The sequence below is a fragment of the Lolium perenne genome, chromosome 6, assembly GCF_019359855.2.
Source record: "Lolium perenne isolate Kyuss_39 chromosome 6, Kyuss_2.0, whole genome shotgun sequence".
Taxonomy (NCBI): domain Eukaryota; kingdom Viridiplantae; phylum Streptophyta; class Magnoliopsida; order Poales; family Poaceae; genus Lolium; species Lolium perenne.
Genome location: NC_067249.2, coordinates 239,477,170 through 239,548,717, shown reverse-complemented (window position 1 = coordinate 239,548,717; position 71,548 = coordinate 239,477,170). Strand labels below are relative to the sequence as shown.

Below are 71,548 nucleotides of genomic sequence, written 5' to 3'. Positions count from 1 at the left end.
CTCCAAAATTCATACCACACATTCTATATTGTTTCACCAACTCGAAGATTTTCTTGTCTCTAACGTCAACGCTGATGAAGGTAATGTGTCGTCAGCTCGCTGAATTGTGACAGTTGATGGACCGCTGTTTTGTGGGTCCAGTTTAACTGCCCTTTCCCCACGTTGCACTTAGTGGGGATCGCACGTTCTCCGAAGAGTCCGGCAAACGTGTTGTAGTTCTGTTACTTCCAAAATGAGCTGCAAAAATATCTTTACTTCACTGTCATGTGTAGGGTTAAGACTATCCCTTGTCCATTGAACAACCAATCCACTTCATCTTCTAGGTTAAAAGGTTAACCCTGGACCTCATTCATCCCCCTCTCACTCCGCTGCACAAATCTTCTTTCCGCCATTGCATGCTCTCTTCGCTCCTTGCTTTCACCTCGCACCCTAGTTGTTGCCTCTCCGCTGCCATGACTAGGACCAAGCGTATCAAGAATAGCTCCGCCGGTGCCGCCGCCGACTAGGCAGAGAAGAAAAAGGTATCTGGATGGGAGAGATCCAAGTTTACCCCAATGGAGCACCGAAAGCTAAAGAAATTGGGGACCGTTGACCAGAAGGCGAAAGCTCCTGGGGATGAGGCGACCCCCAATCCACCCGAAGGATATCGAGTAATCTTTTCTAACTTCCTCGTTCATGGCCTTTCTGTTCTTGTTCATGAGTTCCTTCGGGGACTTGTCTTGATCTACGGGATTCAGCTGTACCAGCTGACTCCCAATTCCATACTCCACATTTCTATTTTTTATCACTCTTTGTGAGTGTTTCCTTGGCATCCATCCCCATTGGGGCTTGTGGAAACGTATCTTCTACCTCCGCCGCAGCAACTCGAGGGATGCCATCTACGACGTAGGTGGTGTCTGCATCTTTGTTCGGCTCGAAGCCGGATATTTTGACTTGAAGTTTGCTGGTTCTGTCCAAGGCTGGCACACGAGATGGCTCTATGTCATGGAGAAACCCACCGATAATCAACAATATGGCCTTGCCCCTTTCGACATGTCTCAAGGAATCTTGATGCACCATTATTGGGATGTTGAAGCTACTCCAGAAGAGGTTGTTGCTACAAAGCATCTGATAGAGAAAATCAAGACCTTGCAGACTACCGAGGAAAGGAACTTTCGGGTGTGCAAATAATAGCACATTTTCTGCGAATCTGGGTTCAACCTCTCCAAGTTAGGTCAACTCCCCTATGGCTTTATTCCGGTGTTGGCGATGCTGCGAGGATATCTGAAGATCTTCGTGTTAAGGACCTGGAGAAATTGGTTCACCGATTTACTTCTCTTACCAAGAAAATTTAAGTTCATGCATCACTAGTAACATATGGGTCTTCAATGACGGTATGATACTGACGATTGAGAAATCCATTGGCGATTGTATTTTTCTATGATGATAGGGCATTTTCGCGTCACAGATGGTGATTTGGGCCGCTCGGCCCGAAAAATTAGTGACGGGCGAGGTCTAAACGTCAGCGATTATGCAGAAATGAGCGTCGCGGGTGGTTGGCGGCCCGAACCGAGGAGTGAGCAGGGAGGAGTGCGTCACAACAACTGGGCTTCGGGCCGGTGGACACACCTGACCCACACTCTGCACGCTCATGTTCACGTACTTTTCTAGTCTGCCCGCACAACAATCCAAGGCCTGCAGCACTGGGACACATTTTGTGAGGGGAGACAACCACTGTCTGCACACATGTACCTCTAGCCTGCAGCACGTGGGGCCGCCAGTTCCGACAGCCTCCAGGTGACGAGGCATCACCTCGCCAATGCCTACGTATTGTAGAGTTGGGTTCGGGATGGAGCGACGATGGAGATTGCGCACACGATATACCCAGCTTCGGGTCCCCTCGGTGGAGGATCCCTACGTGCTGCTAGCAATCTAGTATATAATCATAAGTATGTTTACAGGGTTCCGCCGTAGTGTAGCTATGTTGTCTATCTCTTGACCTCTCCCCCTATCGGGTACCCTGACTGGCTTTTATATGCAACCAACGTAGGGTTTTACAAGAGTCCTAGTCGATTACTTCTTCGGGTTGCCTTTTTGGGCCTTCTCCATATTGGGCCGAGCCAGGTATACTAATAATGGATACCCGAAGGGTATGCCCATGACAGTAGCCCCCGAGTGTCTAGGGAAGTCGAAGACTTGCGTAGAGACTCCAATCATAATCATCTCTGAAGTCGAAGAAATACAAGGTGAGGCCACTGATCCGGAAATATATCAGATCAATACCGTAGATGATGTCGATGATTCTCGAAGTTATTTTTCTATCGGGTGCAGGGCCAGCGCTCCCGATGGGAGTAGCTCCCGAGTCTATGGGAAGGTGTTTGCACCTGGCATAAACTCAAGTTGTACTACTCGATGAAGAACTTGACTATATTTCTGGGCGCAACTCCTCTTTTTATCGACTCCTGCTGGAGGACTTAATGAAATCCATGTGCTCCCGATGGAATAGGCTCCACTCGAGTCGCATAGTCGAGTTGAGTCTATAAACATTTATATATTTTTCAAAATTGATTGAAATTTCCGTGCTTCATTTCATTGTTGTCCAAATATTTCGAGTTCATGGAAACACTGTATTTTGCTCGACTTCTATATTGCACATGGGTATTTCTAAATAGGGCTGGTTCATCCGAAAGCTCGGGTACCGGTTAATGCACTTGTGGCAATCCGTATAAACCTTCTTCAAGTTCGATCCCCTGGACTCGAAACTGGGATACTGGCGTAACTCAGATCGTGCCGCTTTAGGACTTATCCAAAACTAAATTCCAGTGCACCGGGTTGCGGATGGTACTCTCAGAGGTTTGCTTACTCCTGATGAGGATAAAGCGTTCGAGGATGCCACCGTAATCTTTGTGGGTGCCGTCCTAAGTGTGCTTGGAGACAAGTTGGTTGATGCTTATCTGCACATCCGAAATGGGAAGGAACTGTGGGATGCACTGGACGCTAAGTTTGGTGCAGCCGATGCTGGAGGTAAACTATATGCTATGGAGCATATGGACAAGCCTCAAGTGAAGATCCACAAGAGATAAATGAGTGTTGACAAGAGCAAATCAAATGTGCAAGCAATGTGCTTCCACACATGACTAGGTCTTATGGACAAGCCTCAAGTGAAGATCCTGCCAACAAAGAATAAAATGTACCGTAAAAGAAACCATAAAGGCCACAACAAGACACATTGTATCCGAAAAAGACAAACTCCCCAAACACACAAACACTCTTGCAAGACGCAACTGGCAGCACACCGAAATACGTCCTCATAGGAGGAGTGGTCAAGAATTGACCTCTACGAAGGCACGCACCATCTAGGCAAGACTTACCAATGAAAATGGCAAATCTTGCCTTGTTTAAAAAAACAATTAATACCCATGTAGTGTAGTCTGAGATAACCATCTAGAATCATGATGGTTGGTCAAATGGTTGGTGGCATTGTTTGAGTTACTCCACACACCACGATATATATACTCAATTTCACGCAGAATACGGTGTAAAGTTGCGAAGTGCATAATATCTGAAATCGTTCAGAAGATGGAAGGATAATCATCTGGTTTGAAGAAAAACCTCCACTCCTTTCTAGAAAACAGATGGATAGATGTAAGGAGATAGGTGGCTAGGTGCTGATTCACACCCTGTGTTTCAGTTGCTACAATTACTAGTATGAATAGGATGCACCGGGAGAATTTGGACAAGACACATGTATGATTCTGGCTCCTCTAGCCTATTAATTTGAACAGTCGCCATCCAGGACCTCTTGAGTCTCGATGATGGCACCCAAGCAAGCACACCATCGTGGTCATCGATCGATCTAGCGAGCCAGGACGTCTACATTAGCCAGCAACAAACACCTAACCACATGTGCGCGTTCGACTCACCGCGTCAGGTGGCATGGTTCACAATTTACAAATCCCCCACTGCCCAGCTTTGGTCTAGTCTGCAAAGGAAAAACAAAAAAATGTTCTGCTTTGCGTCCATTTCGTGGGGTTCCAAGGCATGGTAGTGCTAGCTGCCTAAGCGATTCGGCCGTCTTGATGCAGATCATAGATTTACCGTACCAGGTTCCAGAATCTAGAAAGTGATGTTAACTTGCATCTTTCCCAAACAAAACTGAATATGTGCTGGGATCTCATTTTAGGGAGCCAACTACCGTACTTCTTCAGTTAGCCCGCAAAAGGTGGGGCAGCATGGAATGAAGCTGAATCTGAACTATACACCATGTAATTTCACACAGTATTCTGTTAACGTGCTACGTTCCATACACGGTGGCCTGTTTTGACAGAGATCACGGCTTGACCCCTCTCCATGCTGCACCCCTCGTGGAGGTGGAGGAGACCTCAGCCTTTAGAAAATGGATTGCTATGCTTGCAGGGAAGCCATTGAAATCGATCAGGCGGTCCTGATTGTGCTCTAAAGCATGGGCGGAGGCAGCTGGGGACCAACAAGCACAAGAGTTGAACTCCATGTTCAACAAACAAGCAACCGAGCTTCTCATTATGTGCACTACCTTGGACCCCAAGAACTCAATCAGCTCATTGGACATTGATGTTGTTTGTTCTTAGCTTCAAAGTCTTATCGATTTTGAAGAACAAGAAAGGGAGAATCTAAGATGTCAATTACGACACTATGAGCATGATATCCTTACAAACCCGAAGTTTCAGAATTTAACAACTATATCACAACTTTGTCAATAACTTGCATCAACCGGAAAAATGATGATTACCACTTGATTGGCCGTTATATATTTCTAAATTAGTTGATTTAATCATTGCTAAAAGTACTAACTCAATGAACATATTGATTCACCTTGTTCTTACTTTACCAATCTTAACTGCAACCACTGAACGTGTATTTTCTACAATGAAACTTGTGAAAACAAGGCTTCAGAATAAAATGGAGGATGGATTCCTCCGAGATTGCTTCGTAATATACATTGAAAAGGAGATTACTATTGGAATATTGTCAGCTACAATTATAGACGAGTTTGATGAAGCACCACATCGAGTGGACTTTAATTGAAACCGTTAGTTGCTCTATCTCTTGTTGTCTAGATTTTTCCTTTTCAGTAGTGCTCAATTGTACATCCGTTTGTCATAGACAATCGGTAATGGTTGTATAATCAATGAAACAAATATTTTGCTATCACTTCTTCTCACTTTTTTTTGCCATTCGTGAGTTCTCTTCTTCGAACCTCCCCCCTCCCCGCCTAACATTTTTCATGCCTCCACCGCTGGGGAGGGCATGTGCAGCATATGGTGGCGAGGCAGTATACCACCGATTGAGGATGATGTAGACCTGAGCAGGTGGCCGTGGACCAATAAGTTTAGGCGATCTAGTCGATGAGCGATGGCCGGGACTCCATGTGTCAGTATAGGCCGAAGGAGCAACATATGGAGATGGTGCGGTCCATGGAATGGGCCATGCTTGGAGGAGTCTGGTCCAAGGATCATGTTGGGGGTGCTATGTCGATGTAGGACGATCCATGGTCGGCGGGATCGAGGGCGAGGAAGCTGCGGGTTAAGGCTGTGGTGGCCGATACACCTGGTTCTTCCCACGGTAGTTTGAACTTGGACGCCAGCCCGGAGGAGGCTGCGTAGGTGCGGGTGTCGTCATCAGACGAATAAGAGCATGGTGCCCGGCGGTGGTGTGAAACACCTAGGGCGGACGAGTAGCTTTCCGAGCTTGAGTCATCTCTTAACGCTACATGAGAGAGCAACAAAGGTAGGATGGGTACGCATCTTCGGAAGCCACCAGCTTCTCGAATTTGAACAATCATCCAACCATTCTCCACGATGGCACCCAAACGAGCATAGCATCATTGACCAATCTAACATGCTTGGCCTCTTGATTGCATGTGTGCAACCGGGCGGTGGTGGCCAAAGTAAACCCATCTAGGTTTCCCCCCGCAAACGCGGCGGTCCACGGCCTCTCGCTGGCCGGAGTGTTCTTGTTCTTTCTTTAGGTTGTTTTCAATGTTTTTTGGGATGGTGGGATGGGTGCTACATCATGAAGTCAGAATAAGATCCTCTCCATCCTACCATCGCTACAGTGGTGCGTCTAGCGTCGGTGGAGGGCTTGTAGAGTCATGTGCCTGGTTTATCTCGTGGGATTCGGTCGGTTTTCATGTTCCTTGTAGTGGCTTCAGATCAGTCTCTTACTATTTACAGTTATCATCATTGACAATGGTTATTGCTTCGGTGTGTTGATTATTTGGTGTCTTAGTACGACGACTCCCAATCTATTTACTACAAGTTCTATTGCGACAAGATTTACCCAGCTGCAGTGATGGAGAGGCGAGAATGGCTCGCCCTAGTGTTTGTAGTCGCCACTAGACCATGTAAAATCCTATTTTCAAATTTTATTACTTCTATGGCTGTACCTACTGTTGTTGATGATTATTGACATATTGACAGACTTTTTTTTGTAAAAAACCAATACTAGCATGCGTGTTCGGCTCGCCATTTCATGTGAAAGTGCACGAGGCCTAATCGGTAAGGGCGCGTTTGGTTACCTAGGCCGATTGGAAAGAAACTACCTGCGTGTCTAAGACAGACCATGGACTAGAAAAGCCATGTTGTTTGGTCGGGCCGCTCATTTCTGCACCGGGTAGGGAAGCGAGCCCCCATTTTTTGGTTCCTCGCTTTTTCTAGTCTCACCTATATAGCAACATGGTGACCTTACCTCACCCACCAGAAGCATGAGCATGTCACCGACCACGAAGCAAGCGACCACCATGGTATCGCTGGTCACAAGCATCACCACGTCACCGACCACGAAGACGAAGACCACCATGACACTGCCAGTCACAAGCATGGGCACATCGCCGATCACGAAGACGAACACCACCATGGCACCGCCGTTCACGCCGATCACAAGCATCACCATGTCGCCGACCACGAAGATGAAGATGAAGACGACCATGACACCGCCGGTCACGTCAGTCACAAGCATGGGCACGTCGCTGACCACGAAGACGAACACCACCATGACACCACCGTTCACGCCGGTCACAAGCATCACCATGTCGCAGACCACGAAGACAAAGACCACCATGACACCGCCGGTCACGCCGGTCACAAGAATGGGTACTTTGCCGACCACGAATACGAACACCACCATGGCACCGCCGTTCACGCGGTCACAAGCATCAACACATCTCCTACCACCAAGAAGAACACACCACCATGACACTGCCGGTCAAGCCGGTCACGAGCATCACCACGTCGCCGACCACGAAGTTCACTACAATATTCTAGAATATTATATTATTATATTATTTATCATTTTCAATGCACAATATGTGCCCCATAAACTATATTTTAATATTATATGCATTTGGTATTATAATTATTGATATTTTCCTATATTTTTAGTCAAACTTAATAGCCAAACCCAAAATGTGAAGTAAATAGAAACGGAAGGATTATTTGTTTGAATAGCCAAAATAATATATATCGATCTGCGATGACATAATTATTTAAAGAAAGCCACCATGATCAAGTGTTAGCTCGATTTGTGGTGACATATGAAGTCGAACGAGATGCCTTTTTGTTCAATCCATGAGCTTGGTGTACATCTTTTTTTTTGCGAGGTATATCTATTTGTGGCTTGTACTTCCTTTGCGTATTTCTTTCCTTTTTAATCTACTTCACATATGAACATGTTATTTTCTTTTTCACGCGCTCCTTGAGCGGTCTCCTTTGCATTAGCACAGCCTCACGTGTGTTAGAGTATATATCTGTATATTGTAGTTTCCCCATATGTTAGGGGGCTTCCTGCATATTTGCATCTGTACATGTACTATATATTGTGGCCTTTGCCCCCCTCGTAATACATCAAGTATATTGCCTTAACATGGTATCAGAGTCCCAGGTCTCAAGTTCAAATCCTGGCTTTCACATGGTTTTCGCAATTAAGCCTAAAAATTGTTGTTGCCCCCCTCTTTAGCCACCGCTGTCTCGGTGTGCTCTTCTTCTTTCACGTGTTGACTTTCTCCTCTCTCGTCACACGCGAGTGGGGGTATTGTGAAGTGTATAAGTAGATTGCCTAGCCCTTTCCATAAGTTCGGACTTTTGGTTCAAGTGGCTAGTGCATGAAGCTTAACATGGTATCAGAGCAAAACTTGGTCCAAGTCTGTACGTTGTCGTCCTGGCCGTAGTCGCCGCTCTCCGTCCGGCCGTCTCCGTCCGGCCGTCTCCGTCCGGCCGTCTTCGTGGCCGTCTCCGTCCGGCCGTCTTCGTGGCCGTCGTGGGATCGCCGGTCTTCTTCCCAAGCGGAATCGCTCCGCCCGCCTCGCCCGATCTCTTCCTAGCCACGATTGGATCTCTGCTCTGCCGTCCCGCTCCCTGCTCCCTGCTCTGGTTGATCTGGCCACGATTGGATTCGATCTCCTTAGCCAGATCAAACGAACGTGCTGTCCCGATCAGGCTCCCTCCTTCGATCTCCTTGCTGCCAGTACTGCTCCCTGCTCTCTGCCTCCTCTGCTCCCGTTTCGCGCCGCCAGCTCCCGATCCGTGCCGGCCCGTTTCTCGTCTCCAAAGTTGACTTCGATCTGAGGTTAAAAAAAAAAGCAAAAAAAAAAAGCAAAAAAAAAAGAGCTATGTCTTCCGCTGATCCCGCCCCTTCTTTGGGCCCACCTTCGGTACTTGGTATTTGTCCGCTGCCTCCGTGCATGACTGCTAGCTATTCTTCGTCGCCGTTTGCGGCCTCTTCACGCGGCTCGGCCCGCGCTTCGCCGACTCGGTCTACATCGGCTCGCCGCTCTTCACCGACTTTCGCGGCCTCTTCCCGCGGCTCTGGCCGTGCTTCGCCGATTTTGTCTCCCTCGGCCTGCCGCTCTACATCGACTTTTGCGGCCTCTTCATGCGGCTCTGCTCGCGCTTCGCCGACTTCGTCTACGTCGGCCCGCCGCTCTACATCGACTTTTGCGGCCTCTTCCCGCGGTTATGGCCACGCTTCGTTGACTCCGTCTGCGTCGGCCTGCCGCTCTACATCGACTTTCGCGGCCTCTTCACGTGGTTATGACCGCGCTTTGCCGACTCTGTCTTCATCGGTGTGTTGCTCTCCGTCGCCCCCTTTGGTGGCCTCTGTGGGTGTGGATGATAGCTCCTCGTCGGCACCTGATTGTACGTCGACCTCTCCAGTCGCGCCCCTCTCTGCGCATGAGATAGCGCAGCTTCACTGCCTGCTAGATGCTTGGGATTCCAGTTTACGTCAGCAGCCTCGCGGTCCGAGTCTCCGCCCTCGTCCTCATTGCACCTACTGTGGCAAGGTTGGCCACACTTCCTCCACCTGCTGGACGCGGCATCCCAGTTTACGTCAGCAGTTCCAGGATCGTCAGCAGGCTGGCTCTTCAGGATCTTCTGCAGTTGCACTCTCTGATCAGGACATTCTCAGGGGTCTTCGTGGTCTGCTCGCTACTCCAGACTTTTCCTCGTCGGGCGCTGCTGGTTCTGTGACTGGCTCTTCTGGCACTGCGCGACCACCATTTTCTACACAGTCAGGTACGTCCCCGTGGTATCTGGATTCTGGAGCTTCCTTTCATATGACCTCTGAGTCTTCTATCCTGTCTGCTCTTCGGTCTCTTATTTCTCTTGTCCGTGTTGTCACGGCTGATGGTACCTCTATTCCCATTTCTAGTACAGGCACCCTTTCTACTTCCTCTTTCTCTGTACCTGATGTTTCTCATGTTCCTCGCCTTCAGATGAACCTTTTCTCTGCTAGCCAGCTCACTGATTCTGGTTGTCGTGTCATTCTTGACGCTGAGTCTTGTGCGGTTCAGGATCGTCGCACTCAGGCCCTGGTTGGAGCTGGCCCTCGTAGCCGTCAGTCTCCGGGGCTTTGGGAGTTAGACTGGCTTCGTGTTCCTTCCGCTGCCACTTCATCTGCCAGTTCTCCTCCGGTTGTTGCCTCTGTCACCGGCTCTTTTCATGATGGCATCATCGTCTTGGTCACCTTTGTGACTCTCGCCTGTCGTCTTTGGTTCATCGTGGCCTTCCGGGGTCTGTCTGCGGAGATGGGTCGTTACCTTTGTCAGGGTTGTAGGTTAGGCAAACAGATTCAGCTTCCCTATCCTACTAGTGTGTCTGTCTCTCAGCGACCGTTCGATTTAGTCCATTCAGATGTTTGGGGTCCGGCTCCCTTCGCTTCGAAAGGGGGCCATCGATACTATATCTTATTCATTGATGATTTTTCACGGTACACCTGGGTGTTTTTCATGCACTCTCGCAGTGAGGTGCTCTCTATTTATCAGCGTTTTGCGGCCATGGTCCGCACTCAGTATTCCTCACCCATTCGCGTGTTCCGTGCTGATTCTGCTGGTGAGTATATCTCTCAGCACCTTCGTGGTGTCCTTGCTGAGGAGGGCACCCTCGCCCAGTTTTCTTGTCCCGGCGCGCATGCTCAAAATGGCGTCACCGAGCGTAAGCATCGTCATCTTCTTGAGACCACCCGTGCTATGATGATTGCCTCTTCTCTTCCGCCACATTTCTGGGCTGAGGCTGTCGCTACGTCGGCCCACCTCATTAACATTCAGCCTTCCGCTGCTCTACAGGGTGGCATTCCTCTCGAGCGTCTCTCTGGTGTTTCTCCAGACTACTCGACTCTCCGTTCATTTGGTTGCGTCTGCTATGTCCTTCTGCCTCCTCGCGAACGCACCAAACTGATCGCTCAGTCTATTGAGTGTGTTTTTCTCGGATACAGTGATGAGCATAAGGGCTATCGCTATTGGGACCCCGTTGGTCGTCGGATGCGCATCTCTCGTGACGTCACATTTGATGAGACGCGTCCCTTCTATCCTCGCCCCACCTCGGGTACTTACCCGGTGGATGATATCTCTTTTCTTCTTTTTCCGGATGCACCCCCTGCTGTCCCTCCTTCCCTCCCTCCTACTTCTGATGCGCCCCCTTCGACGCCATCCTCTCGTTCGTCTAGTCCACCTAGTACTCCTCGTTCTCCGGCTTCGGCTCCTTCCGATTCTGTCCCTTCTTCCTCTTCTTCTGATGACTTGTCTTCTGCAGATGACCTTCCCCCTTCTCGGCCTGTTCGTCAGCGTCGTGCTCCAGTTCGTTACTCTCCTAGTCAGTATGGTCTCTCTGTCGTTTCCGAGCCGACTTCTTATCGGGATGCCGAGCGTCATCCTGAATGGCAGCTTGCCATGGCTGAAGAGATCGCTGCGCTTGACCGCACTGGCACTTGGGATCTTGTTTCTCCCCCTTCTGGTGTTCGTCCCATCACGTGTAAGTGGGTCTATAAAATTAAGACTCGCTCTGATGGATCTCTTGAGCGCTATAAAGCACGTCTTGTGGTTCGTGGTTTTCAGCAGGAGCACGGCCGTGACTATGATGAGACTTTTGCCCCTGTGGCTCATATGACTACTGTGCGTACCCTTCTTGCTGTTGCCTCTGTTCGCCGCTGGTCTGTCTCCCAGCTTGATGTTCAGAATGCTTTTCTTAATGGCGAGTTGAGTGAGGAGGTTTACATGCAGCCTCCTCCTGGGTATTCTGTTCCCGATGGGATGGTTTGTCGTCTTCGACGTTCTCTCTATGGTCTCAAACAGGCCCGTCGTGCCTGGTTTGAGCGCTTTGCCTCTGTGGTGACTGCTGCTGGTTTCTCTCCTAGTCTTCATGATCCAGCACTTTTCGTTCACACTTCTCCTCGTGGACGCACCCTTCTCCTTCTCTATGTTGATGATATGATCATTACTGGTGATGATCCTGAGTATATTGCCTTTGTAAAGGCTCGTCTTCGTGATCAGTTTCTCATGACTGATCTTGGTCCTCTTCGCTATTTTCTTGGGATTGAGGTTTCCTCCACTTCTGATGGCTTTTCTATTTCTCAGGAGAAGTACATTCAGGATCTTCTTGCTCGTGCTGCTCTTGGGGATGAGCGCACGGTTGATACTCCTATGGAGCTTAATGTTAAGCTTCGTCCTACTGATGGTGATCCTCTTCCTGATCCCACACGTTATCGTCATCTTGTTGGGAGTCTTGTTTATCTTGCTGTCACTCGTCCTGATATTTCTTATCCTGTTCATATTCTGAGTCAGTTTGTCTCAGCTCCTACCACTGTTCACTACAGTCATCTCCTCCGTGTTCTTCGTTACCTTCGTGGCACGATCACTCGTCGCCTTTTCTTTCCTCGTTCTAGCTCTCTCCAGCTCCAGTGCTACTCGGATGCTACGTGGGTGAGTGATCCTACGGATCGTCGTTCACTTTCTGCTTACTGTGTGTTTCTTGGTGGTTCGCTTGTTGCTTGGAAGACGAAGAAACAGGTAGCGGTTTCTCGTTCGAGTGTTGAGGCTGAGCTGCGGGCTATGGCTTTGTTGATTGCTGAGGTGACCTGGTTACGGTGGTTGCTTGCAGATTTTGGGGTCTCTGTTACGACACCCACTCCACTTTTGTCTGACAGTACAGGTGCTATCAGTATTGCACGTGATCCGGTCAAGCATGAGCTGACCAAGCATATTGGTGTTGATGCTTTTTATACACGTGCTCAGGTGCAGGATGAGGTTGTTGCGGTTCATTATGTGCCTTCAGATTTGCAGTTGGCGGATTTCTTTACAAAGGCACAAACTCGAGCGCAGCATGACTTTTTACTCTCCAAACTCAGTGTTGTGGATCCACCATGAGTTTGCGGGGGGGTGTTAGAGTATATATCTGTATATTGTAGTTTCCCCATATGTTAGGGGGCTTCCTGCATATTTGCATCTGTACATGTACTATATATTGTGCCCTTTGTCCCCCTGGTAATACATCAAGTATATTGCCTTAACAACGTGGATAGAGAACTCTGCATATAGAAAATCCTAAAAGAAATTTAAAAACCAATTGTCTTTGCGTCTGCGCTTATATATGCAAAGGATACCAACCTCAGGAGTGTGTGAAAATAACATGTTCATATATGTAAATCAGATTAAAAAAGAAAGAAACACCGAAAGAAAAAGTACAAGCCAGAAAAGGATATATTATGATCACACATTAAACTGAAAAGACATCTTGTTTGATTTCACATGTCACAATCATACTAGATCCTGCAGTTTAACAATTTGGCAATTACGTATCTGAAAATTATGGTTGACGGTATTCAGAAAGTACCCATGATTAACTGTGGGCCCGACCCTTCATTAAATTCGTCTTCGTTTAGACATATGTGTTGATCATCGTCTCGCTGTCTCATGAATTCTCTAGCTTATACGTGAGCAAGCAGTGATGAGATGGGAACATGAGTCACGAGACAAGGATCTCAATTCTCAACTCCTTTCACATCTCAATTCTTCTCCTCCATCCCCTATATAGACAGATGACCCCAAAAGTTCTAGACAGATCTACCTAGCTACCTACGCAGAGCAAACATTTTGAGGGGTGAGAGGGTCCAAAGGTTTAAGGGTAGGCGGCAATGGCACCGCGGCGGCCGAGAGGTACGGGGCGGAAGAAGATCGAGATCCGGCCCATCGAGAGGGAGGAGGCGCGGCAGGTATGCTTCTCCAAGCGCCGCACGGGGCTGTTCAAAAAGGTGAGCGAGCTGTCCACCCTATGCGGCGCCGAGGTGGCCGCTGTCGTCTTCTCCCCAGGAGGCAAGGTCTTCTCCATAGGCCACCCTTCCGTCGACTCCGTCCTCGACCGCTTCCGCACCTCCTACTCTTCGGAGGCTCAGACTGTGGCGGCGGTGGACGGCGGCGCCGGTGACCGGAACCCGGCGCAGGCGGAGCTGAACCAGAAGCTTGGCGAGCTGCAAGCGCAGCTGGCCGCGATCAAGGCGCGAAACAAGGCCATCGATGAGTTCTTGGATAAGGCGCGCATCGAGGGGTGCCAGGCGGCGGCGTGGCTGGAGCAGGCCAACGACGTGAGCCAGATGAAGGAGGAGGACCGGGCTGCCTTCGCGGCCGCGCTGGAGAAGCTGCGTGTGGACGTGGCGGTGCGCTGCGACCAGGTGCTCCGGGATGTGCTGCCTGTTGGCCCTCTTGTGGGTGGCGGCGGCGAGTTTGAGCTCGGTGGCACTAGCGCGAGCGGCGGGATGGAGATGATGCAGCATCAGCTGATGATGGAGTTGGTGCAGCAGCAGGGGAAGCAACAGCAACAGATGATGATGGAGATGCCGCCGCCTCCACAAACGGGGTTCGTCGACGCTGGAATGGAGCAGCAGCATCAGATGGTGATGGGGATGTTGCCACCGCCGCAGTGCTGGGGTTTGACACCGGAATGGAGACGGTGAATCAGGGGTTTGGGCCGCACGGCTTCCCGCAGAGAGGACACGATGAGATCGAACCCGACACCAGTCGTACCTAGTCCGGTTCTATTCATTCTTCTGATGGCGATGCATGCATTTGTTGGAAAGAGATCGAACGCTAGCTTCGATCTTGCACCTTCATAGATTGTCTGTTATATATGCATCGTGCAAGTAGGTGTTATGTATCATCTATCTGGGTGAAAGACATATTATTATGGTTTGTTACAGTATGTCTTTTTATACCGTTTCTCCTGTTTCAGTGCATCAACACATGGCACCTGTTGTAGCACTGCACCAAATTAATGAAAATTCCAACCTCCTTTTTACTTTCTCTGCGCAGAAAAGGTGCCCTTTCGTGGGAGACCATTCCTTTTGTTTTGAAACAAGTTTTGTGGGAGACCAGTCACAATAAACTCACACTCCATGTGAATTTTTTTCCAATGGGCATTTTATTTTGTTGTCTACGCAATGCTAAGAACTGTTGGATAGGCGCCCAGTACGTCCTGAAGCAGTGCTAAATACAGTATATTGTATGGAAACTGCTAAAACATTAAGCCAAAAAGTACATTATCATTAGCACATTTTTGCGAATGTTTCCCACGAATGCCCCTTTTATTCTGTGCAAAATCTTTCGAAGACTGGCTTATGATGCGAGAACTAGAATCAATACGACAACTCTCGTGTCAGCCATTGAATTTATCTTAGAAAAATATGGATTTTAGTTTATTTGAAAAAATGGTGAGAAGCAAGTATTGCCGGCATTAACCGATGCAGCATAACATATGAAGAAAATAAAAACATGAGTGCATGCGGCTAATACAAATAAACTTCAATATGCACACACAGTCACACAAACACATACACTAAGATTAGGGTAGATAAAGAAACTAAGGTAGATCAATCGAAGCTAACGTGTTAGATTCCTCTTAGAAAAATAATTGTATACTTCTTTCTTTGTTAAACAATTGACTTGGCTAAACTTCTTATCATACTGTTGTTTAGCCCATTTAAACCCCACACAATCATATAGAGCATCTCTTGCCCCTCGGCTCTTTGCATCAATATTTGACTTGGCTAACTTAATTTGCATAATTTTTTGTCCTCCAATAAACCAATTACAAGTATAATTTGGGGAGCTCCTTTTCGAATACTTTAGGAACATAAGTGTGCAATAGTTCAGAAGGGAGCGGTTTTCCCAGGCCAGTAATTTAGGAATACATAGACTTTTTTCCACAACATGGAAAATGATTTCAGCAATGACACATGCTAATCTAGCCAGACTGGAACAACTACAGATAAGTTGGCAATCAAGTATTGAAGTGTGCAAATGGTTGATGGTAATAGACAATATGTTGTGTGAAGAGATTAAATTTATGCTCACTGAAGTCCTAGTGTACATTGGGAGTGGATTGATCGATTCCTAATGAATTTATGTATGGTTTGGAGCTTCATACATACAACATACATTTCTTAAAATAAAGGCATAATTTGTTTGAAAGTTTAACTATGTAAAATTTGACTAACTTTCTGAAAAAATAGTAACATATACAATATAAAATCAATATCGTTAAATACATGATGAAATATATTTTAATACAATGTCTACCTAGTAGTAGAGTGTGGATTTTCTTTCTAAAAACTTGGTCGAACTTTATATTCTTTGACTCTTGAAACAAGTTGTAGGCCTTGTTGTGATACTGAATTCGCCTCCTCATCATCACCATCAGCACCATCAGAGCTGTCACCATCCATCTTGTTGTAATACCAAATGCGATTTTTTCCATGAACAGACTTAGGCTAGCTAGCTGGTCTACTTTTTTTTTCTATTTGCAAGCAGACATGGCTAGCTAGCTGGTATCTACACTTTTTTTTTTCTTTACAAAACGGACTCTAGATCTGTTTGGTAGTGGTTGTATGTTTTCTTTCTGAACTGATTGGTCGGCCTAAAAAGATGAATCTGAGCTAAAAAGAATTTACGTGCACATATATGCCTATATGCACTGTTAATAGCACATACTTTGAGTCAATTATTTATGTGATAGTAAGTTATAAGAAATAGATGAGTACCTTTTTTCCCCAGGAACGGACTTAGGCTACCCCTTTTTCTTTACGTAGTATTTTTTTTACTATACCTGTTGAGGTAGCATTATAGACCGTATTGTTACTCTTGCTACCATCAGGATAGATCTGTCCTCTTCCTCGGTTTCCCCCTACATATATGGGATATTTTAAGAAATAAGCATCTTTCTTCGTAGCGGGATCAGGGGAAAGAATAGGAAAGACAATTTCACTATATTTCTTACCGGGAACAGGGCCTATCACAAAAATATTTTTTTTATCGGGACGATAACTCTGAAAAGAGAGATTTCCTATCTTTTCTTTCAACTCAGGGGAAATACGGTCGGTAGCTGGTCTACTTTTTTTTTTTTCTATTTGCAATCGGACATGGCTAGATAGCTGGTCTCTGCACATTCTTCCAAAACGGACTCTGCTAGGTAATTGTTGTACGTTTTCTTTCTGAACCGATCGATCGGCCTAAAAAGATGGACCAGAACATGCCTATATACATACCGTTTTGCTTTTATTTATCTTTCCCGTACCTGCCAAACATGATACATCGTGTATGTCACAAAATATACGCTCGTGTATATGTTATGTAAAATCTTTAAATCTTAACCATTGAAACAACAGATCTAACAGCTAAAATAATACTAACAATATGAATTAATGTGGTAGCTTTATTAAACATCCGTATTTTATTTTTAGTATATAATAGATAGATGCGACTGAAAATGCTCTTAGAGCATCTCCATCGGCGGCGTGTGGTGACTAAGCTGTACGAGGGGCGCTAGGGCATTTTTTTGAGCTTAGGCGCCAGGGCATGTATGAGTTGGCTGATTGCAGGCCCGTTTATGGGGAATTCCTATATGCCGACCAGGTCGGCACCTCCACCGCGCCGCACACCCTCGCGCGCGGTGTGGGCTGGCCCAGTTAGGTGATTTTCCATGTTTTTTCTCGTTTTCTTTTCTGTTTTCTGTTCTGTTCTGTTTTCTTTTTCAGTTTTTATTCTCTCATTTTATTTTTCTGTTTAAAAATAATTTTCGAGAATTATCAAATTTGAACGAATTTTGAAATTTGAACAAATTTTGAAATTTGAACAAATTTTAAATTTTGAACGATTTTTAAATTTGGACAAATTTTGAAACTTGAACAAATTTTAAATCTTGAACGAATTTTAAAATTTGATCAAAATTTAAATTTTGAATGATTTTTAAATTTTGAACGAATTTTGATTTGAACTCCGCCTATGTTGTCTCAACATAGCCGGTCCCAAGCCCGGGTAAAGGAGGAGGGTTGTGATAGGCGAGGCGAGCCAACGTAAAAAAACTCAGCCACTCTTATGGAGATGAAACCCAAAGGAACCTTGTTGGGGCGTAACCCTCTTAGCGACGCGCCACATCGGAACCCAGGTGTGGTGTCAAATGGGCAAGGGCCGGGCCGTCACCCCCTTGGTGGCGCGCCGTATCTTGATCTGGATACGGTGATAAGTGAGCAAGGGTCGGGTCGCCGCATCCTTAGTGGCGCGCTGCACCGACGCCCCGGTGTAGTGAAAAATGAGCAAGGGTCTCTGCATTTGACTCGACGAGTGCGGAGGGTAAGGAAGTTAGCCGAGCCTAGGAGGATACGCTTAGGTAGCTGGAACGTAGGGTCCCTGACGGGTAAGTTACGGGAGTTAGTTGATACAGCGGTGAGGAGGCGTGTTGATGTCCTATGTGTCCAAGAGACCAAATGGAAGGGACAGAAGGCGAAGGAGGTGGAGGATACCGGTTTCAAGTTGTGGTACACGGGGACAACTTCAAACAAAAATGGAGTAGGCATCTTGGTCAATAAGAGCCTCAGGGATGGAGTTGTGGACGTCAAGAGGCGAGGGGACCGGATGATCCTTGTCAAGCTGGTTGTTGGGGACTTAGTCCTCAATGTTATTAGCGCGTATGCCCCACAATGAGAGCACCAAGAGGGATTTCTGGGAAGACCTGGAGGACTTGGTTAGGAGGGTACCTATTGGTGAGAAGCTCTTCATAGGAGGAGACCTCAATGGCCATGTGGGTACATCTAACACAGGTTTTGAAAGGGTGCATGGGGGCTTTGGCTATGGCATCAGGAACCAAGAAGGAGAAGACGTCCTGAGCTTTGCTCTAGCCTATGACATGGTCGTAGCTAACACCCCCTTTAGGAAAAGAGAATCCCATCTAGTGACGTTCAGTAGTTGTCTACACTCTAGCCAGATTGATTTTGTCCTCTCTAGAAGAGAAGATAGACGCGCCTGCATTGATTGTAAGGTGATACCTGGAGAGAGTGTTGTCCCTCAACATAAGCTGGTGGTTGCTGACTTTCGCTTTAGGATCCGTGTCCAGCGGGGTAAGTGCGCCAAAGTCGCTAGAACAAAGTGGTGGAAGCTCAAGGGTGAGGCATCCCAGACTTTCAGGGAGAGGGTTATTAAGGAGGGCCCTTGGGAGGAAGGAGGCGATGCAAACATGATGTGGACGAGTATGGCGACCTGCTTGCGGAAGGTCGCTGTAGAGGAGTTTGGGGTGACTAAGGGAAGTAGAAGGGAAGCTAAGGATACCTGGTGGTGGAACGATGAGGTCCAGAAGGTTATTAGGGAGAAAAAGGACTGTTTCAGATGCCTATATCTGGACAGGAGTGCAGCTAACATGGAGAAGTACAAGGTGGCGAAGAAGGCTGCAAAGCGGGCGGTGAGTGAAGCAAGGGGTCGGGCGTATGAGGACCTCTACCAACGTCTAAACATGAAGGAAGGCGAAAGGGACATCTATAAGATGGCCAAGTTTAGGGAGAGGAAAACGAGGGATGTCAACGAAGTCAAATGCATCAAGGACGGAGAGGATCAGCTTCTTGTGAAGGAAGAGGCGATCAAGCGTAGATGGCGGGAGTACTTTGACAACCTTTACAATGGAGAGGTTGAGAGCTCTACCATTGAGCTAGACGACTCCTTTAATGATACCAACACGTGCTTTGTGCGACGTATCCAGGAGTCTGAGGTTAAGGAGGCGTTAAGGAGGATGAAAGGAGGCAAGGCGATGGGTCCTGATGGTATCCCCATCGAGGCGTGGAGAGGCCTTGGAGACGTAGCGATAGTATGGCTAACTAAGCTTTTCAACCTCATTTTTCGGTCAAACAAGATGCCCGAAGAATGGGGGCGGAGTATTTTAGTACCAATCTTCAAGAACAAGGGGGATGTTCAAAGTTGTACTAATTACCGTGGAATCAAGCTGATGAGCCATACTATGAAGCTATGGGAGAGAGTCATTGAGCACCGCTTAAGAAGGTTAACAAGCGTGACCAAAAACCAATTTGGTTTCATCCCTGGGAGGTCTACCATGGAAGCCATCTTCTTGGTACGACAGCTGATGGAGAGATACAGGGAGCAAAAGAAGGACCTTCATATGGTGTTCATTGATTTGGAGAAGGCCTATGATAAGATACCTCGGAATGTCATGTGGTGGGCCTTGGAGAAACACAAAGTCCCAATAAAGTACATTACCCTCATCAAGGATATGTATGATAATGTTGTGACAAGTGTTCGAACAAGCGATGGCGACACTGATGACTTTCCAATTAGAATAGGGCTACACCAAGGGTCAACTTTGAGCCCTTATCTTTTTGATTTGGTGATGGATGAGGTCACAAGGGATATACAAGGAGATATCCCATGGTGTATGCTCTTTGCGGATGATGTGGTGCTAGTCGATAATAGCCGAACGGGGGTTAATAGAAAGTTAGAGTTGTGGAGGCGAACTCTCGAATCGAAAGGTTTTAGGCTTGATGACCCACAAGTATAGGGGGTGTATCGTAGTATCTTCGATAAGTAAGAATGTTGATCCCAACGAGGAGCAGAAGGTGTTGACAAGCAGTTTCGATGAAGGATTCACTGTAAATGCTCACAGACAAGTATTCAGGGGGTTTTGATGTAATAGGTGAATAAAGTACGAGTAAGTAAAGTGCGGGAGTAACAATTGCAGCGAGTGGCCCAATCCTTTTTAGCACAAAGGACAAGCCGGTTTGTTTACTTATAATGACCAAACGTTCTCGAGGACACACGGGATTTTAGTCTAGTGCTTTCGCTACATACGGCTAATTAATCTTCATTGTTTTGATAAGTGTTGTGTGGGTGAACCTGTGCTAATGTACCGCCCTTCCTAGGACTAATACATACTTGTGATTATACCCCTTGCAAGCATCCGCAACTACAAGAAAGTAATTAAGATAAATCTAACCACAGCCTTAAACTCTGAGATCCTGCTATCCCTCCTGCATCGATATACCAACGGGGCTCGTGTTTCTGTCACTCCGGCAACCCCGCAATTGGCAAACGAGTACAAGATGCATTCCCCTAGGCCCATAAAGGTGAAGTGTCGTGTAGTCGACGTTCACACGACACCACTAGAAGAATAACACCACAACTTAAATATCATAACATTGAATATTACTCAACCATACTTCACTACTAACATTTAGACTTCACCCATGTCCTCAAGAACTAAACGAACTACTCACGAGACATCATATGGAACATGATCAGAGGTGATATGATGATAAATAACAATCTGAACATAAACCTTGGTCCAACGGTTTCACTCAATAGCATCAATAACAAGTAGAAATCAATACCGGGAGAGTTTCCCCTATCAAGCAATCAAGATCAAACCCAAATTGCTACAGCGGTGACGATGTGCAGCGGTGGAGACGGCGGTGATGATGATGAAGATGATGATGATGGTGATGGAGATGATGTCCAACTTGATGGCGGTGACGATGGCGTCGATTTCCCCCTCCGGGAGGGAATTTCCCCGGTGGATCTCAGCCCGCCGGAGAGCTCTTTTCTCTCTGGTGTTCTCCGCCCCGCAGAGGCGGCTGTAACTCTTCGTGAGGTACCCTCTGGAGCTTAGGTCTTCGGGACGAACGCATACGCGAAGAAAAGGAGGCGAGAAGGGCTGTGGGCCCCCCTCCTCACAGGGCGGCGCGGCCAGCCCTTGGGCCGCGCCGGCCTATGGGGTGGGCCCACCTCGGGTCCCCTCAGCTCCCCCTTCTGGCTCTCTTCGTCATCTGGAAAAATAGGATTTTTGGTATAATTTTCGTCAACTGTTGATCTTCCGAAATATTGCATTCTGACGGTGCTTTTTCCAGCAGAATCCTGGCTCCGGTGCTTGATCCTCCAATAATCATGAAACATGCAAAATAGATGAAATAACATAAGTATTATGTCCAAATATGAAATATATCAATGAATAACAGCAAATTATGATATAAAATAGTGATACAAATTGGACGTATCAACTCCCCCCAAGCTTAGACTTCGCTTGTCCCCAAGCGAAACTGAACTCGGTAAACAGGACCACATGTTTATGGAGTGAAGAGTCGATAAATAAAATACGGATAAGAAGCATCATATTCATTCACACAAGACATTCTAGTAAACAACTTCCTCATATAACTCAACTTGAAACAAGTATAAAGTAATCACAAATAAAGGTGCATAAGAAATCATAGTTGGTGATGGCAAACTTCGTTCTTGGTCAGAGAACAATTAACAGGTTATTCTTATCTATCGAGCAGCGCTCTCATGTTAAAGTTTATATTGCACAACTTGCATACTCAATCATAATAGTCTCCTCATGATCATTGATAACTTACAAAGCCATATTCATTCAGATAAAACTTGTACTGAACAAGGAAGAATAAAAGACATGATGAAGCAAATCACAATATAATGGTTTGATCACAACTACTCAAATGCTTGCTTGAGATGGAGGGAAATAGGTTTACTGACTCAACATAAAGTAAAAGACAGGCCCTTCGCAGAGGGAAGCAGGGATTAAATCATGTGCTAGAGCTTTTTCAGTTTTGAAATCATATAAAGAGAATAAAAGTAATATTTGAGAGGTGTTTGTTGTTGTCAACGACTGGTAGCGGGTACTCTAACCCCCTTGCCAGACAAACCTTCAAAGAGCGGCTCCCATTTTATTTTTATTTTGTGTGGCACTCCTTCCAACCTTTCTTTCACAAACCATGGCTAACCGAATCCTCGGGTGCCTGCCAACAATCTCATACCATGAAGGAGTGCCTTTTTATTTTAGTTTTATTATGATGACACTCCCTCCAACCTTTGCTTAGACAAGCCATGGCTAACCGAATCCTTCGGGTGTCGTCCATCAATCACATACCATGGAGGAGTGTCTATTTAGATTAATTAATTTGGGACTGGGAATCCCATTGCCAGCTCTTTTTGCAAAATTATTGGATAAGCGGATGAAGCCACTAGTCCATTGGTGAAAGTTGCCCAACAAGATTGAAAGATAAAACACCACATACTTCCTCATGAGCTATAAAACATCGACACAAATAAGAGATAGTAAATTTTGAATTATTTAAAGGTAGCACACGAAGTATTTACTTGGAATGGCAGGAAATACCATGTAGTAGGTAGTTATGGTGGACACAAATGGCATAGGTTTGGGTTTAGGTTTGGATGCACGAGAAGTATTCCCTCTCAGTACAGGTCTTTGGCTAGCAAGGTTAATTAGCAAGCATAAGAGTCGAAGGAAACAAACAAATATACATGTGATAGAAATAATCATGCATCTTCCTTGTAAGCACAAACAGTTTTAACTTCAGAATAATAAGCTATGAGCTAATCAAGAAAGAAAGACAATGAAACAACTACATGTATTTCTCTTTTCTACTTAAACCTCAAAGTGTTGTTGCTATTAACCAATGCTAAGTTTACCAAAACCAAATAGATTTATTCAATGCTCCCAAAGTGATACCAATACTAAAATCAAGATCGATCATATAATAGAGATTGCAAACTAAAATAAGGTGTGCAATATGTAAATGATAAGACTTCTCATTAATATTCCCTAACGATAACTCACACCAAGGGATACATACACAACTAGCTAAAGGAGAGATACTTCCAAACTGCAACCCATCTTATATGATAACTTCCCTACTCATGATATGACACTACTTGACAATAAAAAGTAAAAGATAGTGATGATGTGATACCGCGGCACTCCCCCAAGCTTGGAACAAACTACCGATGATGAATTACTCCTTCGGCGATGGTGGTGATGAATTCCTGACAAGCTTCTCAACAAGCTCCTGAAGCTCATCAATCTTGTACGTGAGGTTGCGAATCATCTCCGAATTGTGCTCGACGCGGTTAAGAAGTATGTCCGACGGCGAGTCCCAACTCTTGGAGTTACTTCCCCACTCTTCACCCTCAGGCTTCATCCTTCCTGCAGTGTTAGAACGATCTATATCCCAATTGCTAGGCAATGCTGCCCTGGGAACCCTTTCAATTTGACTATTGAAAATTAGATTGCGGAAGGGATGGTGAGTGCCTGAAGAAGATGTCTTCTGAGCTAGGTAATGACGTGGGACTCCTCCCCTGGTGCGAATTCTTGCGCTCTTGTTTGCACTAAAAGGGTTGTCCACCACCTTGATGCTTGCAATGGCAGCACGCGGGTGTGCGCGCGAGTCTTCCTCCACCTCTTCTTCATCCTCTTCCTTGACGTTCTTGTCCTCCTCTTTCCACTCGGGATCTTGAATATCTTCATCCGAAAGCTCCTTGCCCTTGTTCTTGGAGACCATGGTGCTTCTAAACTGAAAACAGATCCTGGCAGAAATAGCTCGAAACAAAACACGTCGAGAAAACGATATACGGACCTCCAGGGGTCCGGGGGATTATATAGCAAAAATTTTCACGACAAAAGGAAAGTACCAGGTCGAACCAGAGTCGGAAAGGGGCGACGAGGCGGCCAGCTCATAGGGCGGCGCGGGCCAAGGCCAGGCCGCGCCGGCCTATGGTGGCACGCCCTCGTGCGTCTCCTCCACTCCGTTTCGATCTCGTAATTTTTCATATTTTCGAAAAACAGCAAAAATATTGTTCGGAAAGTAAATTGCGAACTTTTCATTACCAGTATTGTTACCTATTCAAAGTCGAGTTCTGGCGGACTGTCAATTTGTCCTTTGATGAAGGCTTCCGGTGTTTCCACTCGAATAATATCAACATCTACATTATAAGAATCACCTGAGATATAATGCTTGAGTCTTTGTCCATTCACCACTTGTGTGGCATCACCTTGGAGAGAGCTAATTTTAATTGCTCCTGAATGATACACCTCCTCAACAACATATGGTCCTTCCCATTTCGAGAGTAATTTCCCTGCAAAGAATCTGAGACGAGACCGATACAATAGGACTTTATCCCCAATATTAAATTCTCTTTTGATAATCCTTCTATCATGCCATTTTTTAACTTTCTCTTTAAAGAGTTTAGCATTTTCATAAGCTTCACTTCTCCATTCATCTAGAGAACTCAATTGCAACAACCTCTTATTACCGGCAAGTTTAGGATCTTTATTTAATTCTCTAACTGCCCAATAAGCTTTGTGCTCTAGTTCTAAAGGTAAATGACAAGCTTTCCCATAAACCATTTTATAAGGTGACATTTCCATGGGGTTTTTATAAGCAGTTCTATAAGCCCATAGTGCATCCTTCAATTTACTAGCCCAATTCTTTCTAGTTTTATTAACAGTCTTTTGCAAGACAGATTTAATTTCTCTATTTGATAATTCTACTTGCCCACTAGTTTGAGGATGATAAGCGGAAGCAATTCTATGATTAATACCATATTTAGCAAGAGTTTTTCTAAAACCACCATGAATAAAATGAGAACCTCCATCAGTCATAATATATCTAGGAACTCCAAATCTAGGAAAAATAATATCTAAAAGCATTCTTAAAGAGGTCTCACCATCAGCACTTTTTGTAGGTATGGCTTCCACCTATTTAGTAACATAATCAACAGCAACAAGTATATGAGTGTTACCTTCTGAAGAGGGAAAATGTCCCATGAAGTCAAATCCCCAACAATCGAACGGTTCAATAACAAGAGTATAATTCATACGCATTTCATTGCGTCTAGAGATATTACCAACCCTTTGACATTCATCACAGGATAAGATAAACTTCCTTGCATCTTTGAAGAGAGTTGGCCAATAAAAACCTGATTGTAGAACCTTTTGCGCGGTTCTATCTTCGGTGTGATATCCTCCATAAGCACTACCATGACATTTACTCAATATCTCTTGTTGTTCATATTCGGGAACACATCTTCGCAGAATACCATCCACTCCTTCTTTATATAAGTGTGGGTCATCCCAGAAATAATGCCTCAAGTCATAAAAGAATTTCCTTCTTTGCTGAGCTGAAAAGGTTGGAGGCAAGTACTTGGAAACAATAAAGTTAGCATAATCAGCATACCAAGGACTGTCTCGCGAGCTCACCTTTATTACAGCCAATTGTTCATTTGGAAAACTATCATTAACAGGAACAGGATCATAAGCAATATTTTCCAATCTAGACAAATTATCAGCAACAGGATTATCAGCACCTTTCCTATCTACAATATGTAAATCAAATTCTTGCAACAGAAGTACCCATCTAATAAGCCTTGGCTTAGCATCTTTCTTTTGCATAAGGTATCTGATTGCAGCATGATCAGTATGTATAGTAACTTTTGAAGCAACAATATAAGGTCTAAACTTATCACAAGCAAAGACTACAGCTAACAATTCTTTTTTAGTAGTAGCATAATTTCTTTGAGCAGCATCAAGAGTTTTACTAGCATAATGAATAACATTCAATTTTTTATCTACTCGCTGTCCAAGAACAGCGCCTACAGCAAAATCACTAGCATCACACATTATTTCAAATGGTAAATTCCAATCAGGAGGTTCAACTATAGGAGCAGTTGTTAAGGCTTTCTTTAGAGTTTCAAAATCTTCCTTACAATCATCATCAAAAACAAAAGGTACATCTTTTTGAAGAAGATTAGTAAGAGGTTTTGAAATCTTGGAAAAGTCTTTAATAAACCTCCTATAAAACACAGCATGACCAAGAACACTACGAATACCTTTAACATCCCTAGGATAGGGCATCTTCTCAATTGCTTCAACTTTAGCTCTATCAACTTCAATACCTCTCTCGGAAATTTTATGTCCCAATACAATTCCTTCATTAACCATAAAGTGGCATTTCTCCCAATTAAGAACAAGGTTAGTTTCTTCACATCTCTGCAAAACTTTATCAAGGTTCCGCAAGCAATTATCAAAAGAATTCCCATAGACAGAAAAATCATCCATGAATACCTCTACAATACTCTCGCAAAAGCCATGAAAAATAGCAGACATGCATCTTTGAAAAGTGGCAGGAGCATTACATAAACCAAAAGGCATACGTCTATAAGCATAAGTTCCATAGGGACAAGTGAAAGTGGTTTTCTCTTGATCCTTAGTTTTAACAAAGAATTTGTGAAAACCCAGAATAACCATCAAGAAAGCAAAAATGAGTATTTTTAGATAACCTTTCTAACATTTGATCAATAAAAGGCAAAGGGTAATGATCTTTCTTAGTAACCTTATTAACTTTTCGATAATCAATGCACATTCTATACCCTACAACTACTCTTTGAGGTATGAGCTCATCATTATCGTTAGGCACAACAGTCATTCCTCCTTTCTTAGGAACACAATGCACAGGACTAACCCATATACTATCAGCAATAGGATATATAATACCAGCTTCAAGAAGTCTTAATACCTCATTTCTTACCACATCCTTCATCTTAGGAATTAGACGACGCTGAGGTTCAACAACAGGCTTCGCATCATCTTCCATATTAATGGCGTGTTGGCAAATAGAGGGAGAAATCCCCTTCAAGTCATCAAGAGTGTAGCCAATAGCTCCTCGGTGCTTCTTCAGTATTTCCAATAACCTTTCTTCTTCAAACTCTGAAAGCTTAGAACTAATAATAACAGGATATATTTTCTTATCATCAATATGAGCATATTTAAGATTATCAGGCAATGGTTTTAAATCAAAGACAGGATCTTCCTTTGGTGGCGGTGTTGTACCCAGATCTTCTACCGGTAAGTCATGCTTAAGAATAGGTTGGCGAAGAAAAATTTCATCAAGCTCATCTCTTTCTTCCCTAAAAACTTCACTCTCGCTATTCTCCAAATATTGCTGCAAGGGATTATTAGGAGCAAGAACAATAGATGCACACTGTTCAATTTTAAAATCATTATTAGGCAAATCAGCTTTATAAGGAGTTTTGGTAAATTTAGATAAGTTAAACTCATAAGATTCACCAGCAAATTTAGTCAAAATTTTCTCTTTCTTGCAATCTATAATAGCTCCACACGTATTTAGAAAAGGTCTACCAAAAATGATAGGACAATATTCACTAGCAGCAGAACCAAGTACCAAAAAGTCAGCAGGATATTTAATCTTACCACATAGAACTTCCACATCTCGAACAATACCAATTGGAGAAATAGTTTCTCTATTAGCCAGCTGAATAACCACATCAATATCTTCAAGTTCACAAGAACCAATTTCATGCATAATCTCCGTGTAAAGCTCATAAGGAATAGCACTAATACTTGCACCCATATCACATAAACCATAATAACAATGATCACCAATTCTAACAGATAGCATAGGAACACTAGCTTGTTTGGATTTATTAGGATGTGAAACAATATTGGAAGCATCTTCACAGAAAATAATATTACCATCCTCCACATTTTCAGTCACAAGATCTTTAACTATCGCAACAGCAGGTTCAACTTTTATTTGTTCTTCAGGTTCTATAGGTTTCTTTTCACTTTTATGAACCGCACTATTTATAACAGAGTACTCCTTCATTTTAGCAGGGAAAGGAGTTTTTTCAATATATGCTTCAGGAATAACATGATCAACAGTTTCAACTACAACGCATTTATTAATAGATGAATCAATTTTATCTTTATACGGTTCATGATACTTATCAAAATTCTTCTTAGGCAATTCATAATGAGAGGCAAAAGCTTTATAAAGATTTGCAGCAACTTGAGAATCAAGACCATAAGTAGCACTCATATTACGAAATTTATCAGTATCCATAAAAGCTTCAATGCATTTGTAATCATAATTTATACCTGATTCTCTATCTTTGTCGTTCTCCCATCCTTCAGTATTTTCCTGGATCCGATTAAGAAGGTCCCTTTTAAACTCTTCCTTCTTGCGCGTGAATGATCCAGAACAAGAAGTATCCAGCAAGGTCTTGTCTTCAAAAGAAAGTCTTGCATAGAAATTATCAATAATAACAGTACCAGGAAGCTCATGAATGGGGCATTTGAGCATTAAAGACTTCAATCTCCCCCAAGCTTGGGCAATACTCTCTCCATCATCAGGCCAAAAATTATATATGCGATTCCGATCCTTGTGAATTTCACTTGGAGGATAGAACTTAGAATAAAACCGGGGCACAATATCATTCCATTCAAGAGAATCCCCATTATCCAGTAATTTATACCAATGCGCCGCTTTACTGCATAGCGATATAGAGAATAGTTTCTTCCTCACTTCATCCATAGCAATACCTGCACACTTGAATAAACCGCATAATTCATGTAAGAACAGTAAATGATCTCCAGGGTGGACAGTTCCATCCCCTGTATAACGGTTATCCACTACGCGTTCAATAATTTTCATAGGTATTTTGTATGGTATCTCTTCCTTTCCTGGTGCCTCATCCACTGCCTTTGTAGTAGTAGCAGATTTTCCAAATAAACATTCAAAAGGAGATCTCTCCATAATGAATTATGGCAGCAGGCAGAAATAAAATCAGCATAAACAGTAGAAGTTTCCCTTACCAATTCCACTTACCAATAGCGCTTCACTCCCCGGCAACAGCGCCAGAAAATAGTCTTGATGACCCACAAGTATAGGGGGTGTATCGTAGTATCTTCGATAAGTAAGAATGTTGATCCCAACGAGGAGCAGAAGGTGTTGACAAGCAGTTTCGATGAAGGATTCACTGTAAATGCTCACAGACAAGTATTCAGGGGGTTTTGATGTAACAGGTGAATAAAGTACGAGTAAGTAAAGTGCGAGAGTAACAATTGCAGCGAGTGGCCCAATCCTTTTTAGCACAAAGGACAAGCCGGTTTGTTTACTTATAATGACTAAACGTTCTCGAGGACACACGGGATTTTAGTCTAGTGCTTTCGCTACATACGGCTAATTAATCTTCATTGTTTTGATAAGTGTTGTGTGGGTGAACCTGTGCTAATGTACCGCCCTTCCTAGGACTAATACATACTTGTGATTATACCCCTTGCAAGCATCCGCAACTACAAGAAAGTAATTAAGATAAATCTAACCATAGCCTTAAACTCTGAGATCCTGCTATCCCTCCTGCATCGATATACCAACGGGGGATCAGGTTTCTGTCACTCCGGCAACCCCGCAATTGGCAAACGAGTACAAGATGCATTCCCCTAGGCCCATAAAGGTGAAGTGTCGGGTAGTCGACGTTCACACGACACCACTAGAAGAATAACACCACAACTTAAATATCATAACATTGAATATTACTCAACCATACTTCACTACTAACATTTAGACTTCACCCATGTCCTCAAGAACTAAACGAACTACTCACGAGACATCATATGGAACATGATCAGAGGTGATATGATGATAAATAACAATCTGAACATAAACCTTGGTCCAACGGTTTCACTCAATAGCATCAATAACAAGTAGAAATCAATACCGGGAGAGTTTCCCCTATCAAACAATCAAGATCAAACCCAAATTGCTACAGCGGTGACGATGTGCAGCGGTGGAGACGGCAGTGATGATGATGAAGATGATGATGATGGTGATGGAGATGATGTCCAACTTGATGGCGGTGACGATGGCGTCGATTTCCCCCTCCGGGAGGGAATTTCCCCGGCGGATCTCAGCCCGCCGGAGAGCTCTTTTCTCTCTGGTGTTCTCCACCCCGCAGAGGCGGCTGTAACTCTTCGTGAGGTACCCTCTGGAGCTTAGGTCTTCGGGACGAACGCATACGCGAAGAAAAGGAGGCGAGAAGGGCTGTGGGCCCCCCTCCTCACAGGGCGGCGCGGCCAGCCCTTGGGCCGCGCCGGCCTATGGGGTGGGCCCACCTCGGGTCCCCTCCGCTCCCCCTTCTGGCTCTCTTCGTCATATGGAAAAATAGGATTTTTGGTATAATTTCCGTCAACTGTTGATCTTCCGAAATATTGCATTCTGAAGGTGCTTTTTCCAGCAGAATCCTGGCTCCGGTGCTTGATCCTCCAATAATCATGAAACATGCAAAATAGATGAAATAACATAAGTATTATGTCCAAATATGAAATATATCAATGAATAACAGCAAATTATGATATAAAATAGTGATGCAAATTGGACGTATCAAGGCTTAGTAGAACTAAAACTGAATACATGAGGTGCAGTTTCAGTTCTACTAGGCACGAGGAGGGAGAGGTTAGCCTTGATGGGCAGGTGGTACCGGAGAGAGACACTTTTCGATATTTGGGGTCCATGTTGCAGAAGGATGGTGATATCGATGAAGATGTGGGCCACTGAATCAAGGCTGGTTGGATGAAGTGGCGCCAAGCTTCTGGCGTACTCTGTGACAAGAGAGTGCCACAAAAGCTAAAAGGCAGGTTTTATAGGACAGCTATCCGACCTGCGATGTTGTAAGGCGCTGAGTGTTGGCCAACGAAGAGACGACATATCCAACAGTTAAGTGTAGCAGAGATGTGCATGTTGAGATGGATATGTGGCCACACAAGAAAGGATCGGGTACGGAACGACGATATACGGGAGAGAGTTGGGGTAGCACCGATTGAAGAGAAGCTGGTCCAACATCGTCTTAGATGGTTTGTACATATCAAACGGAGGCCTTCGGAAGCGCCAGTGCATAGCGGACGGATAAAGCGTGCTGAGAATGTTAAGAGGAGTCGTGGTAGACCAAACTTGACATGGGAGGAGTCCGTTAAGAGAGACCTGAAGGTTTGGAATATCGACAAAGATTTAGCCATGGATAGGGGTGCGTGGAAGTTAGCTATCCACGTTCCGGAACCATGACTTGGCTTCGAGATATTATGGGTTTCAACTCTAGCCTACCCCAACTTGTTTGGGACTGAAAGGCTTGGTTGTTGTTGTTGTTGAACGAATTTTGATTTGAACAAATTTATAATCTTGAACGAATTTTCAAATATTATTTGAAATTTATTCAACTTTAAAAATGTTCACATTTCTAGAAAATATTAGTTTTAGAAAAAATCTGTAAAAATAAATATTCAAAAAATAGAGATAAGAAACAAGAGAAAATAAAAAGGAAATAAAAAAAGAAAAACTACATTACCTGTTGGGTCGCGGCCGAGCTAGCAACTCGGGCGTGCGGGAGGGTGTGTGGCATCCCCGCCTCTGCCGACCAGGTTGGTGGTGAGGAGCTCCCCGTTTATGAGCGGGAATCCTATACACTGACCAGGTCGGTGCCTACCAGGCACCGCAAACCCTTGTCGGGTATTGGGCCTGGCCCATTTTCTCCTTTTTCCTTTTTCTGTTTTTTCTTTTTTTCTGTTTTCTTTTTTGTTTCCTTTTCTTTTTTGTTTATTTTTCTTTTTGTTCAAAATCTTTTAAACAAATGTTCAGATTTGGATATATTTAACTTAAAAAATCTTCAATTTTTAAAAATTGTTCAAATTTGAAAATTGTTCAAATTTAAAAATTGTTCAAATTTAAAAATCGTTCAAACATAAAAATCGTTCAAACATAAAAATCGTTCAAACTTAAAAATCATTCAAACATGATAATCATTCAAACTTAAAAATCGTTTAAACTTTAAAATTGTTCAAATTCAAAAATCGTTCAAAATAAAAAATCATTCAAATTTGAGAACTGTTCTAAATTTTTTAAATATATATTTAAGAACATTCGTATTTTAAAAATGTTCTTGTTTGTGAAAAAATATATTTTTTCCGAAAATACTCGGATTATGAAAAATAAAAAAGAAACAGCTGAAAAAGAAAAGGAAACGAAACAAGAAAAGAAAAGAAAAAAAACGAAAATTACTTTCTACTGGCCGCGACCCAGCTGTGGCTGCGAACCCCGCGCGGATCTGGTCGGCCAACAGGAGCCGGGCTTCCTATACACCGATCAGGTCGGTGCCAACCAGGCATCGCACACCCTGGTCGGGTATGGACCTGGCCCATTTTTCGCTTTTTTATTTTTCCGTTTCTACTTTTTCGTTTTTGTTTGTTTGTTTGTTTTTCTTTTTCTTTTCGGTTCTTTTTTTATTCAAATTCGGAAAAGTTCAAATTTGAAAAACTTTCAAACATCGAAAATATTTAATTGTGAAAATTGTTCAAATTATTTTTTGTTCGTATTCAATTTACGTTCGTATTAAAAAATGTTTAAATTAATTTTTTGTTCATATTAAAAGTTGTTCAAATTAAATTTTTGTTCATATTAAAAAAATGTTCAAATTAAATTTGTGTTCGTATTTAAAAATGTTCAAATTAAGTTTCTGTTCGTATCCAAAAATGTTCTAATTTTGAGATAAAAAATTAAAATTAAAATTTTTTAAAAAATGTTCTAAATTTGAAAATATTTAGAACAAAAGAACGAATTTTCGAAAAAAAAAAAATTTAACAAAATTGTAAAACTTCGCATTATAAATATTTTTAGATTTTAAAAAACGTAAAAAGAAAAAACAGAAAAAGAAAAGGAAAAGGAAAAACCGGAAAAATAAAGAAAAGTTGAACGGAAATATTGGGCCGGCCCGGCCCAAACCATCCGCCTGGGGGGTGTGCGGCGCCTGGTCCGTGCTGACCAGGTCGGCAGACAGCACCCCCCAACAGGAGCTCCCGTTTATGAGGCAGGTCAGCCAGGGCGACCGCCCTGACCCCCCAACGCACAGGAGCCCCGCGGCCCCCTCCCAATGTCGAACAGCCCAGCAAGACAAAAGGCCCAGGCAAATAAATAATCAACTAACACTAGCGACACACAATCCAATCAATTCATCTGATCACCGCTAACTTGGTGCTTACCCTCGACACAACTTTTTATTGCCCCGAATCAACGCCTCCACAGCCGCAGTATTATCGATTGAAGCTCGTTGTGGTATGGAGAACGAGCCTCCAATGGAGACCAAATCGCTCTCTATTTGCAAATTTCTACAGGTACACTTAGGCACAATCGTTTCCCACCGGAGATTCTCCTTGACGTTTTTTTTTCTTTCTGTCATCAACCACAGATTACAATCTCGCTTATCCACTCATTGACACAACAAATTCTCAAATTTTCTAGACCATCATTCGTAGAGGGAAATTAATGATTTGGAGTTCAAGGCTAGAGTTCAACATAGCCAATCGTTCGGATTAAAAAAAATCGGAGATTATCGACTATTCAACTGTTTCATGTAAGCGGTCCTATACATCTATTTGATTTCATTATCTCGTTCTTCTTTGTAGCACCAAATTTCTGAATATTATTTGTTTTTCTTTAGGAGCTTTTTAACATCCCATGCCGTCAAGTTTGCCATTTTATTCTTTTGGTCTGTGTAAAATTGGCGTTTCTTAGCTATACCAACGACACTACTACTTCCAGTTTATATGGTAAAATGCTATATACTACCTCCGATCATGTTTAATTGACACTGCGTGTAGCTAAATGAACATGTAGCTAGGCCGTATCGGCGTCAATTAAACATGACAGAAGGAAATAGAATGTATTTTCTATGAAATGAGAAAATAATAGACAAGTACAGAAGTTGATTGGATCCTAAAGAGGATGAGGTGAAAAAATTTCCATGACTATTTCAACTTTTAAGAATTGATATGTTTTTTTGTAAGTCATATAGTAGTCCCCCCGTCTTTTTAAACTTGTCTAAGATTTGTCTAATTTTAGATATGTACATAACAGATAGTGTTTAAATACATTTAAATTCTAATAGATCTAAAATAAATTTTGGAAGACGGAAGGCGTATAAAAAACGAGGGCCTCTTCCTATGTTTCACCCTAGGGCCCCGGAACGGTCAGGAACGGTGACATGGGTATACCCTTCGGGTACCCATTATTAGTATATCTGGTTTGGCTCGGCCCAATATGGAGAAGGCCCAAGAAGGCAACCCGAAGAAGTAGTCGACTAGGACTTTTGTAAAACCCTAGGTTGGTTGCATATATAAAGCCAGCCAGAGCACCCGATAGAGGGGAGGCCAACAGATAGACAACATAGCTCTGCCTATGGCAGCACCCTGTAAACATACATATGACCATATACTGGATTGCTAGCAGCACGTAGGGATCCTCCACCGAGGGGACCCGAAGCTGGGTACGTCGTGTGCCTAATCTCGCTCCCGGAATCTTCATCGTCGCTCTCTCCCGAAACCTAAGTCTACAATACGTAGGCATTGGCGAGGTGATCCCTCGTCAATTGGCGCCATCTGTGGGGATCGCGACTACTGGATTTCGTTATTCGGGCAGGATCCATCATCATCGTCATCAACTATGTTCAAATCACATCCGAGCACAAGGACCTACGGGTCGTCGTCGACGAAAGATCGGTCAGTCTCATCCGATACGATCAAGGCAAGATCAGGGACTCCCGTGCAGTTTCATGGGATTAGCGGCGCAGCGTGCGTCCAGCCAGTACTACATGCGATCCTTTTCAAGTTCGGACTGCTTCACATGGAACAATCAGGTGATCCCTATCTAAACTTGTATTCCTCGCTTTTGATCTCTTTGAAGTCCGGCTGTAGCTTTCTATTTTTACCAATGGCAAGGACTAAGAGCATATCTAGCAGGCCTCTTATATTTCGGCCCCGTATCTCGCCGCTTTTTCGCTCCGTATAAAAAAATGCTCGTAGATACACCGCTCCGTCTAGCAGACCCCGTATTTGACCCCGTATATTTGTAAATTTAAAACCCCGAGAAACTAGTTCATTCATAATTTGTCGATTATACATAGGAATCGACATACCTACATACAAAATGCGCGATCATCGATCACGACTTCTAGTCGGAGAAGTCGATGATGAACCCGTCGGCCTCCGCCTCCGCCTCCCGCGCCTCCGCCTCCTTCACGGCGGCGATGGCCGCCGCCCTATCTTCCTCCTCCGCCCTCTTCCTCTCGTCGGCGTCCTTGAGGGACTCTTCAATCGCCTTCAAGAAGGCGGGGTCCTGGTCCTCGTCTTCCTCCTCCTCCTCGCCGGCGAGCGGAGCACCTCCGCCGCTGGTGCTCCCGATGGTCGCCCTCCATGCCTCGGCCACCCGACGTTGGCGCTCCCACTCGGCGCGCCACGCCTCGAACTTGGGGCCGCTCATCGGTTTGAGCGGCGGGTCCTCGTGGTACCAGCGGCCGCCCCGCGTGAAGTCACGGAGCTTCGACGGGACGAACGTGCCACCGTCGTACTTGCAGGCCGCGCGGCGGCTCCCGGCGGCGGATCTTTTGCATTGAAGCCGCCAGACATCCTCCACGTTGTCCGGCGAGCGGGATCGCTTCGATCGGCTCGCTGGCGATGCGGTACTGCGGCGGCGGGAGTCCATGCCGAAGATGGGGTGGAATGCGGCGCGGGGGAGCGAGTAATTTCTCGCCGGAGCAGGATGGAGGAGGCGGCGGCGCACGGCGGAGCTAGGGTTGCGAGTGAGTGCGCCCAGTATAAGTAGGGGCAGCGGGTCCGATTTCCTGGGCCCCGTATTCCGCCGAAACGGGGCGGCCCGAATACGGGGTCTACTAGACGGCCCAAACCTCGCCTGCCCCGTATCTCGCCGGAATTTTACGGGGTGGACGGGTTATAAGGGGCCTGTTAGACATGCTCTAAGGATGGTCTAATCCATATAAACAATAAACATGCCCATATGCACTCACGTGGGCACGTGCATGTTTTTTCTTTTTGTTTGTTCTGTCTCAATTTGATTTAGGTTGAAAACTAATCTATAATATCTATAAAGTTGATCCCCACTATATGCTTGCAAGCTGCTTTCATAATCAGCCACGTCACCTTAAATAATTTTAGCCGTCTGATCAAGTTTAGGCGCACATGATTTTCTACAAGATCACGTCTAACAGTCCAGCCCAACATTCATTATCCTGCTGTGCGCAACTGAGAGCAAGTACAATAGAGTCCAGTCAGCTGACTATAAGACATTAAATAATATATTTTAGATGAGTTGGAGGAGAGAGAAGAGGAGAGAGAAGGGAGGTGGGCTACTATGCAATAGCCAGCTCTTGCACGTGCTCCTAGGCACCTTGTGAGAGTGAAAGGTGGGCCATATATTAGTAAAGTACTACATTCTTATAGCCAACTATTGTACATGTTAGCTATATGATGACTACAAATGATATGGCATCTTGTTATAGCCAACAGTTGGCTATACTATTGGAATTGCTCTGATCGCTCCAGAAAACCAAACAGCTACAACATAAAACATTTTCTCTCTCTCTCCCAATATTAGAGCATTCACGACCCACTATCTTTTTGTTGTCGGCTCAGCTTCTCAACTGCTGGAGGTCTCTCCTCAGTTACTACGTTAATCACGTCCCTTCCTCTCCTCCCAGCTCTCTCCTCCGGACCTCCACTATTTATCCGCTTCATATCATTCTCTTGCCACAGCCGACATGTCATTTGCGTGAGGCATCAAATTCCCAACGTCCTCTGGGGTGGCCGAAATTGAGTAATTGCTTGCAGGTAGCCATGGGCTTGGCACATACATGGAGCGAAGGTCAGCGGGCCAAACTTAGCATCAAAATCTCTGGACATAAATTATTCAAATGTGGCGTTGATGGATATGTCTATTGCGTCCGTGAGATACTCCGTATGTCCTGGTCTGATCGATCTCTCAGTTCAATACTACAATTTAGGGTGTTTTCCTTTTTCAAATATTTTGCTGACTTGGGATGATTTCTTCCAGCAATGTTTCAGGATTTCATCCAAATATTTTATTACGCAATATGCAAATATAGTTTCAACTGGTCGTTTTTTTTTCCGAGAGTGATTATGGATGGAATGGTTGAGCGCTACGACCACTCTTGCGACCTACTAAAGACTTTGCTTCGTAATAAGCCTTGCCTTTATGAGTATTTTGGATTCTGGAGTACATGCTTAATTTTCTGAGTTAGAGACCCTCTGCAAGATTTTTTCAGCGGACTTCAATGATGTTCCTTGCAGTTGATTCAAGTTTGTTTCGTAATAGGCCTTGCCTTTGTGAGTATTGGTATGTGCAGAGGCAAGTCATCTTAAGTTCATGCCAACTAATACATTTGACTCTTCATTTAGTTCTCACATTCATCATGTCACTAATAGTGACATCACATCTATCTTTCGCGGTAGATTTTATTTATTTATATAACTTATCATTCTGCTAATCAGCTGCTACAATATTGATATGCCAAATTCCTTCTTTTTAACTAATGTGTGCGGAACGTTTTAAATTTGCAGGATTTTGACCTAATGGTCAATCAAATGTAAGCTTCTACAATACCCAACTTAAGTCGTTTTATTACTTTGATCTATATAGGATACTCATTGGTACGGTACTCAACATTTATTTTCTTGGCAGTACAAGTCATTATTGTATAATATGGATGGGTTGCCATCAATTTTATATATTCTAATCTCATTTTAGATCTTAACAAAATGCCTACCATTTAGCTTATCATTTGATTTCCTAAAACAATAAAGTTTCACGGCATCAATGGCTAAATGCTTATACGTGCATCCGCAGCAACGCGCGGGGCATCACCTAGTTCTTTAAGTGCATGTGCTCATGCGAGAGATACGATCAAAAAGAGCTAAATCGCCTGAATTTGAGATATGTGATTGGTTGATCGTTGCATCTATGGGAATACCGCAATCAGAATTTGCATGTCGCGAATTTGCTAGCGCTGGCGCACTTTCCATCGTGGATCTGCCGTTATGAATTTGTCATTCGACACAAAGACTACCAGCACGACTCCACTTCATCGGCTGCGTCCACTTCGTCGCCTCCACCCATTGGATGAACTACTCTTACGTTGGCTTCACCGCACCCAATAAAAAAGCTAAGCGTTTCTTTTTCAAGAGTTAATTATTATTTAGTTTCACACCCGAATACTCGGGGCTGTGCTATTACAATATTACAGCAAATGCACCCGATATTCGGGGCTGCGCCATTACATCGTTACACTAGTGGATTTAATTTTTTAGGCTCTGGATATGTTTTCCCCGGCTTAGTGGATTTATTTTCTTCGGGTCAGTGGATTTATTTTCTTCGGCTCTAGATATATTTTCCCCGGCTCAGTGGATTTATTTTCTTCAGCTTAGTGGAATTATTTTCTTTGACTTAGTGGATTTATATTCTTTGGCTCAGTGGATTTATTTTCTCCGGATTACTGGATTGGTTTTCTTTGTGTTATTATTGGTTCACTTATACAATATTACCCGATGCGTTTCCGGGTCAATGGATTCATCTTCTATGGTTATTACTGGAATTATTTTCTTCGGCTCAATGGATTCATCCTCTATGATATCAACGGATTCATCTTTTATGGTTATTACTGGATTCTTCGGGTCAATGGATTCATCCTCTATGATATCGGCAGATTCATCTTCAGTTAATGATTCATATTTGATGGTGTAATCTTTAATATGGATTCATCTCAAGTACTTCATCTCGGACTTCATCTTCAGTATTTCATCCTTAATGGCCTTCTTTCGGCGACACGGATAATACTCGGGGGCTCGACAACGACTTTGCTGCGAGTAACAAGTGTGACACGGCGTCTAAGCAACAATCATGACATCACCCCAGCAGCGCTCGGGGGTTCGGCTATTTCTTCATCAAACAATTTGGCGGCATTTATTTTCGCTATTTGGTGGTTTCTACTTTGGCTCGACTTCTTCTCCGCACTCGAAGACTTCATCGCGCCGACTCCGTCGTGCCCAATAAGCTAAGTGTTCCTTTGATTTGCATAAAGTTGATATCATTTACTTTCGCCGCACCCGACACTCGGGGGCTGCGCCATAGTTCTTCACTATACATCTCAGATTGACTAAAGAAGAACCGTGTCTACAAAAAAATCTTAAAGGAGGAACCCGACGAAGAATTTCCCTCAAGGAGGACCCGAAGAAATTTTACTCTAGGAGGAACTCGAAGAAAATATCTTCAAGGAGGAACCCGACAAACAAAAAAAAGAGAGAAGGGAAAAATCTTCGACTCCATATACTCGTAATTTATTCCAGTTGCATATTCGATGAAAAGCATACTTCAAGAAAGTTGATAAAGAAAGTTGAGCCTACACCCAAGTGCAAACACTCAGTTGTAGCCTCGGGGGCTACTCCCATCGGGAGCGCTGGTCGCGCACCCGAAGAAATGAAATCAATATAGCAAGACAATACAGAAGGAGCTTCAAGATCCTATTCGACAAAAGATAGAAACACGGAAAAACGGTTCAACCCGAAGAAATAGAGCATTCCATTAGCCGAACAAAAGGCACTCGACAATATATTCTCAGAACGCCTCAGTCGCGAATTAATCCCTGAATGCCGCAATACTTTGCGAAGGTAAGTCCCCAGGATCCGTCCTGCGCGGCGTGGCACCGCCTCTGACGGCGCTTTGCTACTTTTTCCGTATCAACAGATACGAAGAAAAATCCTAACGGACGCGTTAGATACCCGATAAAACATGACTGGAATTCAGCATCTGGTAAGACCTTAAGCGGCACATGTTGAATTACGCCAGTATCCCAAATTCGTGTCCGGGGACGCGAGTTTGAAGTAGGTTTATACGGATTGCCACAAGTGCATTAACTGGTACCCGAGCTTTCGGATGAACCAGCCCTATTTACCAATATCCCTGTGCAATATAGAAGTCGAGAAAAATATAGTATTTTCGTGCACTCGAAATATATGAAAAACAAATAAATGAAGTCTGGAGATTTCATCCGATTTCATCTTATTCTGCGACTCAAATAAATATAGCAAAGTTGTCTACCCAAAGCTTCGGCTTCATGAAGAAAAATGTATAGCAAAATAAGACAAGATAGCAAAATAATTTTATTCGACCCGAGTTTTCGTGTTTTTGTCTTGCAGGTAAATATATAAAGGTTTGTAGACTCAACTCGATTCTGCGATTCGAGTGGAGCCTACTCCCATCGGGAGCGCATAGATTTCATTATGTCTTCAAACAGGAGTCGATGAAAAAGGGACGGCGTCCAGAAATATTGTCAAGTTCTTCATCGAGTAGTACAACTTGAGTCTATGCCCAAGTGCAAGTTCTTACCCATAGACTCGGGGGCTACTCCCATCGGGAGCGCTGCCGCGCACCCGATAGAAAAATAATTTCGAGAATCGTCGACATCATCTACGCTACACATGATCTACGGCATGGACCTCGCCTTGTATTTCTTCGACTTCGGAGATGGTTATGCTTGGAGTCTCTACGCAAGTTTTCGACTTCCCTAAACACTCGGGGGCTAGTGACATGGGTATACCCTTCGGGTATCCATTATTACTATACCTGGTTTGGCTCGGTCCAATATGGAGAAGGCCCAAGAAGGCAACCGGAAGAAGTAGTCGACTAGGACTCTTGTAAAACCCTAGGTTGATTGCATATATAAAGCCAGCCAGGACACCCGATAGAGGGGAGGCTAACAGATAGACAACATAGCTCCGCCTATGGTGGCACCATGTAAACATACATATGACCATATACTGGATTGCTAGCAGCACGTAGGGATCCTCCACCGAGGGGACCCGAAGCTGGGTACGTCGTGTGCCTAATCTCGCTCCCGGAATCTCCATCGTCGCTCTCTCCCGAAATCCAAGTCTACAATACGTATGCATTGGCGAGGTGATCCGGCTTATTGGGTCATTGGAGCGAGTGCTAGTCGACAGCGAATTGCCCGATTGCCCCAATTTCCATAAACATAAACGATTTTCTTATAATGTCAAGTGCCGATCGATATCCAGCCGAATTTGCATACTGTAAAATGTTATCATGATGAGCAAGACTTGTCTGACCTCAGCATCCACAGCCACCGCAAGCAATCTGTCATCATTTCCTTTCTGACTGTCCCACCTAACACTACTGAAAATTGTAGGCAAAAGTACCGAAGAATTGGTAAGACCAACCTGATCTCTATATGGTCTCTGATGAAATTAGCATCTGAAACCATGGTGGGTGCATTCAACATACTTCTTAACGCTTCAGGCTAGCGAACGTCGTTCTCTATAATTAACTAACTAACCAGGACCAGACCATATTGTCCTCCAAACTAAGGTTCTTTTTCCTTTACAAAAAAAACTAAGGTTCTTTTTGTTAATTTTTGAAGGGGCACTAGGTGCCTAATGCCTTCTTTCTAATTCTTATTTTGGCATACCATAGCTAATGAAATAATACATATAATTCGTTAGCTAGGTACAAACAACGAGATTACGGTGGTTGTCTTAATCGATTTGGTCATCTAAACACAATCCAATATTCAAAATGTTATCATGAGCCATCTTTCTTTTCAATGTGAAATAACCTTGAGTGCGATCATATCTAAGAATAGCTCTTTGCGGCGTACTCCTGATATTTCATTATGGAGAAGTTCACACCTAACTAAATAGAGTTTTCTGGTTATATCCCTTACTGTGTCAATTGTGGCAGTCGTTATCACTTATCACTCAGCACTGCATGCATGCTCAGCGACTGAGTTCAGGTGCAGATATTTCCATGATACGACGAGATAGTACTACTAGCTTGCTTGATGCAGAATACACACCAGGCCTGCTCCTATAAATAGATCCCTACATCAGACAATCATCGCACACATCCCCAAAGCAAGACCTAAGATCAAAATAGCCAAACAATCTACCAGAAATCAGAATAGAAACCAGCATCCATGGCAAAGCCACAGTCATTGGCTGCAGCACTCCTGCTTGCCTTAGTGGTCTCCCTCGCCGCAATAGAGGGTGCTCATGGCATCTGCGGCTTGTCCAACGACGAGTTCAAGCTTTGCCAGCCAGCGGCGGCGGTGAATAACCCCACAGACGGACCATCGTCTGAGTGTTGTGCCGCGCTTGGGAAGGCCAACCTGTCGTGCATCTGCCGTTACAAAGGAGTTGCCGGCGTATGGCTGAGGATGTACCACATCGACGCCGCCCGCGCCATGGCGCTTCCCGGCAAGTGCGGCCTCGCCATGCCCAGCAACTGTTCGTGATAATCCGACGTACTACTGTCTATAGGCGTCTGGGTGTCAATCGGTCTATTATAAAGCTATAAATAAGTGGAGGAGCACTTGAAAGGCGTTGTGCTGCCCGATCTTACCGGTGTTGTGTGATTTGGACGTGTGCTTATCTTTACTATTAAACGGGAATAGGTGGTGTCCGTACGTAATAAAACCTTTTGGTACGTCAAAAAAAACCGTGCCTATACAATCCCGCGAGCGCCCCCAGCAGGAAAAACAAAGAAAAACCGGACCGGCAACCAGCAAACCAAATGTCTCACGAGTCACGATCCGATCTCGCGAGCGCTACCTCTTGTGCTGTTAGCAAGGTGGAATCGATCAGGGTATGTGGGCCAAAAACTAAATTTGAAGGCCCATAATACATAGCTGACCGTGTTCTCCATAAAAAAATCTTACCGTCTGCTGATCGAACACAACTGAACAAGTTCGACCAGGAGCACATCTTTCTTCAGGTTAAATATGAAGGCCCATAATACATAGCTGACCGTGTCCACCATATAAAAAACTTACCGTCTCCTGATCGAACACAGCTGACCAAGTTCGACCAGGAGCACATCGTTCTTCAGGTTCTCCTATATAAACATACAGAATAAGCCACACATAAGCACCACCACAAGTTCTGACTACTCGACACGATTCCCCCCCCCCCCGTGTGCTCAAAATCGATTTCACCCTCCGTCCTCGAAATTGCTGTTCGCCGGAAGTACAACTGTCAAATCACCCATCCTCCACGCTTGCTACCAATTTGCCAGCTGTCAAAAGGTAACAATACTGTCACATATGTTCAAACCATATATATGAAATCTACTGTCACATATGTTCAGTACATATCATTGGTGCCCCTGATCCCTGTAGCCTGTAGGACTAATTTGATGATGAAATAAACCAGAAAAATTCATACCATCAAGGAGCAAACTACTTTGCTCAATCGAGACATCTGTCATTTGAATATCAGACTTTGCCAATGTAATATGTAGAAAACCAATAAAATCCTGCAAAGAATTCTTTGGTATTAAATAGTCGGGGGGTTATGCCCTCTTCACTGTGCACCAAATAGCAATTAGATGAGATGTACTACTTTTCAAGTTTCGGTATATGTTGAATATGAACTGAGATGAAATTCGAATATGACATAGGTTGAATATGAACTGAGATGAAAATTCCAATAGTGTACTGATAAGATCTTAAACCATGACAAGCATTACAGAATGCCAAGAAAAGTTTAGGAGTGTGCTTACTTAGGTTTACCCTGTCAAGTTCTATGATCCTGGATAGCAACTGCCATAGATTTACTGCAACAAGAGATAGTACATGCTCTAATTAGCTTCACAAAATACTTACTATACAAATCTCATGCAGGCAAGCCATTTTGGCTGCAATCTAAAATCATGGATGCAAAGGAACAAAGACGGAAAAAAGATAGAGAGCGGCATGCACGTATGACAGATGAAGAAAAGCAGGAAAAACTGAAAAAACGCCGTGAAGTCTATCGGCAAAGCAAAAAAATTAAAGAGGCCAGCAAGCGCAACATGACAAGCAAAGAATCAATTGCGATGGTCAACCCGGCATATATCGCAACACAGCAGGAAGGTGGTACATCTACCTTACATGTGAGACAAAGAAATCATGTGACGCCGGGAGAACGACAAACATTGCTACATCGTCGAAGCGAAGAGTTCTCGGCAAAACAGAGGAAAACTATATCAGTATCATCCCAACAAGACACACCCTTACAACAACCACAAGTTATGATTAACGGTAATATTTTAAATTTCATACAATACATATACATTCAAAAAACATGTGTCTATTTATAAAACTAACAAAATTTCATGGAAAGGCATATACTACCCATTGTGTCCACCCAGCAAAGACAAAGATGCCGCAGCAAAACCATTCACCAGTGATGATGAACATGCCGAAGCTATCGATCTCATAATAACCATGATGAAAAGGAGCAACGGTGACATACAAACTCCAAAGCAGCCAGAAGTCATGATTAAAGGTAATTCTCTATTTTTTTACAATACCCGTAAATTTGCAAAAACAATATACAGTATGAACAACTAACCATCAACCAATTAAAAATATTTCAGAGTTTATAAATCAAGCAAGGCGTGATAATGATAGAGCTCGGCGAAATAGTTTGACAGATGATAAAAGGAAGGAGATTAATGCACGTAGAAGAGCACTCGAGCAAAACAAGTCGGTCGATGAGAGGAACATACAGAAAAGGGCTAGCAGGCAAAATAAATCCAAAGAAGAACAGCAGGAGTTGAATGCAAGACGGCGCATATCTAGGCAAAACAAAACTGAAGAGGAGAGGGTAGCATTGCTAGCTCAGCGCAGAGCAACTGCTGAAGCTAGAAGGAACACCCCATGCGCTGAATCAATCGCTATGCCGTGCCCAACTGCAGCAACTTTGCCTACAATAAACATGCATGCAAGCACATACAAATTACCCGCCAGAGAGGAAAATAATTCAGCTCCCGCTTCCCCTTCAACAAGCATGCCGGCGTATACCATTGGGACCGAGGGTAACATACTCATCTTTACTACATTTATTATTTACATCTTGGCACATTAAAGCGTCATAGTTACCGAATCCATAATGTTGTAGGAGACATGGAGAGCTTCCTTAGCAGTATCATGGACGAGGATGCCATCTCTGTTGACCTCATGGACGAGCAGTGCTATACCCGTGAAGGTATTTATGCCAACCTTTCTATCAACCCTCTCTGTTATACGGTTTAAGATGAACATACTGATATGAAATTCTATGCATATGTAGGTTACGACGCTGATGACATGGACATTGATACACCGACACACTCATCCGGCGTGGAATCTATCGATCCTTTTGACTTTGTGTACTCGAACCTCCCAAACAGAACACACATTCTAAAGCAAGAACCGAACTGCGAACACTGCCATGCCAAGAAGTTTGAGCGTGAGACCGATGGTTTCTGTTGTCGAAACGGAACTATAAAGCTGGCTGAACCAGAGCCTATCCCGGAGCTAATGAGGTTATGGTCTAGCGCAGATGCAGACTCTCGACATTTTCGGGAGAGCATACGATTCTTCAACGGCCACTTCTCATTCACAACTCTTGGCGTCAGCCTAGACAATGACTGCACAAACATGAGGTCCGGGGTGTACACATTCCGAGCTCAAGGCAAGATGTACCACAACATGCATTCATTCGGGCCGAACTCTCGCCCGGAACATCTACAGCTCTACTTCTACGACGATGATCCAAGTCTGGTACATCGCAAGGAAGCCACCAAAGACCTGGACCAAGAGGTCGTGCAGAAGGTAGTGGACATACTAAAAGGAAACCCCTACTCTGAGAAGTTCAGGAGTTTGGGCGCCCACAAGGAAAACCTCCAGGACTACCGTATAGAACTAAATACCGACAAGAAGCTAGACCAACGGAGATACAATTTACCGGTGTCGTCCGAGGTGGCTGCGATCTGGGTCGAGGGAAGCGACCTGGCAAATAGGTTCAAGCGCAGCATTACCCTATACGGAAATAACAATGAGAGGCATAGTATACAGGCCACCCAAGGATGCTATGACCCACTCTCGTACCCCCTCTTCTTCCCCAAGGGGGAGCTCGGTTGGCATCCAAATCTCCCTAAACGTGATACGCCTTGGCACGTTGCGCAACTATCAAGAGAGAACCGCGGGGACGAAGGTTCGGTTGTTCAAGATAGTTCTGCATTTTTTGTCTATCCTTTTTTTACTTCACCTAACCTTCTTTTAATTGTCATTCACACAGATGGAGGTGCCAATATATGCGTCTCCGTAAGGGACTACTACTGTTACCGACTACAGACGCGTCCGGCTATATTCAACCCCATACTACATGGAGGGCGTCTCTTCCAACAGTTTGCGGTCGACATGTACATAAAGATTGAGGGTTGTAGGTTGAGTTGGTTCAGGGAGCACCAGCCAGAGATACGTGCCGATCTATATAAAGGCATTGTGGATAGCATCACGGCTGGAGAGACTCGTGCAAGCGCTATTGGGACTAGGATTGTTCTCCCGTGGAAGTTCCAAGGGTGCTTCCGAGACATGAAGCGCAGACATATGGACGCCATGGCGTTGGTGCAAACGTACGGCAAGCATGACATCTTCCTAACGATGACATGTAACCCAAATTGGCAGGAGATACAGGATGCACTGCTTCCAGGACAAACCCCGCAGGACCGACCAGACATTGTGGTCCGAGTGTTTAGGTCCAAGCTGGAGACGATGAAAGAGATGCTGACCAAGAAGCATATCCTAGGCGTTGTGAAGGCCTACGTCTATGTGGTCGAGTTCCAGAAGAGGGGCCTCCCACACGCCCATTTTCTGTTGATCATGGATTCAAAATATAAGCTCATTGTGCCAGAGCAGTACGACCGCGTCATATCCGCCGAGCTCCCGGACAAGAATAAGTACCCGGAGCTATACGCCATAGTCGTGAAGCATATGATGCACGGCCCATGTGGTGTCCTCAAGCCAAACAACATGTGCATGCAAGATGGGTCGTGCAAGTGTAGGTACCCGCGGGCATTCAACGAGACCACCGTACAAGGGAAAGACTCATACCCCATTTATCGGAGACGGAAGGACGGCCATTGTGCGAAGGTCCGAGGCCACATGCTAGACAATAGATGGGTTGTGCCTTACAACCCATACCTCTTGCGGATGTTTGACTGCCACATCAACGTGGAGGTGTGCTCCAGCATAAAGACCGTCAAGTACCTATATAAGTACGTATATAAGGGCCACGATCAAACTTCATTCAATATCGAGAAGCCCGATGCTGATGGTAACATAGACGAGATTAAGAGATTCGTTGATGCAAGGTGGGTTACTCCACCAGAGGCCATGTGGAGGATATTCGGCTTCAAGCTATGTGAGAACCACCCGTCGGTCCTACCGTTGCCGCTTCATCTCGAAAATATGCAAATGATCACATTCAAAGCGGGAGACAACCTAAACAACGTCGCCGCCCGAGAGAACCCATCCATGCTAACGGAGTATTTCGTGGCTAACGAGAAGCACGCGTGGGCTCGGGATATTCTTTACAAAGATTTTCCGAGAAGTTTCACATGGCAAACAACAAAGTACTGGAAGAAAAGGGACAAGGGCCAACAAGTAGGTCGAATCGTATCAGCCCATCCTGCCGAGGGGGAGAGATACTTCCTAAGGGTGCTTCTAAATCACGTACCAGGCTCAAGGTCCTTTGAAGATCTCAAAACAGTGAATGGTGTGATATGTGATAGCTTTCGTGAAGCCGCCGAGAGGAGGGGTCTCATCGAGGCTGACAACACGCTCGATGAGTGTCTTACCGAGTCAGAGCAGTTTGCCATGCCAGCCTCACTTAGGAGGCTCTTCGCAACAATATTGGTATTTTGCGAGCCTGGAGATGTGCGCGGCCTTTGGGATAGGCACCTTGAGGCGATGTCTGACGACTACCGGCGCAAACATACATGCCCAAAAACAGTGGAGCAGAAGGTGTTGCTTGATATCAGGGGCATGCTGCAGTCCATGGGCAAAGACATAAAATCGTTCCCTCTACCAGACATCAACGAGACCTATGACAACACAGATGGAGAGGCTAGGGAGGTCATCGAGGAAACCAATATCCAAGTAGACAAGGAAGACGCTTCTCTAGCGACATCACTAAACCACGAGCAGAGGCTTGCCTACGACGAAATACTAGCGGCGGTTGATGGAGGAAATGGGGGCGTATTCTTCGTGGATGGTCCAGGAGGCACAGGAAAGACCTACCTTTACAGGGCACTGCTCGCTAGGGTTCGAGGCGAGAGAAAGATCGCGTTGGCCACAGCAACGTCAGGAGTCGCCGCTTCAATCATGCCAGGAGGCAGGACAGCCCACTCGAGGTTCAAGATACCACTAAACCTTGAAGAAGGAAAATCATGCAGCTTCACTAAGCAGAGTGGGACAGCCAAGCTCTTGAGAATGGCTTCGCTCATTCTATGGGACGAGGCAACCATGACAAAACGGCAGGCAATTGAGGCGTTAGACATAAGCATGCGAGACATCATGGAATGCCCAGACCGACCTTTTGGGGGAAAGACTATCGTGTTCGGTGGGGACTTCAGGCAGGTGCTTCCTGTAGTGAGGAAAGGGTCACGAGGTCAGATAATAGACGCAAGTCTGCGGAGCTCAAAACTCTGGAAGGGCATGCGCCAGCTAAACCTCGTCAAGAACATGAGGGCGCAAAACGACCGATGGTTCGCGGATTACCTCCTGAGGGTGGGTAACGGCACCGAGGAAACCGACGATGACGGAAACATCCGGCTTCCCGAAGATATATGTGTGTCGTCTACAGGCAATGACACAGTAGATATAAAGAAGCTGATCGACCACGTGTTTCCTGCCCTAGACCGCAACATGGAAAATCCTCATTACATGACTTCTCGAGCGATCCTCTCTACAAGGAACGACAGTGTCGATGGAATAAACATGCACATGATTGAGCGTTTTCAGGGCGAGGAGATGATCTATTATAGCTTCGATAGCGCCGAGGACGATCCACACAGCTACTATCCTCAAGAGTTCCTGAATGACCTAACTCCTAATGGACTTCCCCCGCACACGCTTAAACTAAAGATAAATTGCCCAGTTATATTGTTGAGGAATATCGACCCAGCTAACGGGCTATGTAACGGCACGAGGCTTGTGGTCCGTGGGTTCCAGAGTAACGCCATCGACGCAGAGATCGTCGTGGGACAACACGCAGGGGAGAGGGTGTTTCTTCCTCGGATACCTCTATGCCCATCCGATGACGACATGTTCCCGTTTAGATTCAAGAGGAAGCAGTTCCCGATCAGGCTCAGTTTTGCCATGACAATCAACAAGGCGCAAGGACAGACTATCCCGACTGTGGGCGTGTACCTACCAGAGTCGGTATTCTCTCATGGCCAGCTGTATGTCGCGTTGTCCAGAGCAACCGCTAAAAGTAACATCAAGATCCTTGCCATCAAGGACAATGGAAAGGACAAGACCAATAATTCAAAGAAAAGAAAAAGAACCGAGTCCTTAGTAACGACCACGCTGAATATAGTCTACAAGGAAGTTCTTAGCACTTGAACTCGCTGGACCAGATTCGAGCAGATTTGAAGTTATGATGGCTGTAAAAGTATTTGATATGTGGGCATTTTGAAGTGTTGCTAAATACTGTAACATTTTTGTTGTCATGCCACAGCTCCTTATCCCGCAACATTTTTGTTCTTACTGATAATTCTTATGTTAAAAATGTCTCAGAAAATTATTCATCTAAAAAGAAATATGATAAGTCAAAACAGGGAAAATTAGCAGATATAAAACATACCTTGTTTTCATTAACCAAGTGTTCCACTCCAAAATCAAAACCATGTTCTTGGTACCAGAAGAGTAAGCAAGTGTTGTTCAAGACTGCCTAAGTTGTGTCAGAATTCAAAACTTCAGATGCAACGGTTAGTTGAAAACCTGTCCATTAGAGTGTCCTGGGCAAACAAAAAAAGAGTTTTGCTCAATCATATGGATAATATTTCTGGAGATTAAATTGTGCCGATGCAATTTTAACTACAAGAGCATCATACAATTCAAGTTGTACAGTACCAAAGTTCGTAAATCAAGCTATATAAAAAAACACTACAACAATTGAAGGAGCAAAATGCTTGACTCACAGTATCCCAGACCAGCCGCATGCTTTTCCCCTTCCAAAACCTGCTCCTTCCCCGCCTGGCACAACGAATCAGACAAACATATGGCCGCAGTGAAGAGGACGGCAGCGCTGCAGGGCCGGCGCTGGTGGCCGGAGCCGGGAGAGGAGCGCAGCTGCTCTGCCTCGTGGATATGGCAGCGGGATAGACCGGAGGCGGCCATCGGAGCGCACGGCACGGTGACATCGAGGTCCGCAGTGAGTTGTCGGAGGATTCGCCGGAGTGGTCTATGGAGGGAGGGGATATGGAAGAGCACCAAGCCAAGATCGAGGACGGGCACCGCAGCACCTCGCTGGAGTCGCTCTCGGACGAGCCCTGCGCCGCCGCGGCCGCGGGCTCGACGCCGGACGCCGCCTGGTGCTCCTTCGCCGTCGAGAAGCTCGCCGCGGCGCCGACGTCGTCCCCGAGCTTCGCCTTCAGCTCCTTGATCTGCCACGAGTGAGAGCGGCCGCACATCTGAGCAAAAAAGGAAAGGAAATGGGAAAGTGCGTGATTTAGGGGAAGACGAAGGCCTGCCGTGTTTTGGCCAGTTCAGTGTTGTTGACCGAATAAGTGCTAGGACTTTATTTATAATATCAGTCGTGTAGGACAAGCCGTTTTTACACTATACAAAATATGCTCCTGATTTAGAAATTTCCAACAAAAAATGTAGCACGTACATCTCGACATTCATGTTTCGTGAAAAAATAAAAAAAAAATTGAAATGAGGCAAAAGTTTTGCTTTTAATATAGGAGAAAAGAGTTGGCCCATCTACGAGGAAAACTGGCTGAAAAACCGTTACAACACAACACCACACGCCAGCACTGAGGCTGTACTCCACACGAGTCGACGACCAACCAGGTCGACACCACACCTCAACGCAACAGGCGAAGGCGAAAGATCGAAGCCACATTTTATTATCTCATAAATATGAGTTAGAAATAACAATAAAGAAAAAAAAATACAAAGATATCCGTTTCAGGGTAAAATATACCCTTTACTTTAATTATTCCAAATTATTTTATTTGGAATTTAACCATTTCCACATGTACTTTAGGTACTTTTTTTCTTTATTTAGAGAGTATAAAGTTCTTTTTCGAAACATTACCCCTATCTTTGTTTATGCTTCGGATTAGAGCAAATGACTCTGATTCGTCCACGCCTACGAATCAGTCGACATTTTTTACAAATTTTACGAACGGAAGCTCTTATTTTCATATTTCCCCGGCTGGAGCTCCAATCGCCCGATGGGGAGAAGCCCCTCCCCAACACCACCCGAGCGAGAGGTGGAAGGCCCGCCGCCACCGTCATCCGCGCGACCTTCGCTCGGCGGTGTCCTCCAACGACGGCAAGAGGAAGTGGAGGGGAAAGAGGGGTGGCGGCTGAGCTAGGGTTTCGGTCACCCGAGCCGCCCCCTGGGAGCGACGCGAGGACGGATATCACAATTATGTTTCATATATTTTTGGGGCCATAATTTTTGAAATAGATTCATGTTGCACATATTTTAAAAATTATGACAATTATGTAGTATGTCAAGGATATTTACGTGACAGAGGTACTAAGTGGATGTTTTTAGAAAAAAAAATCGGGCCTTACATCACAAAAGAAGGATACTTACATGGAAATATCTCATATATAGAAGTGGATTTTTATATGTATTTTATGTTTTATATAAAAAATTAATAGCCCGTAGCAACGCACGGGCATTCAACTAGTCTCTCTAAGCCATGGATACTAGTAGTACTGGAAGTACGCCTATAAATGCTGGAAGTGAAATGATGGCAAAGAAATGCCTACAGTTAGTCCAAGAATTTAATATATTGTAACGTCAAAAAAAGAATTTAATATATTGTTCTGCTGGTTCATGTCAAAAAGCTGCATGTTTTCTAGTAACGCAACAAGTTCAGCTCTCGAGTGTCTTGTCTTTCCATTGCGCCTCCCTGGTGCATACTTGCTTTATATCTGAAGGCAAGACACTATAAAACTATCAACACTTCAGCACTATGTATTGTGGGTTAAGACTCGCAAACTAGGAAGTTAGTTTTGTCTCAATAAATTCAGAAAATTCTGTTACATGGCGATTAATCTGACAGCTGCAACGGTGCATCAGATTGTGAGATGTAAACACGCAGCACACTGAACTACTGTAGTATTTGATTTATGTATCCAGAACTTTTTCTTTTTCGGGGGAAGTATTGAGAGGTTACCTAAGAAAACACTGAAGCATGTAGGGATCCATGCATTTTGGAACAGATCATTGTGAAAGAGGAGGGAAGTAAGGCTTGCGTAAGGACGAAAACAACGATGACTGCAGTTTTCATCGACCTGCACAATGATCCCCCGCAAGTGAAGGAAAACAACATGCCGGTAGATATAGTGAGAGGGCGGAAGAAAAACAAAAGATAAGTTTTTCAATCAGATATCTTTTTGGAAGGAATAATTGTTCCAACCTAGTTTTCTTGTTTCGAAGAAGGCAGTATATTATCATTTTTCGATAAAGGAAATACGTTAATATGAAAGATGCTAATTATACACAACAACGCAATACCCTACTGGTAGTACGGTTGCACACAAGCAAAAAAAATAAAAATAAAACTAAGAAAAGAAAAGTCCCGCTACGGTATACCAGCCCTAGCAGTAACCGTGCATCCACCACCAAGACAACAACTGAACTACAGGCTCTAAAAAAGCATCGCTTCCAAGAAGTGAACAATGCACAAGCACCGTCATCGCTTGATCAAAAGATCTTAAGTTTTCACCATCAAGATAGTCTCCGCTCATAAAACAATGTCTTCAACTAGGCGGCTACCATGCACAACCAATTAAAGCGAGACCTTGGATTTCACCCTAAAAGGTAAGACCCTTAACTTCACCCATGCTTCCGTCCCACTTGATACTGTTGATGTGAAACCCAAATTACCACGCATGTCCCTCTACATCACAGAGACTCAAACCTCCATCGCTATTCCTCGAAACCGTCCCTCATGATATTCTCTGCCTTTGATTTCATCATGGACCAGAATGCCATCTGTTCACAACACAAAACAGAGTTGCACGCCACCTCCTTTATTCAACCTATGCGAGCAGCCCCCTCGCCACCTATAGGCACCCCGCTCGAACTTCCGCAACGAACCCCTTAGCAAGTATGATGCGCCATTGGTAAGTCTAGGCCTTTTTTGAAAATGGATGCCCCCGTCGCCTTTCTATTTTTTTAATAAAATAAACTGATAGAAAAATTAAAAGATAAAATCCTTCGAGATGTTCATGTGTTATGTTATCTTGTTGCAAGAGAAATTAACAAAAATGAATTTCGAATTTTTTGTTGTAAAATTGTGTTATGTATCGATAAAACAGTTTTTCTGGTTCCATACGACCTTCGATGAAAACGATTTTATATGAAAATATATCTACCCAAAACTTTACTTCCAATTTCAACAGTAATTTGGCCGTTTAGTGATTTTTAGGTACCCAAAATTCAAAAATATAAAAATAGTTTCATCATGTTTAAATTATCAGGCAAAAGAAACTTCAAAAAGAAAGTAACAGTGGCGCACCAAGCCTTGTGATGCACCACAGCTAGCCTTCCCGCCTCCAAAATTCAAAATGGCCAGTCACTTACCTCCCACTTATCCACCTCCTTACTCCCTTATGACGTTGGGACTCCCAGTGCGGAGTGTTTTGTCAGCAGAGTAATTTTTCCCACAAGGGTGACTCGAGGGTTTATAGCGAACTCTCAGGAACTGGACAAAAGATTATACTTTTCTATCTTCTACTGACAATCCTGCAAGTTAAAAAAATGCTTTGTGTTCCCAATTCCACCGTGTGTTTGTCAAGCACAAAGTTTCACGTAAGTAAATAACACACGTAAAAACTAAACTAGATAAAATAATTGAGTAAAACTGTAGAGGGCTTGATTGTTTTTTGTCTTTTGGATGCAAATAAGAAAAGTAAATATTTTGTATTTTCGGATTAAAATAGTGCATCACATAGAAAACAAGGTAAAAGTAATATAAAGGTGTTTCTTATGATAAAAAGTGGACCGGAGTTCATGGGTTCACTTGACTATTCTCTCTTAAAATTGTGGTGGACACATAACAATTCAATAATGAGATATGAAGGTGCAGATAATAGTTGAAGATCATAATTAATATAGGCATCACGTCTTATCATAGAGATGATGCAACACATCTCTCTTATAATCCACAAGAAAGAAACTTCATCAATCTTGTATTAAGAATTAGCAGAGCATAGCAATAAGTACTTTGACATGAAGTTTGAATATCACATATGCTACCTTGAACAAACAAGATCATCATTATTGTCACGTGACGAACATATCACAGGCATTCAACTTAATCCCTAGTGAGGTAGCAAAAGAAAGGCAAAGCCATAATAAATCTTGAACCTATTGTCACTATCCAATCACTAAAACCATCATACTCCACCTAATACACACATCACACCACACACGCTCTTGCACATATGTTCGATCAGAGCAAATACTTAAGAACTTGGTATATAATATGCATATATCAATTTATCTCACAATATAATATGATTAGATCTCGTTAAACAATATCACTGAATAAGGATTCACCACATAGTTATTACAAATATGGCCATACGGATGAAGTCTGGTGACCGGGTGTATACGTAAGCACGCATCCATTGGTTGACATGTGTCACATCTACCAATCCACTGTTACCATCATTGTTGGGTTAGAAAACCACATCAGCACTAACAACACTTCCAAATCACGTAGGAGCCACCTTTTTGAATTCAAATAGTGGGCCAGATGCACTTTCAAATCACGTAGGACCCACGCCAAGTACGCTTAGCGATGGATAAGACAATGTCAAGGCAACAGATCCAATTGACGAGAACCGGATCTCAACGCAGATCGCGTGGCATCTAGAAGGTGCTCACGTATACACCTACTCACCAAATCCCCTCTCTATGGCCATAATCATGATAGACGGCTCATATGGCACTAAGAACTATGAAGAACATGAGAGAAATAGATCAAGCTACTGTCACAAACCCGTAGTACAGAGGTGGACTACTCTCCCTTGACCATGGTGATGATGATGAAGACGTTGGAGAAGGTGGAGATCCCTCTGGCGGTGATCTCCGCGGAGTTTCCCCGTCCAATCTTTCCTGCAACAACCTCTGTTTTCGTGTTTCTATGTTTGTGCGGCACTCTCCTCCCGAGAACTCTTCGGGGTCATATATATAGTTATTTTTAGAGTAAAATACATCGGCGGGCGAAAGAATCAGGACAAAAAGAAGATCGACGGCTGAAATATGGTGGTGGCACGCCCTATCTTCCCGTGCGCGCCACCTAGCCTCTTTCGGCCCTCAGGCCTCTCCAGGTGTGCTTCCAGGGCCTAGGGTGTTATAAACCAAATAAAGTGGATCATTGGTAAATCCCCATAAATCAATGTAAAACATGGTATTATCATCATATATTTTTGCAAATATGTGGGAATTCAATATGATAAAGGATAAAGTTCATGTATGCATTTTGCATGCATCACTCCCCCATCCACACATTATATTCTCCTTAGGACATCTCCAACAGGGCGACGCAAACACTGAGCGTTCATTTGCTTCTGCGCGGGCATAAAATGCGTCAGGAACCAGGTCTACTGACCCGACGCATAGTGATTGGGCCATCTACGGAGACGCAAATGCAGCGCATATTTGCGCATGGGATGCATCGCGGAGGACGCTGCGCGGACGAGCCAAGTGACCGCTCGCTTTTCCACCTGGGCCGCTTGGTAGCGAGCCATAGGGTTGTATCGAGCGCATCGATTCTGCGTCTGCGCCGAAGCCTTCGCAATCAATGCCGCGGCTATCTCTTCTGCACGTGCACTAGCGGGCGGCGGCTGGGCTTCTGCTCCGCCATCAATGACATCGTGTCCCACGCGCGCCCGACCGTTAAAAGTCGATCGGCATCATCCCTGCCATCGCCAGCACCACCAACACCTCCACTCCCACCCCTCGCCGCCGCGCGCCACCGCATAACCATGGGAAATAAGAAGCACCAAGAAGGCGTAGCGGACAAACAGGGTGTCGCTGCCCATCGAGATGGCGCGGCTCGTGCACCAGAGTTGGACGCAGTGCGATGGCTGGCGAGACGTGCACCTGCCTGGCAGCGGCTGGTGGCTCAGCCACCTCCGGGTGCCTGTCCCGCCCGTGCCTCTGCGCGAGCCATGAAGGAGTGCCAAGATCTGGCGCAGGCGGCGGTACCTGCCGCCGGACCTCCGCGCCGATCCCTCCTTCGTCGTCGACTCCAACAACTCACTACTAGGAAAACCCTTATAGGTAGGAATGTATTTTGTCGCGCATTTAAAAAGGCGTGCTCCACAAAAATATTTCTGTGGCGCATAAAAAAATATGCTCCATAGAATTATTGGAATTCTGTGGCGCATGCAAACCATATGAGCCATACAAATGTGTATTTCTATGGGGCATATTGATATGGGCCACAAAAATACACAATTATGATATATGCGCCACAGAAATGCACAGTTCTGTGGCGCATATATGCGCCACAAAATTTTTTATTTTATTTTTAAATTCTAGATTTTTTTTATTTTTTTTGAAAATTTAGAAATTTAGAATATTTTTCCTATTTTTAACTTCTAGATTTTTTTAAAAAAAATTAGTTCTTACAGAAATTTTATTTTTTGTTTTAATATTTTATGTTTTAATTGTTTCTGATTTTATTAAAAAAATTATTTTTATTTTAATTTAATTTTTTACTTTTTGAAACTTAAGAATTTCATAGATTCTTTTACATTTTTTAACTTTAAGGATTTTTTTGGGAAAAAAATTAGTTTCTTTGAATTTTTTCTAAAAATTTAGGATTTTTCAAAAAAAATTACATTTTCAAAAATTTAATTTTTTTAAAACTTTTAAATTTCCCTTTTTGAATATTTCAAAGTTTCTAATTTTTGAGAAATTTTAAAACACACATATATACATCTACCACACATAAACTACACACACATATACACAAACAAGCCTTAAAAGGGTCGATATGATACTAATATCAATAAGAACTTTAGTAGTGCAAGGTAGCTCAATCAAATAGAACACAAAAGTTAAGCGTGTTCACGTTGGATGAGTTTGAGGATGGGTGACCTAGTGTGAAGTTGTCATTTCAAAATGATTTAAGATATGTTCAAAGTGTTACTAGATGTTCAAAAAAATTAAATATTTAGTTTTTTCAAGATCATTTCATTTTTTTAATTTTTCATGATTTTTTTGAACTTTTCTGAATTTCTGAAAAAAAAATCAAGAATTCTGTGGAGCATCTCATAGATATGCACCATAGAAATGTGAGAATTCTGTCTCCACAGAAATAAAATTTAGTGGCGTAATTTCTACGGCGTATATGGAATATGGGCCACAAAATTTCAAAAACGTGCGCCATAGATATGCAGTTTCCTAGTAGTTGCTGGCACAGCTGGCCAAAGACCGAGGAGGATCGAGGAGGAACACGGGCTTCCTCGGCGATAGGGACTTCCTGTTTGAGCGGCCACCGCTACCTCGTCGTTGAACACGGCAGCCGTCGGCGCCTCCACAGGATGACGACGCCGCTGCGACGCGCTGGCCTACCACCACGAGGAGGCCAAGGACGACAGCGATGACTTCGTCGCCTCCATTTTCCACGAATGGAAAGCGGCTATGGCGGAGGGCCGGAAGTTCAACTTCCCGGCGACGATGACTGATACGTCTCAAACGTATCTATAATTTCTTATGTTCCATGCTAGTTTTATGACAATACTCACATGTTTTATATGCACTTTATATCATTATTATGCATTTTTCGGAACTAACCTATTAACAAGATGCCACAGTGCCAGTTCCTGTTTTCTGTTGTTTTTGGTTCCAAAAAGGCTGTTCGGGCAATATTCTCGGAATTCGACGAAACAAAGACCAAACATCTTATTTCACCGGGAAGGTTCCAGAAGTCCGAGGGGGAGACAGAAGATGGGCCAGGGGGCCCACACCACACCTGGGCGCGGGCCCAAGCCTGGCCGCGCCACCAGGTGGGGAGGGCGCCCTGGTGCCCCTCCTGCGCCGCCTCTTCGCCTATATAAGCCCTCGTGACCTAAAACTTCGATACCAATTGACGAAACTCCAGAAAGACTACAGGGGTGCCGCCGCCATCGCGAAACTCCGTTTCGGGGGACAGAAGTCTCTGTTCCGGCACGCCGCCGGGACGGGGAATTGCCCCCGGAGCCATCTCCATCGACACCACCGCCATCTTCATCGTCGTCGCTGTCTCCTATGATGAGGAGGGAGTAGTTCTCCCCCGAGGCTGAGGGCTCAACCGGTAGCTATGTGGTTTATCTCTCTCTCCCATGTACTTCAATACAATGATCACATGAGCTGCCTTACATGATTGAGATCCATATGATGAGCTTTGTAATCTAGATGTCATATGCTATTCAAGTGCTTAATTATGTGAAATTTGGGGTTACTGTGACCTCGGTGTAATGGTGATAGTGTGTGCGCCGTGTGTAACTCCCTTATGAATTGTGGTGTGTTAGTACCTCCTATGAATGCTCACGGTGACGGTGTGGGGTGTTTATTAGTACTTGGGAATACGCCTTTGAGGTGTGCTTTTGCACACTTGCCCAATGAATTTGAGTTCTCTATCCAATAAGAGAGTAGTATGATGAAGTGCTTATATTTATATTCAATTATGATTGCAATGTTGAGAGTGTCACTAGTGAAAGTATGATCCCTAGGCCTTGTTTCCAAATATCGAATCACCGTTTATTTACTGTTCTGTTACATGTTTGCTTGCTGCCATCTTTATTTCAGATTGCAATTACTACTTACAATCATCAATATTACTTGTATTTCACTATCTCTTCGCCGAACTAGTGCACCTATACATCTGACAAGTGTATTAGGTGTGTTGGGGACACAAGAGACTTCTTGTATCGTAATTGCAGGGTTGCTTGAGAGGGATATCTTTGACCTCTACCTCCCTGAGTTCGATAACCTTGGGTGATTCACTTAAGGGAAACTTGCTGTTGTTCTACAAACCTCTGCTCTTGGAGGCCCAACACTGTCTACAGGAATAGAAGCGTGCGTAGACATCAATGACCGACGACGAGATCGAGAGGCTCGGCATCCTTGTCTCGGAGGTGGACCAACCGGTGCAGCCGCCGCTGCCCCGGTACGCCACCGACACCATGCTTCCGAGCCTCACGGAGGAAGAGGCCCTACGACAAGCGCTCCAAAACTCGGCCCCGCAACCACCGCCTATGACTCTACCTTCACCTCCGGCGTACAATCCATGGGCGGATCCACCTCCACCACCGGCGTGGGCTGCTCCACCTCCACCGCCAGCGGCACCGACATATGTTCCGTCGGTTGCCAACTGGCAGTGGCCGGTACCGGATTTCGTCGAGCTCGACGACGACGACGAGGAGTAGGCGCATGTGTTAGTATATTTTCCTTTCTTCGCGATGTAAATTATGTTTTTATGTTTAAAAAAGGCAAAACCCAAAAAATGCATTGTGCCGTTGGGGGCATCCCCCGATGCAAACGGACGCGCGGTCGACTTCGACCATTTGGGCCGACGCAAATGGACGGGCGCGGATATTTTGGGTGTTCGAAATGCGTCGCCCAGTTGGAGATGCCCTTATGTGTAGGAAACTGGAATTTCCCGGAATTTGTCCCTGCAGAAATGTTTTCGAAGATCGCCACGGTCGACCCCGAAGACAGCGTCAAATGAAAAAGTGTCGATTAGCAAAGTTATGGGGAATTTTTTGTGATTCATTTTTGATGTATAATTCCTGCCAATCGGCGTTTCAGGACTACAAAAGTTGGTGACGTGATTTACATAAACTTTTGTCATACTTGATGGATTCGGCCAAGAACCAACTTTATAGGCTCATAAAAAATAGAGGGGAGTCCTAGTAAGGTTGTAGAGGTGCCCAAGAGCCCTTGAATCAAACGGGCATCCATCCTATGGCCAAGATTGCATCTCCACCTCTACATATTGTGGGGAAACCCTAATTTTGAAGGAAGAACCATTATCACGAATTTACTCCCCCTTGGCAGCCGCCAAGGAGGGGGGGGTGAGAAGCTCCTCAAGATCAGTACAATTTCCAAGGAAGAAGGAGGGCCAAGGGGCCACCGCCCCCCTTGGGTGCCCCCCTCCACAAGGGGTGCCACGCCGGCACCCATCACCATATCCTCCACGGACTGCTCTCCATCACCAACATATTCATCAACATATTCCTCAACACCTACATCAACTCTCCATCCCCCCCCCCACTGTAATCTCTTGCCAAACATGATGTATGATGCAATATATTATTTTTCCCATTATCTTTTGTATCTCTATGTTGATGTTTGAGTAGTGACTTGTTTATGGCAATTATGATATAGTTTGTTGTTGGTTGCATACAAGTATATGTTATCTTCTGTGATGATCCGGTTGTACTAACATATGAGTGCACACATTATGTTGGGGGGTGTACAAGATTATCACCGTTGCATGTTGATAGGATGAGGGATATAGCCAGAGTTTGACAGAAACTGAATCCCAAGTCTCAGAGATACATGTGGTATTAATTCATGTTTAATCAACGAGGGTATTCTCATGGGGACCTTAGATCAAATGCAGTGGTTGAAATTTATGTCATAATAATTCCCTTGTTTTCTCTGGGTTTGGGATCAATCACTAGAGTGTATTTACTCATGTATATGGTTGCACCTATTAATGACTCCTCCTTAAAAGAAACAATAAAAGGACTATCTTTGTGCTTCACTAATTGTGACAACCAATCAAATGAAATAGCAATTTGCCTAAGCACTTGCTCCCTTGGTTTATCCACCTCCACTTCACTAGCTCTATTTTACTTGCACTAGTTTACCTATAGTATTTTCTTCCAAAAACTTTTCTAGTTAGTACCAAAAAACAACCAAACATGCACTATAGTTCCTAGCTTTGCAAAGAAGACAATATAAGTGGGTTATAGGGCTTTAGAAAATAGACAGTTTACCTTCAGCTTCTCATGGGTTCGACACTGAAATACTTATCGAGTTGTACTACTGTGATGCCTTGCACTGGGGGGTTATCATGGATCCAACGTGGAGTTTCCTCTCCCTTTTAGTCTAGAACCTTCCCAAGAGGCAGAACATGTCGCTGAAGCGGGTCACACTAGGGAGCTAGCTCTTAGGTTTCTTAGCATCCCAACACTATTGTATGCACATGTTAGGCCCACACTTGTAGGTTTTGAGCTCAGATTGGAGTGGCAATGAGGAGGTATCTGGAAGCGGTGGGAACGGCCCTGCAGGCCGAGTCAGTGGTGATGGTGAGAGGGATTGTGCTGGCGGGAACCTGTGCAGGACAAGTGGGTTGTGAATTGTTTGTCCGATACATGGCTATATATAGTGTCGCGAGGGCGAAAAGATGGCGGCAAAAAAAGACCGGAAGTAATTGGCGGGGAGGAGAAGGATGAAAAATTATGAAGGGGGGGGGGGGGGCTTTGCCGTGTTTATTACCCCTTTGATTCATATTACTTGACTCTAATATGGATGTATCTAGAACTACTTGACTCTAGTATGGATGTATAATGTGTGCAGATCCAATAATATTAGAGTCAAGTTTGAATCGGAGGAAGTACATAAATACATACGGTATAGGCGTAGATTTCCCGTGCATATTTGTAATCCACATGGCAGAGCCACCACTTTACCGCATGCATTTCCCTGCTACACGACAAAGAAAACGGGGCCGTACCAACTCCGTCAAATGTGGCCAGCTTAGCCACGTGTCTCTCCGCTTTGCGTGTATGTTTTTTTTTTGCCATGTGTTTATTTTGTTTCTTTGTTGTGTGTTTTTTGAAAATTTTGCCGTGTACAGTTTCTTTGCTATGTGTTTTCTTACCGTGGCCGTGATCTATTCTTTGCCCTGTGTTGTCTCGAAAGCATACGCGGCAAAGTCTATCTTTGCCGTGTTCCGGGCTCCCTGACACACGGCAAAGATGTGATGGAACACGGCAAAGCCAAATTCTCCGGTTACAGTATATTTTTAACTGTTTGCCGTGTATTTTCGATATACGACAAAATATTGTTTCATGTAGTATTAACTGACGCGCCACCGTATCCTCACTTCCTCAGCCGGCCAAGTCATCCCAACTCCCAAGGGGGGCGATGGATGAACCGACGGAGTATCGCGTGGCTCAACTGATAATAGAGTACTACACACTACCAACACGCAATTCGCCGTGGAAAAGCTAATGCAACGCCGTATTTAATCACGTGCGTGGCGCACAACCACATAGCACAGCGTAACCGGACACTCTACGCTTTTATTAAGTCGACAGTGTGCATGCAACAGCATACTGAAATCTAAAAGACGATGGTGTCACCTTGAACATCGTTAACCCAGCTATACTTGTCCGCGTACGGGTTTGTGATGCACTCCGGCGGGTACTCATTGATGCACTGCGCCCAGACGCCCTTGTCGGCCATGTAACCCTTCACCTCCCACAGGCAGCTGTTGCACTTAAACCCCGAACCGAACGTGAGCATGAGTACCCTGTCCCCTCTCTTGAGCCTCTGCTTCGCCTCCATGTAGGACAGAACGTACCACAGGCTGCTCGCCGACGTGTTCCCCCACCGGTGCAGAGTCATCAGCGCTGGCTCCACGTCACTGGCATTGAGGCCGAGGCTCCCCTTTACTCCCTCCACGACCGCGGTGCCGCCTGGGTGGATGCAGAAGTGCTCCACGCCGGTCTTGAAGTTTATCTTCGGACCGCCGTGCTTCACGCGGCCACGGGAGAGAAGCTTCTTGCGCATGGTCCCGGCAGCGAACCGCGCGAGCTCGGACACGGGCAGGATCCGCGGCGCGAGGCGGCCCAGGTTCAGGGTCAACGCCCGGCCAGCGACCCTGGGCAAAGCCTTGCTGAGGCTGATCCCGACGCGCCCGTCGCCGTCCTCGCGCTGCAGCGCGCACGTGTGCGCCTCCTCGTCGCCGGCGGTGTTCTCGCGCACGAGGTGGCGAAGCGCCATCTTGGCCCGCCGGCCGAGCGACGGGTCGTTGGTGAGCAGCGCCGCCGAGCCCCCGCAGCGGAACAGGCAGTTGCCCATCATCATGGACCTGTCCGTGCCGGCGTACCAGTTGGGGGCGATGGACTCGGTGGAGACCACGAGGGCTACGGACGTCGCCCGCGTCCGCAGCGCGTTGCGCGCGAGGTCCAGCGAGACAAAACCGGCGCTGCACCCCATGCCGGAGAGGTTGAAGGCGGCGACGTCCTCGCGCATGCCGAAGCGTCCCACGATCCGGGAGGCGAGCGACGGCGCCCGGGAGAACATGGAGACGTTGACGACGAGCACGTCCACGTCGCGTGGCCCAAGGCCGGTCTTGTGGAAGAGCTTGGCGACGGCCGCGTCGAAGAAGGCGTCCATCTCGTCGAGCGCGTCCTGGTGGGTGGGCGTGTCCTCGCGGCCCTCGAGGATGTTGCGCGGGCAGTAGCTCTCCTCGCCGATGCCGGAGCGGACCATGACCCGGAGGAGGAAGCGGTACTCGGGGAGGCCCAGGCGCTGGTTACGCTCGATAACATGGCCGGCCATCTCCGTGCTCACCTTGCGGCCGTCACATGGCTTGTAGCAGACATAGTCCAGGAGGTAGCACTGCGACTGCCGGCGACGGGCGACGACGGCGCGCACCAGGGAAGCCACCGTGCGCGCAAGGTGGAGCACAGTGAGCAAAAGGAGAAGATCCATCGTACTCTTACTCTCTGAATCTGATAAGTTCGAGCTTAGAGTTCAGTAGAGCGAAGCAGAGCGCGATAATATAGCCGCCTGGAGGCTAGCAACCAATAGTCTCTTTTACAGTTGGGATTGAAAAGTGGCTAAGAAAACGGAAAATCAAATCTGATCTCGGGTGCATATGCACCCGGTATGTATAAAACATATTTCCAAACCGTAAAAAATTTAGGAAAAAAATTTAGCATATAGAGGGACATGTTCTATGTGTGCACGTAAATTTTCACCTAAAACCAAAAAAAGCAACATACATATAGCAGTACTCGGTCGGCCCGTATAAACCAACCTATATAGGGTGTTAGCTAGTCCAATTTTGGCTAGCTGAAACGGAAAACCCTAAACGGTGCCTAACGCGGCGGCGCAAATGCTTGGTGTCCCTGTAGCCCCATGATGCTGTGGGCCGTCCCATTCCGCGGGTTTTGAACCGTTCTTATTGGTTTTTTTTTATAGTTTTTTTAGTTCGTTTTTGTCGTGGTTTTAAGGCATCTTCAGCAGGCTGACGCATTTTGGAAGCTCAAATTGACCACGTGCATCCGTTTGCGTTGGTCCGCGAACACGAAAATAGTTATGCGTCCATTTGGGTTGGGGTGTCTCGAACGGCCAGACGCATATTGGCGCGGACCATTTTTCCTGAAATATCGAAAAACAAGAGAAATAAGCAAATAGCATGAACATATGGCCATCATATTGGCTCAAATTAAGGTTTCAAATAAGTCATCACATTGTGCACAAGGTACGGCACGAAATGTAGTCCAAAAGATGCCCAAACATGGCCAGAACAGCAAATATAGTCTAAAAAGAGGCCATGGTGGTTAACAATGAAGACGCAGATCAAGCGTCTCGTGCGCGAATTTCGGCGAGCTTCTTTAGAGCCAGGCCCTGGTGTCGTAGTCCATGTTGCCCAAATCGGCCAGCATGATCCTTGTGGCCTCTGCCCGGATCATGGCCTCGATGTCACACATTTTGGCATTGGCATCTGACTTTTTCGCCTCGACGTCTATCCTTTGGATCTCAATGGCCTCTTTGGTAAGGTTGAGGTAGATGACAGATACGGTCTCTTTTTCCATACGCTTCTTCTCATCCCTTTTGTTCAGGATGGGTTGAGAGTCGACCATGATCTTCTCCAAGGTCTAGCTGAATGCCAGGGCTAATGCCTCCTGGGCAAGATCAGCCTTGGTAGCCTTATGACTCCAAGAACAAGGTGGAAGGGCTTTCTGCCTAGGATCGTCGTCTTCGCCTTCAATGACAAACGTGGCTATCCCATTCTTGGCAGCTTCATGGTAGGCCGCATAACTAACCTTCCACTCGGCGCCTCCTTCAGCTTCTCCTAACAATGAACCATATAGAATCTCTTCTTTTGTGTTGCCTTAAACTTCTCCAAGGCCCTTGGTACCTAATAGGTAAAAGTTGGTTTATGATATGCTAAATGCCGCAATAGATGGATGGAATCACGATGCCCGTTACTTACCAGTGCCATCACGCCTATGCCGCTCTCGGGTTGGGCAACAATTTGATCGACGGCGGCGCGGAACTTGGAGGTCTCTTCATTGATGTAGTTCCATCTTTTTCTGATGGACTCTTCCACGCGTTCGCTGCGCATCTCGTAGGGCTTGTGACACTTTCTACCTTCGTACTTGATACGTCCAAAACGTATCTATTTTCCCGAACACTTTTGCTATTGTTTTGCCTCTAATTTGTGTATTTTGGATACAACTAACACGGACTAACGCTATTTTCAGCAGAATTGCCCTGGTGTCTCATTTTTGTGCAGAAATTCAACTTTCGGAAAAATCCTCGGAATTTATATCAAAGGGCCTATTTTACCAGAAGAATCACGGAACCACAAGGGCAGGCCTGGGGGAGGCCCAGGGCCCCCAGACGCTAGGCCAGCGCGGCCTGGAGGGGGGTGCGCCGTGATACGTCTCCGACGTATCGATAATTTCTTATGTTCCATGCCACATTATTGATGTTATCTACATGTTTTATGCACACTTTATGTCATATTCGTGCATTTTCTGGAACTAACTTATTAACAAGATGCCGAAGTGCCGATTCTTTGTTTTGCTGTTTTTGGTTTCAGAAATCCTAGTAACGAAATATTCTCGGAATTGGACGAAATCAACGCCCAGGGTCCTATTTTGCCACGAAGCTTCCAGAAGTCCGAAGAGGAGACGAAGTGGGGCCACGAGGTGCCCAAACCCTAGGGCGGCGCGGCCCCCCCCTTGGCCGCGCGGCCCTGTGGTGTGGGGCCCTCGTGCCGCCTCCTGACCTGCCCTTCCGCCTACTTAAAGCCTCCGTTGCGAAACCCCCCGGCACCGAGAGCCACGATACGGAAAACCTTCCAGAGACGCCGCCGCCGCCGATCCCATCTCGGGGATCCAGAGATCGCCTCCGGCACCTGCCGGAGAGGGGATTCATCTCCCGGAGGACTCTACGCCGCCATGGTCGCCTCCGGAGTGATGTGTGAGTAGTCTACCCCTGGACTATGGGTCCATAGCAGTAGCTAGATGGTTGTCTTCTCCCCATTGTGCTTCATTGTCGGATCTTGTGAGCTGCCTAACATGATCAAGATCATCTATCTGTAATTCTATATGTTGCGTTTGTTGGGATCCGATGAATAGAGAATACTTGTTATGTTGATTATCAAAGTTATGTCTATGTGTTGTTTATGATCTTGCATGCTCTCCGTTACTAGTAGATGCTCTGGCCAAGTAGATGCTTGTAACTCCAAGAGGGAGTATTTATGCTCGATAGTGGGTTCATGCCTCCATTGATATACGGGACAGTGACGAGAAAGTTCTAAGGTTGTGGATGTCTTTGTTGCCACTAGGGATAAAACATTAGTGCTATGTTCAAGGATGTAGTTATCGATTATATTACGCACAATACTTAATGCAATTGTCTCGTTGTTAGCAACTTAATACTGGAGGGTTCGGATGATAACCTGAAGGTGGACTTTTTAGGCATAGATGCATGCTGGATGGCGGTCTATGTACTTTATCGTAATGCCCAATTAAATCTCACTATACTCATCATAATATGTATGTGCATGGTCATGCCCTCTTTATTTGTCAATTGCCTAACTGTAATTTGTTCACCCAACATGCAGTTTATCTTATGGGAGAGACACCTCTAGTGAACTGTGGACCCCGGTCCAATTCTCTATACTGAAATACAATCTACTGCAATACTTGTTCTACTGTTTTCTGCAAACAATCATCTTCCACACAATACGGTTAATCCTTTGTTACAGCAAGCCGGTGAGATTGACAACCTCACTGTTTCGTCGGGGCAAAGTACTTTGGTTGTGTTGTGCAGGTTCCACGTTGGCGCCGGAATCTCTGGTGTTGCACCGCACTACATCCCGCCGCCATCAACCTTCAACGTGCTTCTTGACTCCTACTGGTTCGATTAAACCTTGGTTTCTTACTGAGGGAAACTTGCCGCTGTGCGCATCACACCTTCCTCTTGGGGTTCCCAACGGACGTGTCAACCACACGCATCAAGCAAATTTCTGGCGCCGTTGCCGGGGAGATCAAGACACGCTGCAAGGGGAGTCTCCACTTCCCAATCTCTTTACTTTGTTTTTGTCTTGCTTAGTTTTATTTACTACTTTGTTTGCTGCACTAAATCAAAATACAAAAAAATTAGTTGCTAGTTTTACTTTATTTGCTATCTTGTTTGCTATATCAAAAACACAAAAAAATTAGTTACTTGCATTTACCTTATCTAGTTTGCTTTATTTACTGTTGCTAAAATGGCCAACCCTGAAAATACTAAGTTGTGTGACTTCACAACCACAAATAATAATGATTTCTTATGCACACCTATTGCTCCACCTGCTACTACAGCAGAATTCTTTGAAATTAAACCTGCTTTACTGAATCTTGTTATGCGAGAGCAATTTTCTCGGTGTTAGTTCTCGATGATGCTGCTGCCCATCTTAATAATTTTGTTGAATTATGTGAAATGCAAAAGTATAAGGATGTAGATGGTGACATTATAAAATTAAAATTGTTCCCTTTCTCATTAAGAGGAAGAGCTAAAGATTGGTTGCTATCTCTGCCTAAGAATAGTATTGATTCATGGACTAAATGCAAGGATGCTTTTATTGGTAGATATTATCCCCCTGCTAAAATTATATCTTTGAGGAGTAGCATAATAAATTTTAAACAATTAGATACTGAACATGTTGCACAAGCATGGGAAAAAATGAAATCTTTGGTTAAAAATTGCCCAACCCATGGACTGACTACTTGGATGATCATCCAAACCTTCTATGCAGGACTAAATTTTTCTTCGCGGAATTTATTGGATTCAGCTGCTGGAGGTACCTATATGTCCATCACTCTTGGTGAAGCAACAAAGCTTCTTGATAATATGATGATCAACTACTCTGAATGGCACACGGAAAGAGCTCCACAAGGTAAGAAGGTAAATTCTATCGAAGAAACCTCTTCCTTGAGTGATAAGATTGATGCTATTATGTCTATGCTTGTGAATGATAGGACTAATATTGATCCTAATAATGTTCCGTTAGGTTCATTGGTTGCACAAGAAGAACATGTTGATGTAAACTTCATTAAAAATAATAATTTCAACAACAATGCTTACCGGAACAATTCTAGTAACAACTATAGGCCATATCCTTATAATAATGGCAACGGCTATGGTAATTCTTATGGGAATTCTTACAACAATAATAGGAGTTCACCCCCTGGACTTGAAGCTATGCTTAAAGAATTTATTAGTACACAAACTGCTTTTAACAAATCTGTTGAAGAAAAGCTTGGGAAAATTGATATACTTGCTTCTAAAGTCGATAGTCTTGCTGCTGATGTTGATCTTTTGAAATAGAAAGTTATGCCTAATGAAAATCATCATAACAAAATTACTACTACAGCAAATGCCATCCAAGTTAGAATTAATGAGAATATAAGATTAATGGCTGAATTGCGTGCTAGGTGGGATAGAGAAGAAAATGAAAAACTGGCTAAAGAAAAGAATGTAGCTAAAGTTTGGACTATTACCACCACTAGTAATGCTAATGCTACACATGTTGCTGCACCTCCTACTATTAATAATAAAAGAATTGGTGTTAGCAATGTTTCCACTTCTAATGCAAAGCGCGAGAAACCGCTCGAAAGCTGCTAAAAGCTGAAACTACTGTGATAAAGCTGCTGAAATTTTTTCCAACATTGGGGATGATGATCCCATTGCTTTAGATTATAATGGTTTGAATTTTGATGATTGCCACATCTCTGAAGTTATAAAGTTCTTGCAAAAACTTGCTAAAAGTCCTAATGCTAGTGCTATAAATTTGGCTTTCACGCAACATATTACAAATGCTCTCATAAAAGCTAGAGAAGAGAAACTAGAGCGCGAAGCCTCTATTCCTAAAAAGCTAGAGGATGGTTGGGAGCCCATCATTAAGATGAAGGTTAAAGATTTTGATTGTAATGCTTTATGTGATCTTGGTGCAAGTATTTCTGTTATGCCTAAGAAAATTTATAATATGCTTGACTTGCCACCGCTGAAAAATTGTTATTTGGATGTTAATCTTGCTGATCATTCTACAAAGAAACCTTTGGGGAAAGTTGATAATGTTCGCATTACCGTTAACAATAACCTTGTCCCCGTTGATTTTGTTGTCTTGGATATTGAATGCAATGCATCTTGTCCCATTATATTGGGAAGACCTTTTCTTCGAACCGTTGGTGCTATCATTGATATGAAGGAAGGTAATATTAAATATCAATTTCCTCTCAAGAAAGGTATGGAACACTTCCCTAGAAAGAGAATGAAGTTACCTTTTGATTCTATTATTAGAACAAATTATGATGTTGACACTTCGTCTCTTGATAATACTTGATACACACTTTCTGCGCCTAGCTGAAAGGCATTAAAGAAAAGCGCTTATGGGAGACAACCCATGGTTTTTATCTACAGTACTTTGTTTTTATTTTGTGTCTTGGAAGTTGTTTACTACTGTAGCAACCTCTCCTTATCTTAGTTTAGTGTTTTATTGTGCCAAGTAAAGTCGTTGATAGAAAAGTTCATACTAGATTTGGATTACTGCGCAGAAACAGATTTCTTTGCTGTCACGAATCTGGGCTGTTTTCTCTGTAGGTAACTCAGAAAATTATGCCAATTTACGTGAGTGATCCTCAGATATGTACGCAACTTTCATTCAATTTGAGCATTTTCATTTGAGCAAGTCTGGTGCCTCGATAAAATTCGTCAATACGAACTGTTCTGTTTTGACAGATTCTGCCTTTTATTTCGCATTGCCTCTTTTGCTATGTTGGATGAATTTCTTTGATCCATTAATGTCCAGTAGCTTTATGCAATGTCCAGAAGTGTTAAGAATGATTGTGTCACCTCTGAACATGTTAATTTTTATTGTCGCTAACCCTCTAATGAGTTGTTCTAAGTTTGGTGTGGAGGAAGTTTTCAAGGATCAAGAGAGGAGTATGATGCAACATGATCAAGGAGAGTGAAAGCTCTAAGCTTGGGGATGCCCCGGTGGTTCACCCCTGCATATATCAAGAAGACTCAAGTGTCTAAGCTTGGGGATGCCCAGGGCATCCCCTTCTTCATCGACAACATTATCAGGTTCCTCCCCTGAAACTATATTTTTATTCCATCACATCTTATGTGCTTTGCTTGGAGCGTCGGTTTGTTTTTGTTTTTTGTTTTGTTTGAATAAAATGGATCCTAGCATTCACTTTATGGGAGAGAGACACGCTCCGCTGTAGCATATGGACAAGTATGTCCTTAGTTTCTACTCATAGTATTCATGGCGAAGTTTCTCCTTCGTTAAATTGTTATATGGTTGGAATTGGAAAATGATGCATGTAGTAATTGCTATTAATGTCTTGGGTAATGTGATACTTGGCAATTGTTGTGCTCATGTTTAAGCTCTTGCATCATATGCTTTGCACCCATTAATGAAGAAATACATAGAGCATGCTAAAATTTGGTTTGCATATTTGGTTTCTCTAAGGTCTAGATAATTTCTAGTATTGAGTTTGAACAACAAGGAAGACGGTGTAGAGTCTTATAATGTTTTCAATATGTCTTTTATGTGAGTTTTGCTGCACCGGTTCATCCTTGTGTTTGTTTCAAATAAGCCTTGGTAGCCTAAACCTTGTATCGAGAGGGAATACTTCTCATGCATCCAAAATACTTGAGCCAACCACTATGCCATTTGTGTCCACCATACCTACCTACTACATGGTATTTTCCGCCATTCCAAAGTAAATTGCTTGAGTGCTACCTTTAAAATTCCATCATTCACCTTTGCAATATATAGCTCATGGGACAAATAGCTTAAAAACTATTGTGGTATTGAATATGTAATTATGCACTTTATCTCTTATTAAGTTGCTTGTTGTGCGATAACCATGTTCACTGGGGACGCCATCAACTACTCTTTGTTGAATTTCATGTGAGTTGCTATGCATGTTCGTCTTGTCTGAAGTAAGAGCGATCTACCACCTTATGGTTAAGCATGCATATTGTTAGAGAAGAACATTGGGCCGCTAACTAAAGCCATGATCCATGGTGGAAGTTTCAGTTTTGGACATATATCCTCAATCTCATATGAGAAAATTATTAATTGT

The 71,548-nt window shown here is 44.5% G+C and overlaps 6 protein-coding genes across 7 annotated transcripts; 4 read left to right on the top strand and 2 right to left on the bottom strand.

The window, feature by feature from the left end:
- The first annotated feature begins 13,369 nt into the window (after positions 1–13,369).
- LOC127309247 (agamous-like MADS-box protein AGL62) lies at positions 13,370–14,288 on the top strand. Its single transcript, XM_051340163.2, has one exon. It carries the CDS (start codon positions 13,420–13,422, stop codon positions 14,233–14,235), a length of 816 nt encoding a protein of 271 aa, XP_051196123.1. The 5' UTR covers positions 13,370–13,419; the 3' UTR covers positions 14,236–14,288.
- Positions 14,289–18,242: 3,954 nt separating this feature from the next.
- LOC139832661 (uncharacterized) lies at positions 18,243–34,826 on the top strand. The gene is made up of 2 exons (XM_071822473.1): positions 18,243–19,362; positions 34,684–34,826. The coding sequence occupies exons 1-2, from the start codon at positions 18,243–18,245 to the stop codon at positions 34,824–34,826; spliced, it is 1,263 nt and encodes a 420-aa protein (XP_071678574.1).
- A 7,175-nt stretch (positions 34,827–42,001) lies between these two features.
- Positions 42,002–42,553, top strand: LOC127305722 (putative lipid-transfer protein DIR1). The gene has a single exon (XM_051336246.2). It carries the CDS (start codon positions 42,065–42,067, stop codon positions 42,380–42,382), a length of 318 nt encoding a protein of 105 aa, XP_051192206.1. The 5' UTR covers positions 42,002–42,064; the 3' UTR covers positions 42,383–42,553.
- Positions 42,554–42,834: 281 nt separating this feature from the next.
- Positions 42,835–50,655, bottom strand: LOC127305721 (uncharacterized). Of its 2 annotated transcripts, XM_071822932.1 has the most exons (5): positions 50,098–50,655; positions 49,761–49,914; positions 43,648–43,701; positions 43,311–43,401; positions 42,835–43,161 (listed from the first exon to the last, which is right to left on the bottom strand). In XM_071822932.1, exons 1-2 carry the CDS (start codon positions 50,587–50,589, stop codon positions 49,873–49,875), a joined length of 534 nt encoding a protein of 177 aa, XP_071679033.1. In that variant the 5' UTR covers positions 50,590–50,655; the 3' UTR covers positions 42,835–43,161; positions 43,311–43,401; positions 43,648–43,701; positions 49,761–49,872. The 2 variants fall into 2 exon arrangements, with proteins under 2 accessions (XP_071679033.1, XP_071679034.1); XM_071822933.1 differs by lacking the exon at positions 43,311–43,401.
- Positions 44,354–49,519, top strand: LOC139832660 (uncharacterized). The gene is made up of 4 exons (XM_071822472.1): positions 44,354–44,414; positions 44,506–44,946; positions 45,030–45,116; positions 45,201–49,519. Exons 1-4 carry the CDS (start codon positions 44,354–44,356, stop codon positions 49,517–49,519), a joined length of 4,908 nt encoding a protein of 1,635 aa, XP_071678573.1.
- An 11,789-nt stretch (positions 50,656–62,444) lies between the features above and the next one.
- On the bottom strand, positions 62,445–63,914 carry LOC127309248 (3-ketoacyl-CoA synthase 12-like). The gene has a single exon (XM_051340164.1). The coding sequence runs from the start codon at positions 63,879–63,881 to the stop codon at positions 62,505–62,507; it is 1,377 nt and encodes a 458-aa protein (XP_051196124.1). The 5' UTR covers positions 63,882–63,914; the 3' UTR covers positions 62,445–62,504.
- Positions 63,915–71,548: the final 7,634 nt, after the last annotated feature.

Bases quoted from the DNA above. Each gene is read 5' to 3' on its own strand.
- LOC127309247 (XM_051340163.2), top strand. From the start codon at position 13,420: ATGGCACCGCGGCGGCCGAGAGGTACGGGGCGGAAGAAGATCGAGATC.
- LOC139832661 (XM_071822473.1), top strand. From the start codon at position 18,243: ATGCCCCACAATGAGAGCACCAAGAGGGATTTCTGGGAAGACCTGGAG. The intron at 19,363-34,683 runs GTATCCCCATCG...TTATTCGGGCAG, and splicing joins CAAGGCGATGGGTCCTGATG to GATCCATCATCATCGTCATC.
- LOC127305722 (XM_051336246.2), top strand. From the start codon at position 42,065: ATGGCAAAGCCACAGTCATTGGCTGCAGCACTCCTGCTTGCCTTAGTG.
- LOC139832660 (XM_071822472.1), top strand. From the start codon at position 44,354: ATGATGAAAAGGAGCAACGGTGACATACAAACTCCAAAGCAGCCAGAA. The intron at 44,947-45,029 runs GTAACATACTCA...ATAATGTTGTAG, and splicing joins GTATACCATTGGGACCGAGG to GAGACATGGAGAGCTTCCTT. The intron at 45,117-45,200 runs GTATTTATGCCA...ATGCATATGTAG, and splicing joins GCAGTGCTATACCCGTGAAG to GTTACGACGCTGATGACATG.
- LOC127305721 (XM_071822932.1), bottom strand. From the start codon at position 50,589: ATGTGCGGCCGCTCTCACTCGTGGCAGATCAAGGAGCTGAAGGCGAAG. The intron at 49,915-50,097 runs GTGAGTCAAGCA...TTGTTTGCCCAG, and splicing joins TGCGGCTGGTCTGGGATACT to GACACTCTAATGGACAGGTT.
- LOC127309248 (XM_051340164.1), bottom strand. From the start codon at position 63,881: ATGGATCTTCTCCTTTTGCTCACTGTGCTCCACCTTGCGCGCACGGTG.